Below are 72,089 nucleotides of genomic sequence, written 5' to 3' on the forward strand. Positions count from 1 at the left end.
GAATTTGTTGAATCTTTTGTGAGTTTTGGCTCATTGGAGCCTGTTGAACTTTTTGCATTTTAGTTCATTGGTGGCTCATTGGGACTTTTGTGATTCGTTGGGATCTATTAGGACTTTTATAAAGGTGGAGCGTGTTTACTATTTGCCTACTATTTATCGACATTGGATACATGTTACGATGGAGATTTGTTGAGTTTATCTTTGTATCTCACATCGAAAGTTTTACAAAAAAAATCTCTCCTTTTGATGATTATAAACACAATGGATTTAAGTAAATTTAATTGTGCTAAGGGCACTAATCCAAGTATCGTATGCACCACTTCAAGAGAGTTTTAGAGGGCCCACGCTCTAATTTAACAGAGATTTTGGTTAGACATCAAATCAAAAGAGCAAATTAGTGGGCCTTTGAGCCGTTAAGCATTTTGTGATATTTAACCTCTTTTATGTTTTCAGTTTTAGGTGCCTTTGAACCTTGGAATTATTTCCTAAGATTTTGTACTCTCTTTCTATTATAATAAATCTATTACTCTTTCGCCGTGGACGTAGGTCAATTTGACTGAACCACGTAAAATTTTATGTCTTTTTGTTTATTTTATTTGCTTTGTTATGTTTTTGATGAATTACCACGAACCCTATTGTTCTCGTTAGTCAATTTCTGGGGATCAGACCTAACACTTGTAAATAAACCAAAACCTAGTTTGAATGGTTGCATCTCGAGAGACAAACCTTATTCCTTTTTTGTGCCAAAGGTTTATCTAGTCTTCTTAGCTCAACTTGCATCAATAGGAAGCTTACTAGAGCTAAAGTTTCTATGAAAGGCCCTACTATCTCTCATTTATTTTTCAAAGATGACTCATTGATTTTTTGCAAATCTAACTCTAATGAAGCTAATGAGATTACTAAGATCCTCCAAGCAAATGTACAAGCTTCTGGCCAGCAAATTAACATCGACAAATCTGCTGTCCTCTTTAGTAAAAACACCACCCAAAAAAGTAGATAAGAGGTGCTACATGCATTTAGCAATATCCATCATGTAACCCAAGGGAAATACCTTGGACTTTCTATGGTGATAGGTAGATCAAAGAACAATAGATTCATATTTCTCAAGAAAAAATGGCAGGTAAGCTTCAAGGCTAGAAAAGGAAAATGTTGAGCAACACAGGTAAAGAAGTTCTACTGAAATTTGTAGCTTTAGCTATTCCCTCTTACACCATATATATTTTCAAACTCTTGGCTGGTTTACGCAAAGAACTTAGTGGGATGATGGCTAAATTTTGGTGGGGAAATGATCAGGGTGAGAGGAAAATGCACTGGGTTAAATGGTAGGAACTAACTGACGTTAAAGGAAAAGTGGGTTTAGGATTCCAGGACAAATTTGGAGGCTGTTCACTGGTCCAAACTCGTTGGTTAGTAAAGTTGAATGAGAGATATAATCCTAAATCTTCTATGTTGCAAGCCAAAGTAAAAACAGGTGCTTCATGGATTTGGTAGAGCATTCATAACTCTATTCCCTGGCTAGAAAATGGTCTCAAAAAACAAATAGGAAATGGAAATTCAATTGCAATCTGGTAGGATAAATGAGTCCAAACAGCAAAAGTGGAATCATATTCGCATCCAAACATCAGTCCTGCAGGGTGGAGAAAGTGAGTGATCTGATCTCAGCCTAGAAATGGAACATTAATCTCATTGAGGTAACTTTCTTAGAAGAAGAAACTCAACAAATCCATATGATTCCCATTAGCATATGTGAAAATAGGGGTGGACATGAGTTGAGTACCCGCCTCGCGCACCATTTGGCTAACCCGACCCGTGCCTTGCGGGTCAACTATTTTCTGACTTTTATCCACTCTACATATTAATGGGTACCTAATAACCGAGTATCCGTTGAGATAGGGTCTGGTCAACAGATAGTCGCTCTTCCTCATTTATCATTTAATTTTTTAAAAAATAATTTATACTAATTTAATTTTGTATTTTACATATTCATCTAAGATTTAATAAAGATTTTTTTCTCAAAAAATCTCTCACCAAGAAACAAACATGCAAAGAGAAGAATACAGGAAAAAGGAAAAAATTTAAAAAATTTCAAAATCAATGAAAATTTGAAATAAATAGTACCTTTTTTCTTAAATCTATATATATATATATATATAAATATATATATCACATTAATTAAAGTATTGTTTAAAAAAATATGATCATGGCCTTTACAAATGAATCTTATAAATAAACTATAGTCTATCATATTTGTAATGCAATTTATTCAATGAAATTGCTTATTTAGCTTTAAAAATATTTTTTGTAGTATGTGTATAAAAATAAAAATAAAAAACATATATGCGAGGCAGGTCAGGTACCTGTAAATTTTTAATTATGTGACCCTAACCCGCTCCGCATCTAAGCGGGTACCCGACCCTCTTTTGACATGATCAAATAATGCGGATTGAATATTCTAATTTTTCAATCTGATCGAATATGTCGGATTTTCAAGTTAGCGAGTATTTTTGCCCACCCCTATGTGAAAGGCAAGATAGATATATTTTAAGTTATAGCACCATAGGAATCTACACCACAAAATCAGGAAATGTCCAAGCCAAAGGTAGAATTTAGGAAACATGCAAACAGAACTAGAGGATTGGCAGCACTAGTAGTAGGAAGCATGACTCAAAGTTTTGGCATCAAGTATGGGACCGTATTATTAAACATAAAGTGACACATTTTCTCTAGAAATGCTTTCACAATATTCTGCCTACCAATGAAGAGGTGCACAAGAGAATAGTTAAAGGAGATAAATGGTGCAAAAGCTAAGGTGAGGAAGTGGAAATGCTCTCGAACACTTGTTGTTTCATTGTAAAGCATGAGAGAATGCTTGGAAGACATTCCTCATTAAGTGAGATGGCCTAAGGTACACTCTTGGAATTTCTAGAAGTTGTAGGGATCCTTATAGGGTGCCAAGGAAAGAGCTAATGGTATAAGCCGTATTGAAATCACAATAAATTTTCTGTGGAAATTATGGAAGGTTAGAAATGCATGGAGCTTCAACAATGAAAGTTTTGATGATTCTTAGTTATCTAATAAGGTGGTGGAGGAATGGCTTGAGTACACACAAATGATGAACACCAAAAACTCAGAAATAGAAAGGCCAAAATCATTGACAGCAGGGAATGCAACAGTAAAGGAATTCCAGAATCAACATACCACCCTCATATACACAGATAATGCTACTGATAGGACCAAGAACTGGGGAGACGTTGGTATAGTGGTCAAAGATCATAGTGGCAATCTTGTCACTACATGGGCTATACCAACCACGAACAAAAAGGATGCTGCTATCCTAGAAGCTGAGGTAATAAGGACTACATTGATGATGACATTGGAGGAGCACTAGACTTCAATCTTAGTCCACTCTGATTGTAAAATTCTAGTTGACAGAATCAATATGGGATGCAAAGAAATCTTCTAGTTAGATGTCATGGTAGAAGATATTCTACACTTAAGTAGGTCCTTTTGGTGATGTTCCTTCATATTTATTGGGAGGGAATATAATGTAACTAGTCATGGTTTGGTGAAATTCACCATTAAAGTTATTGATGATACTAGGTAGAAGTCATTCTTCCTTGTGTGACTTATGAAAGAAGCATACAATGATTCTCTGGCATTGCTAGCAATATGTAAATACTTTTGTAGTTACCACTGCTCAATATATATGACAAGGGCCTCCATAATGGGGTGTAATACCATTTATTACACCCAACCATTATACCTCTTCCACCGGAGTCAAGCACCACAGGACATAGAGGCAAGGAACGGAAGCAGATGTGGAAACTAAATATTAAATGATGCGAACTCGATACAATAAAAACCTGTCTTGAAGAACCAAGCTGATCAGACAGCGAAAGGATCTATATCTTGGCCAGGTTATGGAAACAAAGATGGAACAACCTCGACCCCTCTAACCCATGAAATTGCGAATCTTGAATCTAATTGCGACCTACAACTCAATAATATAGCGAACCAAGATGTGTTGGTAGAATGACACCACAATTCAACGTGGTCCTAAATTGATAAGCCAAAACTTGAACAAAGGAGACATGGCTCACTTTGTATCAAGGAACGTTCCCAAGGAACAAGAAAGAGAAACTCTCAAATTTCATTCATCATTTGACTTGACTTATAATGGAATAAAAGAGACCTATTTATAGATAAAATCTAAACTACAAAGACTAATCCAATTTGATCAAGGATTTAGTCACTTATTTCCCTAACTACTTTTAAATGGCTCAAATAACTCACATAACTGGCCATATTTATTCATAATAATGACTGACTAACCAACTAAACAAGAAAAAATCAAGCAAAACAAAAGAAGTCAAAAACCCGAAAATCACATAGCTGGCGCTCTATCGCCTCCACAACTTCATGTATTCTAATGGAGTCTTGAACATCATGGATTGGGTTGAAAAGGCTCTCAAGCATCTTGACACGGGTTAGTGATGGTCCTACTGCTCATATAATTTCCCTCTTCTTGAAAGCGATTTGTCCTCAAATCGAGATTTGACCTCAAATTGAGATTTGGCCAAAAGAAACTTGCGGTTGGGCAGATTTCCTTATGACTGGAATTGGAAGCTAGAATTTCTGAAAATTTTCCTTTTTCTCATGCAATTAAGGATTGGAAATAATAGCTTTAATGGACTCCCAAAAATGCTACGAATTGGACAGTAAAGGAAAGTTGCGCACAATGGGAAAAAGAAAGTCACGGACTTACAAATCCTAAGTGGACTAAGAATTGGAAACCGTAATGAGTCTTCTACCACTTAACCATGGATGGATGCCAAAAACGAAAAGCAAACACAAAAATACAATTTCAAAAATTTTTTTATTTGGGTGAACAGTAATTGGGATGAACAGTAACGCAATAGTAACGATGAAACAATAATCACTACAGTACCATGAACAGTACCAATTTTCTTTTTTACGACTCAATACAAGGTCACGGCTTCACTTGGAAGAAATTTACTGGGAGTTAAACCTTGAAAAAACTTGTTTCCAAGATCTTAATCACACTAAGAAATTTCAACATTGATCAATCAAGAAGGTGGGTTAGACTCAAATGATAAAATCAAGAAAACAAGAATAATTTTTTTTGTTTTTTTAAATCAAAAGGCGGCTAGGGTTTTGTAGAAAAACAAATAGTGTAGACACCAAATTTTCAGTGTAATTTCATTTACTTTTTTTTTAGTTTTTATTTGTCGTGCTAGGTTTATTCACTTTTTAGTTTTTAGTTTTTTAGTTTTTTATTTTATAGAATTTCTCGGGAAAAAGAAAAAGCATTCAAAAAATTATGTTTTAGTTGTTTTGATTTAAATTCAATGTTTTCTTGAAAAAAATATGAAAAAAAGGGAAAAAGGGAAAAAACGAAAAAAAGAAAATCATTAATCAAACGTAATTTGTTGTTAGACATTTTATTTTCTATCTTTTATTCCGAATTTTCTTCTTATTATCTGATTTTTATTTAAAATATTATTTTTGTATTATTATGAAAAATAAAATAAAATAAAACCATGCAATGCAGTGAATATATGAAAGATACCAATTTCCACGGTTTCTGAGCTTTCAAAACATTCGGCCACCTCACTCCTTTGGATTCTTATCAAAGAGCCTTCCAGACACAATAACCATCGGATGGCTGAGGTGAGGAACGAGGAGCTGGGATTGAAAAGGACCATTGATATCAGGGTTTTGGGTTTTGGTCATTGGATATAAAAGGAAAAGAAGGGGAGCAAAAGAGAGATGGGGGAAGAGCTGGTGTGACGGCGGAAACAAAAAAGAACGAGGGGGACGGCTGGAAGAAAAACTGAAAAAGAGCGAGAGAGAGGTTCTGGGACGGAAAAAAGAAAAACCAGGAGGAGAGTAACAGAGAGGGGGTCGGCGGCTAGGTTTAGCAAAAAGAAAACGGCTGAAAATCTGAAAAGAGAGAAAAGTTGGCGGCTGTAGAAAGAAACAAAAGGATCTGGGGGGTAAGAACGGCTGAGAGGTTTTGACGAAAAAAGAGAGAGACCAGAAGGAAGGACGGATGACGGCTGGGTTGAGGGATAGGTAGAAGAGAAAATCGAGAGAGTTGAGAAGGAAAAGGAGGGAGAGAGCGGGGAGCGAGAAGGAGATGGAGGATTGGAAAAGAAACGAAGAAGAGTCAGCAAAGAGCCGTCGGAGTTGCTAATCCTCCTGATCGTCATCACTTTCACCAAGAGGAATCACCATCACTGTAAGTTGCGTTTTCTTTCCTTTAAATTACAGAATCTTGTCCTTTGTTTGTGAGTTAGAAACCCCAGATCTTAATGATTGTATGCTGTGTGACGACCCCACTTCCCCCTAAGGCGAACCAGAGGGTTGGCGGGCCGTCTGCCCAGCTCTCGCCAGGACTCACGCACGCACACTAACCCGGATCCTTCCGAAGAATAACCTAATCTGTTACAAAACAACTTTTCCCAGATAGGATCATCCTTAAATCTACATTAACTTCAGAGATAGCAGTAAAGAAGATAGCCAGTCGACGGCTCTTATACATCTCACGCGTCACCTCTAAGGTATAAGGTCGTACCAATCCGGATATATACTGTCACACACCACGATTACAACCATACAAGCCAAACATAATAATTAGGGTTTAAACATTTTCCAGCTTCAAGTGGCAATCCAAAATAACCAATACGTTTTTCAATTCACAATACAATACAACGGTAAACTGCAGTCTTAAGATTCAAGTACAAATTAAAAGAAATCAGCACTGCTCAGATTTCTCAAACTTCAAGACCTGTCAAGGAAAACAATTAAACGTGGGGTGAGCTAAAGCTCAGTGGTGCCCCAAAAACATGCAATCAATTAAAACAATTAGCACGTATTGATTCGACTAAAGTAAACAAATAGGAAGGCGATAATACCCAAGTGTACCTTAGACTGGTCGAGGGATTCACCCAACGACGTTACGTCCTGAACTTACATTATTATTATTGACTCGTCGAGGGATTCACCCAACGACTTTACGTCTAGCACTTGATTTATTATTATTGACTCGTCGAGGGATTCACCCAACGACTTTACGTCTAGCACTTGATTTACTATTATTGACTCGTCGAGGGATTCACCCAACGACTTTACGTCTAGCACTTGATTTATTATTATTGACTCGTCGAGGGATTCACCCAACGACTTTACGTCTAGCACTTGATTTATTATTATTGACTCGTCGAGGGATTCACCCAACGACTTTACGTCTAGCACTTGATTTATTATTATTGACTCGTCGAGGGATTCACCCAACGACTTTACGTCAAGCACTTGGATTCACAAAAAAAATGCTTTACACAAGTCACCACTCGAACGACTAGTGTGGTAAAGTACACACCGCTCACTTCGATGGATCAAAACCAATTTTTGCGATTATCACACTTAAATTCAAGGAAGCACTTAATCATGTAAGAATAGAACAAACAGGGACACTCACCAAGAGTGAAGTTCAGATGTCAAATTGGGGTTCGAGTTCCACTTCCTCACGATACCCTAAAATAACAAATATTGAAACTATAAGTTTTTACTCCGTTTTTAAGCTTATAGACATTGAGGTATAATTACATACTACTAATTCACTTTCCCTTAGGAAATCAAGAGTCCCTTGGGTTAATACGTGACAAAGTAGAAGGATTGTTTCCTATAGTTTTCATTAAGATACTTTTCCTGAAAAAAATAACTAGTATTACTTTCTTGAAATAAATCGACAAATCTCTTAATATCCACGTTAGGAAGTTACTTTGAACATTTCTTTAAAGCTATGGTTTTTGCAAAATTATTACTAAACTATTTTACCTAAAAATAAGGTTTCTTGCCGAGTAAGTTTCTCAAGCTTTTCACTAAAATTAGTAAAACTCGTATTTTGGAACTTTTCCTATAGTTAACTATCCAAGTGCAAAGCTTAAGGAAAGAAAAGGAGTTAAAATAAGACTTAAAGTTTTCAAAAGCTATAGAACTTATTTACTATAGCTATCAAGGCTAGTTTGAGCTAAAGGAAATTATCGAGTTGGAAAATTTTTAGGCAAAACACTAGATATTGAGTTTTTATATTATACTACTAGTTAGAAAATATTTTTGATTACTTTGACCACAGACACTTGAGTTCGCAAGATCAATACGACTTCCACAGCTCCGATTCCGTTTTGAAATCATAATATGGATCAAAATATGGCAAAAATCATATAACAATTTACTAGGGCTTCGTCAATCATTAGCCCTAGATTTCAACAAGTGCATTTCTGAATAAAATAAAATGATCAACCAAGGCTTCATCAATCATTAGCACTTGGTTTCAGCAAGCCCATCATAAGCAAGTAAAAGTAAAAGTAAAGCTTCCAAGACATTCCAGCAATTCACTTTCATCACACAGTGGTACTTATAAAGTCATGCCCTACTATTGATGAATCCCATGATTACATTAGGCTGTGCAAAGAATGAATGATAATACTATTTTTTTTAGGTATAATCCACAGGCGTTCGCATTCGTTTTACGGTCATGCACTAATTCTGTTCGAGTCGGGTTGGACCCTTTGGCAGGAGAAAGTCTCCCAATAAATTCTCGGATCAAATCTCCATGATAAAGATGCAAGCTCCTTTCACTGCATCAACATCCATTGGCATGATGATAATACTGGTATGATATATGTGTGCAGTTCGTCAATGCATTGTAAACAATGTCTATAGCACTATTAAGCCGGTTGAATAATAAATTACAAGTCAAATTCGATTACATTTAACGGTCATTGAATTAAAAACACCATGTATATGATAAGACTTTTTTAGTCGATTCAACACATAAGAATCGATTAAGCAGACCATCTCCAAAGTGATCAATATATTGGTTTTCGTATTCACAACGATAACATACTATATATATAAATATATAGTAATGTGAATCAAGCCCACCTACCACACCAAATGGGTTCCCAAATAGGCAGTAAACAAAATATTGTTGAGGACGGGTGAAAAAATTGGGCGCTGCCCCGGTTACGCTTCAAATAACCATGTAGTTTGGACTCCCTCCTTTTTTTTTTTTTTTTTTTTTTTTTTTTTGTTTTTAATGCAGGGCTCATTATTGTTGTTGGAAAAGAGTTTCTTTAACACCAATATGATGCAAGCAAAAGTCTGCAACACAAAAGTATGACTAGTAGTACATAATTAGCCAAGCCACAACTATAAGAAATGCATAAGCAGAAACTAAATCATCAAATTCAATTGCAAGCCTGAGCTACAGTTAAACTCCATCTCACCACATTTTCTGAAAGAATGTTTGATCAAAAACCAACTTTCAATACCGGCTTTTCCATGTCAACAACTTTGTCTCTTTGAAGCCTCTTCAGAAAAATGCAACGCCAGATTGTCCAAATTCTTGAACGAACTCCCACCTTCTTGTGCGGCATCAAAAGCTGCCTTCTGCAACTCCTTGGCCCTTTTCCTCTCTTCTTGAAATCCACAGATAGCTTTAGCCAGAACACCTGCCAATTCATCCGAATCTGGCACATTTTCATCACCCTCACAAGCTCTAACCCCAACCTCAAGCTCATTGACAATCAAAGTAGCATTAGAATATTGATCAGCACCCATAGGCCAAGCCAACATAGGCACTCCAGCCCCAATTCCTTCGAGAACAGAATTCCACCCACAATGTGTCAAAAATGCACCAACTGCAGAATGCCTCAAAATCAAAACTTGTGGAGCCCAACCCTTAATCACAAGTCCCCTCCCAGCCACTCTTTCTTCAAATCCTGGTGGAATTAGACCATACTTTTCACTTTCCTCGTGACCCTGCGTAGCTCCCTTAACAGACAAAATAAATTTCGCCCCGCTCTTCTCCAAACCCAAAGTCAAGGCCTCCATTTGCTCGTTTGTCAAAACAGCCTGACTCCCAAAACACACGTAAATCACGGAATGATCCTCCTCAATTTGATCCAGCCATGTTAAAATTTCACTAGCCGAAATTGAGCTTGCCCCGCCTCTCTCAGCCGGGCCAGATGCATCACCACTAGCACTAGGTGGCAACACTGGCCCCACAGACCACACCCTGGGATGCCCCAAAAAGTCCTTTAGATGATCCATATAAACCCCTTCCAGCTCGGAAACTGAATTGATCACCAACCCAAAACTGGCCATGTCCCCATCCAAATTTTCTTTAATAGTTTTCGATATGAGGTCAGTCTCATTATCGGCAAAACTACGATAAACAGGGGATAATTGCCACCAAGGATAAGATGGGCAATTTGGGACCGGAAGAGGAACATTTTCTTCATCGCTGGAGGGATCTTTCCTTTTTGGCATGTGACGCCAAAGAGAGTAAATAACAGACAAAGCCAAGCCACCAGAGGGAGAAAAAACGTACCCGGGAATACTCAGCTCATCAGCAAGCCGATTAGCCGAACCCAGGAACATATCAAAAATGATAGCTGTTGGTGGAGAAACATGATTCTTGAACCATTCTTTAAGGGGATTGTGGAGGTTTCTGAGGGTGTACATCATGGTCCGAAAACCCCCAACGGGGAGGTCCTTGACATTTTCAACACCAGGTGGGATGGAAGGGTGGGATGGAAATGGCAAAACAAGAGTTTGGATGGAGGGGTCCCTGCAGAGAAGAGGGTTTAAGAGAGGGAGGTTTTTCGGAGTGACTAAAATGGTAATGTCCAGGCCGCGGATGGATAATTGATGAGCCAAGTCTAGGAGGGGTAACATGTGGCCTTGGGCGGGGTAGGGGAAGATCAAGATGTGAGCCTTTTCCTGGGACATTTTTTTTTTTTTTGGGTTGATGAATGAAGAATGAGTTTCTGGTTAATTTTTGGTGCCGACAAGGAGATGGAGAAGAAAGTCTGGGGTGGGTGGCCTATTATTTTTCTCGTGCAAGATGGGAGATGAAATTGGGACAGGGATTTTTATTTTGTTTCATGTTAATCTTTGGTAAGATATACAAGACCGGCATATTGTCTCGAAGGGGACAAGGGGCAGGTGCAACCGTTTGTGCCGGTTGTATTCATTTTTCACAGCGCGTAATTTTCATTGCACACGATGTAACTTACTTTGCACACGACGTAATTTTACAATACTTTTTTGCGGGCCCCACACATAGCGTGAAAATTGAGTTACATGCTGAAATTTAAGCCGCACAAATTTTTGAGGCCACATCGTGACCGTGAACGTTCAGGATGACCCATTTCCGTCTGGAAGGAAACAGTGAGGAAATCGGTCTTTCACACTTTTTTGAGACAGAGGTCCAAGGACGGTTTGAAAGCAGCCGCCAACATATCGAATATTTGTTCGAGTTCCACTGACGTATATGTTTATGTAAGAGTCTTAAAATTTTATTGGAGAGGCCAAATTGCGGCTAATTGCTTAGAATATATGTAAAAAAAAAAAAAAAAATCACACAAATGTTTTTCTGATACACATTATTTCTCATTCTATACCTGCAGAACTAATTGTCAGAAACTCTGCAAAAAGTCAGTGGGTCATCGGCCCACAATTTTTTTTTTTTATTAGCCTCTCCTCGGCCCTGCTGACTGGACAAGGCTGGGGACAAGCGGTAAAAAAAAAAAAAAAAAATGGACCAAGGGTCAAATACATCCCATGAGGTTGCAATAATTTCAGCAATCAGAATGGTCCCCTCATGTCCAAAGCCAGAGGTTGCAATAATTTCACCTGACTGCTCATCAAAGGGGAACGAAGAGAATAAGAATAACCAGTCATGCATTTGTCAATGATATAGGCTCCGTTTGAATTAGTTATTTTTTGAGATATTTTTTAAAAATTTTACTGTAATTGTATATATGAAAAATTTTTACTATAAATTTTTTTGAATTGTTTTTAGAGGTATTTTTATAATTTATAATTTTTTAAAAATTTTTTGAAATATATACTGGCACTGTTTCTATATATTAATATTTATTTATTTATATATATAATATTTTTTATTTCAATTTTGTTTTATAATATGTATATTAATATACATTAATATATATATTTATATATATGTAATATAATATACATAATTGAAATATACATGTTAATATATATTAATATACATATTATAAAACAAAATTGAAATAAATATATTTATATAAATATATATAAATAAATATATGAATGAATATATTTATATATGTATATAAATATATATATATATATTTATAAATATATATGAAAATATTTTAAACAAAATATTAATATTTATTTCAATTGATATAATATACATAATTGAAATATACATATTAATATATATATTAATATACATATTATGAAACAAAATTGAAATATACATATTAATAAATATTAATATACATATTATGAAATAAATATATTTATATATTTTATTAATTTTATATATTTTATATATTTTTGTATATATATTTTATTAATTATATTTTTTGAAATAAATATAATTATAAATTTATATAAATATATATATAAATAAATATATTTATATATTTACATAAATATATATATGTAAATATATTTATAAATATATACAAATATATTATAAACAAAATATATTAATATTTATATATAAATTTATTTATTTATTTTTTGGTATATGTATTTTATTAATTTTATAAGTATATATATTTATTTTAAAAATATTAATATTTATTTTTGTATTAATATTTATATATAAAAATATATATTTATTAAGCAAAATATATTTTTTTGTATATAATATTTATATATAAATATATATTTTATTATATTTTTTGTATATTTAGAGTTGTTTTTGATATATTGTTTGGATATGGTGTTGTTGGAGTTGTTTTTGTTTGTATATTACTGTAGTATTGTAGATGAAAAATAAGTATTTCAAAAACTCTCAAATTCAAACGGAGCCATAATTATTGTGTTCCTTCAAAAATTTACTTATATAACTCCCATCATAATTCATAACCCAATAAGATAATAAAGGTCTGGTCTTGTTTCTGGCAATGAGAAATAGATTATTGCAAGAGAGGCACATTAAATACCTGGTTGTCAGCTGCCCTGTAAAATTCAAGCAGAAAGCTTTCAGAAATTTTTTAAAAAAAATGATGGGGTGATAGATGAAAAGAATGGCACTGGAGAAAAAATAATGAATTTCAGTTCTTTATTATCTTCAAAGCAAAGAAAGTGCATGCCAAGTCATTTGAACACTTCTAAATTTTGCCAGTGTTCATAAAATGGTTGTGTTGTAAAAATTAACTTTGCACGTTGATAAAGACAGATACTTCCCTAGCTCTTTGCTCCAATTCCCACAACATTTCTCCTATACTCTCATGTTGAAGGCCCTTTTTTTTTAACCGCCTGTTCCAGCCATGTCCAGTCAGCACGGCTGGGGACAGGCTAATTAAAAAAAAAATTATGGGCCGCTGACCCACTGATTTTTTCAGAGTTTCTGACACGCCTGTCCCCATCCGTGTCCAGTCAGCACGGCTGGCAACAGGCTAATTAAAAAAAAATTGTGGGTCGTTGACCCACTGACTTTTTGCATAGTTTCTGACCAATGTTTTAAAACCCGAACCGTCAATTGAACCGGTGAGGTGAAAGGATCGAGATTCAACCGGTCGGACCGGTTCAACCTCGGTTCAATGAATTTTTTTAAAAATAATTTATATAAATATATATATGCACAAAATAAGACATGCAATGGACTAATTTAAAACTTTAGATGGTGAAAAGTTCACTATTTTTGAATAATTTGGATTTTCAAAAATAAATTTTTTAAATTATAAGTTAAAACAAATAAATTTCATCTCAATTTCAATTATATCTACCAAAAAAATCTTAAATCCAACCCAAAAATATCACAATATTTTGAAATTATACAAAATTCACGTCTATGAGAATTTGACATTGTGAACTTAAATTTTAATTTACATCTTTGAGATTTAAAGATTGTAATTTAAAAAAGAAAGTTTGGAGTTCAAAAGAAGTTAAGAGAATTGAAAATAGAAATGCAAACTTGATAAGAAACAAAAAATGAGATAAAAGTGAGTGGTTGTGGCATTAAATAATTTGGGTTAAAGAAAAATAATTCTTTTTTAACTTTTTCCAATTTAATGGACAAAAACAAAATTAAAAGATAGAAGAAAACAAAGTTTAAAAAGTTTAAAATTATAATTATTGAGTTCGAATCTTGATAGAAGCATTTTGCAAAAAGTTTTAAAAAATGAAACTCAAAAACCGGTTCAACACGGTTCACCAGTTTTCACGGTTTTGACCGGGTTTGACCGGTTCTCTAGCAAAGTCAACCAAAGCATAGAACCGGACCGGTGTCATGGCCGATTCGTGGTTCAGCCGGTCGAACTGGCCGGTACGGTCCGATTTTCAAAACATTGGTTCTGACTCAACACGACTGGTATAGAATGAGAAATGGTATGTGTCAGAAATACATTTGTGCGATGTTTTTTTTTTTTACATATATTCTAAGCAATTAGCCCAAATTCAGCCGCTTTTTATATCAAATTTACAATTTTTAAATATATGATGACTTGTACTATTATTATTAAAACTTATAGAAAATGTATATATGATGAAAAGTGTTTGATTTAGCTTTTTTTTGTTTTTATATTACTTATTAGAAAATTGGGTTTGGCTATCAGTAACTGAGTGGCCACGAGTGCTATTTTTATTTTTATTTGTTGGAAAATCGAAGTTAGTCCATAAAAATATGTAAATATAATGGGTGTAATACATGTTAATACAAGCATTCACATACTAAAATTAGGTATCATTTGAGCGCATTAACAACGGCAGACTGGTAACGAATAAGATATTGAGGTCATGTTTTAATCGCTTTTTTTACAGAAAAATTTTTATGTTTTTTGTGAACAAGTTTTTCAGAAAAATATTTATACTTTTTGTGAATATATTTTTTTAACCACCATTTTACTTTACATACGTCAAATCGTTAAAGTTAAATTTTTTATAAAAACTCTTAAAAATAAATAGCAATTCAAATTAGGCTCTAAAGCTTTTCCTTTAATGCCAAAAGACTGTGACTGGTTAACAAATTGAAATATTTAAAGTGAGAATGTAGCTAACTCAGTCGATGACCTCGACCTCGAGAGCTCGTGTTATGTTAGTCCTTCATATTTCAATAAGCAGCCGAATTCTTGAAGATTGTTTTTAAGTTCATTTGCTCACAATTTTCCTAGTTGAATTTATTTATTCCATATTTACCTTTCTCATTAGAATTTGATGTGAAAGATAATATTCTTTTACTACCAAAAAATCAGTAGTATTTTATGCCTTGTTTGGATTGTAATTTTCTAAAAAAAAAATGTACACTTTTCGTGAACACATTTTTCAATTATCTTTTTATCGCATATATATAAAATTATTATAGTGCTTTTTTCTATAAAAAAACTCTTAAAAATAATAATACAATCGGGACCTTAGTTTGCAAAATTGCCACAACATATACAATGAGCACAAGATCAATCGGTCCACTTTTAGCTGTCTAATTTCTGTTTAAAAGAGTTGCAACTTACATGAGAGTAAGTTTTGTAAATTTGGAAGAATGAGACTTAAAAGTAAAATTGCAATCGTTTAAACAGCAGGTTTACAATTTTTTCCATTTACATCTGTAAGTTTCCGGTCATTAAACTGAATCACTAAACGATCCAACGGAATCACCCAGAAAAAAAAAATTAAATTGTGTAAACTTTTTCTTTCTCCCCTTCTTACAACAATTGGTACTGTCACTAACTGGAAAATGGGCTTACAATCATGATGACAGCAGTAGCACTGTGACAAAATTTTGGAAAATTGTTATTAGGGATGTAATCAAGTCGAACCAAATAATAGTATCGTGGTACTTGAGCTTGACTCAACACTAGGAAGGTACTGTTCGAGATCGAGCAAGCAGTAGAAATGGAGCTCCAAGAACTGTTTGAAAACTCGAGATCGACTTGATTATGCTCGATTTTCTAGTGATTATGATCAAACTCGCGTCCTAAGATCCTTGTCCAATTCAAGAAATGCACAATTTTGTTTTTTACCTATTAAATTATTTTTTTCATGCGAAATGACTATATGACCTAAATTGTTTTAAAGTCATAGTCAATATTCTAGTAATTTATACAACTTTCAAATCGAAAGGACTAGAAATGTAATAATTAAATATTTGATTTTTAATTAATTACTTGATGCTCGGTAAGATTCGACGAATATTCGAGTCTAAAAAAATAATACTTGAACTCAAATCGAAATACTATCGAATCACTGGAACTCAGCTCGTACTCGGTTGAAGCTGAGTGCGAGTCAAGTTTTTGACCGAGTTTAATAATTTTAATTTCACAAGTAGTTTGAATCGATTACATGCCTAATTGTTATACAACTTAATAGTTGAATATATGGGAAAAAGAAGAATAAATGAATCTCGACCTTTAATTTGCTAGGCACCTAATGTTGCTAAACTCACACTCGAAAACATGTTTAATGGTTAATTCAAGTCAATCCTCCATGGTATACGAGGATTAGTTTTGGAAAATATTTCACAAAATTTTGACAATATATTTCCAAACACAAATTATCATATACATGTATGTATGTGTGAAAAAAGGAGTGCTGTAATTAATTGACATGCAAACTAAACATTAACAATCATATAAATGCATCCATACAAATTTATTACTTATCCTTTGCTTTTAGTCTTTTTTTTTTTTGTCATCTTTTCAGTGCAACTTCCACTTCTTTTTTTTTATTTTAAGGAAAGTACTTTCTAATTTATACTTTTTTCCATATAAAACTGACGGAGTTTCATTTCTCTACCAAAAAGAAAAGAAAATAAAAGAAAGGAAAAAGGAATTATAATCTCAAATCTCTGTGCTTGTAGTGCAATTCCATACACAGCTGAAATGGCGACCGACTGCCAAGAAGATTCTGACTCCGAAAATCCCACCAAGCGCATCAAAACCCAAAGCCCAACCCCAGAAAATTCTTCCCCACCACCCCTTTTCAGCTCCAAAGGCAAAACCAAGCTCGAATTGGAAACAAATTGTTGTGGGATTTGCTTATCAGAAGCTGCTCGAGATGACAACAGTGTCAGCAGAGGCTATATTGATAGCTGCGACCATTATTTCTGCTTTGTTTGCATTATGGAATGGGCTAAGGTCGAATCCAAATGCCCTTTATGTAAACGTCGATTCTCCACCATTCGCCGCCCAGCTAAGCCTCCCATTTTCCCCGCAGACCGCCTCGTTCATGTCCCCGTGCGCGATCAGGTAGTGATGAAGGCGGAATTTCTTTTGGATGTGAATTTTTTCATATTTGGTATGGGTTGGTGACAAAATGAAATGGGTTTTGATTATTTTAGAGAAATAAAGTCAAGAAATTGCTTTAGTCCTTGTGTAATTAAGGCTTTTCTTAAAATTTTGTTGATTGGCTGTTTTTTATTTTAATTTTGGTCATTGTTGTTTATGATGGTAATTTGGTGAGGATACCTTATGAAACTTTTCGAATTTGATCTTCACTGGATTAATGAAGAATTGGATATGGTGTAGTGATTGAGCGCATTCGTCGTAGTCTTCTACCAATAAAATCGATTTCAAATGACAAAGGGGGACTAAAATTTTAGTATGGTATCTACCTTTTACGTTTGAAGTTTGCAACGATTGTTATTGGGCTGAAGTAGATTGATTGTGGTCTTTTCATCTTCGTGTATATTTTGTTACTGCTTTTGAGCTGCACTGGATGAATTTATGGTCTAATCCTATAGGTGTACTATTACTACAAGAATGCTACAGTAGGTGGCAACTCCTCTAATGGTACTCGGATTTGTCTGCATGTAGGTGTACTATTACGACGGGAATGCTACAGTTGGACCACTTGATCCGTATTCAGAAGTCAAATGTAGCGTGTGTCAGAGCTCGGTCGACGACAGGCTCCTTCTCTTGTGTGATCTTTGTGACTCTGCGGCTCATACTTACTGTCTTGGTTTAGGTGCAACAGTTCCTGAGGGTGATTGGTTTTGCCATGATTGTACACTTTTGAGGGATGAACGTAACAAGAGTGAGATAGATTCTGTTAACAATAACAATGATGGAAATCCGCCAAGCTATGAACATGTATCAATATTTGATGTTGTGCGAGAACCTAAAACCAGATGTGTTGGAAGATCTTCTGAAAGTTGCTTGTCGGTTGATCAAGTTAGAGATCTGGAAACGAGATTGGGAGATAATGTGAACGTGTTGGATTCAAGGAGACAGGCAGACATTATGCAAGGCGCAGCTCAGCTGACTGGCAGAACATTGAGCAGATGCCGCAATGTCCATAATCGTATACAAGCATTGCGTGATAATTGGAACAGTTTTCGATCTGGATCCTTGAGCTTCTCATCCGGCAAAAGAAATTATCGTTGTAGTGCTGATAGGAAGCCTGAAATTGGTGTTGATTCAGTTCAACCAAGCTCAACATCTTCCTTGAGTTTGAAATCAAGACTGGATGATAGTAATCCTGGTGCAAGTCAGAACAAAGATTCCCGTGAAATAGACAGAGCTTGGAAAATGTTGGATATGGCGAAGTCAATAGAAAAAAGAAAGAGCACTAGTTGTCAATCGTCAAAATTTATAAGATGCAAGTATCATTCATCAGATAGCAAACAGAGGAGCTCTGAAAATCTTGGAGGCTTTAAGAAAGAACAGCGTCAAGATTGTCATTCTGTTTGGAAGGACAGCAATAAGCACAAGCCGTTGATGGTTGAAAGACAGAATTGTCATGACCAAGGGTTTGGAAATGATGGCATAGGTTTTGCAATTGCTCCTTTACCATTATACTATCAGTTGATATCCTCTCAGGATGTAAGGTGCCCCGTTCAACATGATGTTCCTCATGGAAATGTCAAAAAGCCATCTGAGAAAATATCACTTGGATCGACTTTTACTGTTTCTGATAGCTGTAGCAGGCCTATTTGCACTGGTTCTCCAGTTGAGCCTGCACCAGTGTCTTCAAATTTGGTTTGTCCCAGTGTTGAGCTTAACTTCCCTTCCTCTTGCAAGAAAGAACCTTGGGTACAGAAAGGAGAAAGGCAGAAATTTCCAGCTGACTCAAAGGCCAAGGAAAACTATGATGCCAAGAGTGAGATTCAATCTCTTGTCAAGCTCAACTTAAAGCTTCTAACGAAAGATAAAAAGTTAGGTATGACCAACATGCCTTTTCTTTATGTTGTACCGCTCTATTGGTAATTGTTACAAAAAAAAAAGAGAAAAGAATGTCCTGCTTTAAACGTTCTTCTTTTCGTAAAATTCATCGAGATTGACACTCCAGATTCAGAAGTTTACAAATTTGTTTTTGTAAAAGCACAAGAAATCTCATAATACTGCCGGAGCCAAGAGTCAGAGGTTGGGGTGGGGATGGAAGGATGGTGGTGAGCATTCATGTCAGCGACGAATGCAAATGCAATAATTTATACCCATCACTGAACTTAAAAAATTTCCAGATTCACAGTCTGTTCTCATGGTGATTTTTAAAATCTTCATAGGATAGAGGTAAGAACTTTATTTATCTAGTGGGAAATGTGAATGATGAAGGAAATTTGATCGATTAAACCTATTATTGGAGAGCATCCGATGGGTGTAATGTAAAAGATAAAGATGGTGTTATAAAAACCGGTGGTGAGAATGCAAGGCCAATTAATAAATTTGAGAATTTTCACTGGCCAAATTTGCAATTTTTCGAAGTGAGGTGGCTCCATTGACAACTGGACATTTCTTTTCTTCTAGTAAAAAACGTATGAGGAAACAACTGAGGTAATGGATGCAGCATTTGTGCTGCAAATGTTCTTATGCTGGATGGCAGCTTGATGACATATTGAACAACTGGTTCAAGCACATGTTTAACTTTGCCTTGATTAACCAGTCTCCTTTTAATTGCAGAGGCTAATGTTTTCAAGGAAGTTGCAAGGCTTGCCACCCACACCATCTTAGGTGCTTGCGGTCTGGAGCAGCCAAAGCACGGAATTCATCCCTCCCAAAGTTCTGTGTGCTGCCATGAAAAGGACAATCAACACTTCCGAAAATCTACTCTGATGCCTAATTCTTGCAGAGAGTGTTTTTATGTGTTTGTAAAGGATGTGGTGAGTGCCATTATGTATGAGAGAATAAGGCATGTGAATACATAGTGACGAGACGTGAATCTTTGTACAAGTCCATTGGATGGTGATGCAGGGGAATGTCGTGCCCACCTTACCATCCAGCCATTTGAAGTCCGGGAGGTGCATTTTTACAGCTTCCTGGCTGTAAGTTTTAGGCATTCATTTGTCTGATCAAGTTGTATAAATTCATCCTCGACCAATTCTTATCATTTTTCCTGACAATGAAATGTATTAGGATCAAGGAGCTCATTTATTTAGTCAACTATAAAGAAGTAGCCATTTCAATCTCTCTTGCTTTTTATGAAATTGAATTCAAACGTGCGTAGCAAAGCCCATTGATGGTTGCATCTGATGCCCATGCATATAGATGGCAACCGACATGTTAAGAGAGCTAGTTTAGCGCAATTCTGGCTCATCTGGACCGATCCAGACCTTAGCGATTAAGTACGCAAGCAGAATAACAAGCCAGCCAACAAAATGATATATACGTACCTATAATTTTCATATTAGCCAGCCAACAAGCTGATATATACATAGCTGTAATTTTCATAGTAGTCAGCCAACAAGCTGATCGTTTCTTATGAACAGCTGATCGTTGATGCCTAATCCCAAAACTATTTACATCTTTTTCTCGCATCACTATTACAACGCTTCTTGATGTGAAGGCTCGGAATCCAACCCTAAAAAACAGATCTCAAGCTCTCACATGCTTCGAAAGGTTTGCTTCATCTTGTACTAACTACAACTATACATTCAGTATGTTTAAAGGTCATCTCAAGTCACTCACTCAAAACTCGCCTGCAGTTCCCTGCCTTTGCCTCTGTTTCAGTGCAATGCTTGACGATTTACGATTAGCAAATGCAGATCCAAGAAGCTCCTGGAATTTAGAAAGAAATAGGATCCATTCTTCCTCACTTAGGTCTGCCAAATTGACAAAGCCAATTGTTATTGGAAGCAACTCTTTGCCACTTCTTCTTTGTGCACATGTAGTGCCAGCCAAACAAGCAAGTTTGGGTTTCTGCCTGCTACTTTTCACCAAGCCAATTTTCTTTAGAGACTTCGAAAGCTTTACAGCATTAGAAAAGTAGTTAAGATCCAGCTCATGTCCAGAGTAGTCTGTGCAAGTTCTCTCATCATGAATCTCAGCGTCTTCCTTTCCAAGGAACTGCAGTTTGGAAACAGCATTCAGGCCATTTACAGAGTTGCGCTGTAACAAAGATGGCAATTTGGGGGTTAAGTCTTCCTGTATTTCTTGGCAAAGGCTTGTATCCTCATTATCCATGTCAAACTGATACTCTTGATCTCTTAATTCATTATCAATAGGCAATGAAGCTTCTCTAAGTGTCCCCCTTGCCTCCAAGCAAACACTCTCGAGCTCACTTGGCTCTTCCCCATGACCACTGTACTCCCTAGACATCATCTCACCAATCTCAGCAAGACAGAGCCCAAACTTTGTTGCTTCCTTGAGGAAAGTAGTGCTAAGTACCAACATCCTAAGACATGCCTCCCGCATCATCGGCAACTCAGCACGCAGCATCTCACAATCACGAATAGGATCAAGGTTCCTTATATACTCTCGCTCTTCCTCAGAAAAGGGAATTGAAGCCTGTGGCCAGTGTATCCATTCAAAATATGGATCCTCCAAACCTTCTGGCAGGCAAAGGCCATGATCAATGGGGATGAGCTCAACTTGACCAAACTTTCCAAAACCATCAAGCTTCCTGACCAGAAGATTTCCTGCATGCCTGTCAGTGTTAAAAATCCTAACATCTAGTATACCGATCCTATGTACGGCAGAAACTGGAAAACTAGTGGTCCCAAGATCACTAGCATCAAAGTCATGGCGAACAAAATGCTGAAGAGACGCAATCTTGCTGACCACTCCCATATTGTGAGGCTTGTTCCCATTTACACAGTCATTTACGTTGAAAACTGAATGAGAAATCTTGACGAGAGCAGTAGGAGGCACATTTGCAAAGTGATCATAGTCCAAAAGATAGGCTGCCACTTCTCGATAACCTGTTTCTCCAACCCTCACAGACCACTTAAGGCCAGGCTGTCCAAGAGAATTCCCTGAGAACCCCTTGGGGTTATTTGGCGCAAAAGGCTCCTCATCAGTTGGCTTAACAATGGCAACAGATTCTCCTTTACAGTTTCGAAAATAATAAACACCTCCTAGTCCACTATTGACAGGAATTGGATCAACCCCACTCTTGATAGCCCTTACAATCTCTTTAACCACTTTACTTGTTCTACCAAAGCAATTAGACTGACCAAGAATCTCAACAATACCACTTTTATCTCTTCGTTGATCAGCCTTCCCAGTAGGTGATAGGCATGGAGTTGATGAGCTTCTATGCATCATGTTTCTGGTGAGAAGCAATGGGCAATCCTTTCGAACAGCTGTAAGATCATTGTTCAGTATCATATCTCCAAATGTCAAAGAGCTTCCATCAGTGGGAACATCAAGGGCAAGCTGCAACCTTTTCTTCACCATACTAGCATTGTCCCTACGATCCAGCTCCATTCCCAAAACATGGCCTCTTTCAGTTTGGACAAAGATACGCCTACGCGGGGAAGGGGGTAAGGACAGTTTTCCTTCAGTTGACTTATTCCCATGGCAGTTACTACTGCTAGGGCTGTTGCTGAGCATGTCAACAGCCATTTGTACTTGAACAGGACCATCCAACTTTGGAGACATGATTTTCAGCATTAAAGGCAGCAGTGAGGTGTTTGATCTTCTCTCTCAAGTAGATGCCAATTGAGTACGGATTGTAAAGCTAGACCCAAGGTTCAAACCAGTCTACCATTTATGATATTACATTGTATCATCTTCAGACTTGTATTTCAAGACACAAAGATATACACCACAGCTACATATATATTATGAAGGTCGCTACATAGTGGAATTTGCTTTTGGTTTATGACAACCCAAAGATCCAAAATCTGCAATGCAAAAGAAATTCGATTATGCCAAACTCAAATACACAAATGACTACCTTTTTAGCATCAAGATGCCTTTACATAAACGCATTTCCAGAATTATGAAACACAAACAGACAGAGAAACTGAATACACCAGGCAAAAACTCCCATTGACTCAAGAATGAAGAGAGTTTATTCCTTTTATTGGGTTAATTTGATATTATAAACTTTCATAATATACATGACCAGGTATATAAGTATCTCAAAGGCTTAGTAAATGTTACAACCACATGGCATTCATGATCAACAGAAATTCTTACTCGCATCCATTATGTAAGAAGATATTTCTGACTTCTTATTGACTAAAATTTGAATTCACGAAATTGATGCATCCTATTGTTGCTCCTGTCCTGGATGGAGAAACAGGATCAAGTATAAAGAGAAATCACATTCCATACAGAGAAGACATAAATATCATCTCAAGACTCTTACTTATCAATTTTAAAAGAACAAGCAAAACAGGAAACTACACAAGACACGTAACGCACAATATTTTATAGCTTCATCAAAATTTAAAAATTAAATTGAACAAAAGGAGTCATTAATAAATGCATAACATAAAAACAGGACAATACTAAATTTACTCTCGTTTCAAGACGCGATCTACTCAAGTTAGAGAACTACATACGGAGTTTCAAGAACCAAAAATTCGAAAGAAAATCAAACTTTTTTAACCTTTTCTCTTCCATTATTTTCCTTTCAATCTTTAAACTCGATCTCACAATTCATGTCCATTTTAAAAAAAATTTGTTCGACTATAATTCGCAATGCAGATAAAATTTCTCTAAACCTGCACAAATCTCCTAAGAAAACTTCAATTTTTCCAAAATTTCAAGTTGATCGGAAACTTAGAGGTCCTCTAATCATCATTCTACACTTCTACTTTCATTTTTCTTTTCTTTTCTTTTTCTAAACATTTTACAGCGCAAAAACTTCAGATAACTGTCAAGAACATCAAACATTTGACCAAAAAAAAGAAGGAAATAATCAAGCAAATTAACCAAACGAAAAAAGAGTAAAGAACAAATTATGGACGAAAATCGAAGAATGTAATGGAAAAGGCGAAAGCTCACAGGAGAGAGAAGATGATCACGGCCGCTGAAGAAAGAGACGACGAGGAAAATCAACGGCGGGGGATCATCCTGTTCATCAACATCATTGTCGTCGTCAAAATCTTCAGAACCTGAGATCTTCTCTCTCTATATTTGTCTCATTTGGAGTAGACCAGGTTCGCGAAAGTACTTTAAGGGGTGCCGGATCATGGGAACGTGTTTAACCGTGGCGGTAAAAACTACAGACTGGCGGTAAAAACTACCGTTGAGGACTGGCGGTAAAAACTCCTTTCCAGATAAGTCCGCATCCTCTTATCTTTCTTTTTTATTCAAATAAGCAAAAAGTAATTTACTACTACTAGTACTTTAAAAAGATTATCCATTCTACCCATATTATTGGAGTAAAATTTTCAAACCCTCCCCACCCAAAAAATAAAAATAAAAAGAGAGAATACTAATCTGCAATTGAGACATATATTTAGCGTTTATTCCTTGAACATACATTTTGAGAACCAAGTTGTTCGAATTCGATAAGCCCTCGTTCTCATGTATATTAAGTGAGGCTAATTGGCTCAACTTTTTATAATCACGTTGCATTTACTTCACAAGCATTCAATGATTGCATATGATACGTCTTTTTTATTATTATTATTTATGAATAGATTCAATAAAATATCAATGAAAATATCTCCATTTTCTTTCAATGAGCTAGAACATCAAAATGAATCTAGTGAACCAGGAAGTAGTTTTGATCTTTTTTCTTTTTACCAAATTTTTTTTATACTAGATGAAATTTCGAGTCCTATATGCTGTGAAGATTTTGACATTTTGTACCAATATTGCATCATTTCGCTACTTCTTCCATCCGTCGTATTCCTTAGGACATAGGAGTAATCTTTAATAGTGTGTTTGGATTGCATCTTATCTATACCTTATTTATATATACTAATTTACTTATATCATTAATATATTTTTTTTATCATCTTTTTATTTCGTATACATCACATTAAAAAAATATTACAGTATTTTTTTTAAAAAAATTATTACAAATAATATCCTTGCTTCAAAAAGGAAAAAGAAAATTTCCCTTAATCCTTAACATGTACATTTCCAAGGTTCGAGATCCAACGTTGGATCCGCGTGAAAGACTGGAATCTTTAGGTGACGTCGTACAAAATGTCCAAGTTCTGCTACGATTTCGGATAGGGGCTGGATCATTGGTAACTAGATTCGGATTTACTGTTGGGGTGAAAAAAAATTTCTATGGGCAAAATACGCAAGGAAATTTAACCAAAAAAAAATTGAACGATACGTGGTAATTGGAGAATGGTCGTTGGACTGGGGGCTCTTTCCTGGCACTTAAGACAGTGCCACTTGTTGCCCCGCCACCTCCCATGACACACACTATCTGTCACTTTATCAGTTGATTTGTCGAGCAACAAACTTGACCCTTTGCAGTACTGATAAATAGCCCTACTATTACCAAGTCAATAAGAAGATGCCAAAAAGGTGCAGATCAGTCTATACACGAGCAGGGTTTAAGGTTCATAGGGATCCTGTTCTGTCACCAATTGACTGAACAGTGATTTTTTGTGTGTCTTTCTTAGATTGCTTTCGGGCAGACTTTCGTGTATTTCTGCGCAGGTTTAAATTAGTTGGATGCGTGTGTTCTTTGCTGTTTCGGGAAAAAACAAACCATTCAGTTGGTGAGGATGTGCGCAGGGGAAGGTAGGGCAACCTATCTCACATCAAAAAATCGTGGGGTCTTTACTCTGGATTTAAGGTTCATAGGGACCCTATTCTGTCATCAATTGGCTGAACAGTGATTTCTTATGAATCCCCCTTAGATTGCTTTCGGGCCGGCTTTCATGTACTTCTGCGCAGGTTTAAATTAGTTGGGTGCGTGTGTTCTTTGCCGTTTCGAGAAAAAAGTCTATACATGAGCAGAACATGACAAGAGTACTATTTCCAGATTACTCGGTTATGAGTCCCTAATTTGGAGGTGTAAACCAACCTAATCAAGCTAGACAATTAGGATGTTTAAATTTGTTTGATTATTTTAATAAATTTAAAATTTTAATTTTGAGTTATTTATTTTACCGAACCGAGGTTGAACGATTTTTTTATTATTATTATCGAATTTGAATGTTATTGAATATAAAACGCTATTCAAATTTGTCTTGACTAGTTAACGAATCAAAATCGAATGAACTTTTAATAAATCGATATTAATTCGAGTATCGATTAGTTTAGTTCATATTTTAGTCCTACCCTAATCCATTTTATGAAGTTGTTATTCATATAATCTCCACATAGAGAGTGTGTGTGTGTGTGTGTGTGTTCTTATTCATATAGACCCAGTAAGGCTTCATTCTCATGTTCTCATTGCTTCTGAATATACGGAACAATCTTTAAAAAAACGCACTTCACACTGTGAACCTATGTGAATTTAAAATAATAATTGAGTATTTGTCAAAATTTATATGTGTGCGTGTATTGTAATTTTTATGATGAAAAATCGGATGTTAATTTGTTTATTGTGCACCCCAAAATGAGAAATCCAATTTGAACAAGGAAGGGCAAAAAATCAAATTACCCGACGAGCAAAAAAGAGGAAAAGACAATGGGTGTGTTTGGACAGGAGATTATTTTTTAAAAAATTATTTCAAATAATACTGTAATATTTTTTATAATGTGATATATATGTGAGATAAAAAATTAATTAGAAGTTTTGTTTATTATGAAAGTTGAGTAATATTTGAGATTTTTTTTGGCAAATTATGCTAATCAAATGGACCCAATGACACCAATCCAAAACACATCAGCCACCATTTAGAATTAGTAGATCTTGGGCCAGACTGCCTGGGTTGCCCCACGGCCCATTACTCATCTGTGCAGCACGTAAATTTAGATAAGGTACCAACACGAAGCAAATAGGAAAGTGAAAGTAAAAATGGACCCAGCTGAAATTGATGGCATTCCTCAGAAGTGCCGCATCCCAAAAAAGGCCTCACTTGCTATTATAGCTTATTAGGTAAGGGATCAATAACCTAATGGATTTAAAAGAAGAAAAAAAAAAATAGAATTCATGCTACAATCGAGGAGCAATTTTTCAATGGTTGTACTGTTTTGGATTCTTTTGTATGCATTTTTCAATGGTTGTGCTGTTTTGGATTCCTTTAGAATGAAGAATTCTCCGTTCAGCTACTCATCAAGGTTTTCACAAAGTCTAGAGTCATTTATTCAAGCATGAGGGTATGAATCTAAGCCAAGTCCAACCACAAAAAACGTGCTTCCCTACTTCCTTTCCTCCTCTTTGACCTTACAACGAGGGACATCGATGAAGTGTCTTGACGGACTCAAAAGAGTCTCTACCAAAATAGTTCAAAAGTAAATCCTTATATGAATGAGTTGTGGTCAAAGGGCGATTTGAATTTCAACCGTATGGATAGAAATATTTTGAAAATGTGAAATATTATGTAGTTTTTTTAAAATTTTTGGTACAATTGAGGGTAACATGTGTTTAGGTATATTTATCGAAATGCCCTCATTTTGGTACATTTAAAACTTTGATTTATGCAGACATCTAGGTATTTCTGAAATATAGAATTATTTTAAAACTGTTTTTGCATCAAGTACAACTCATATAAACTTATATGTTGGTATAATTATTGAAATGGTGTTGTAAACACATTTAATTGAAGTGTGGTTTTTGTTGTGCAATTAACACAAAAGACATATTAACACGTTTTTATAACTAACCGTTGGAAAATATTCTTTTGTTTGAAACAAGTTATGTTTGCTTTTGGACGATTTTCAACTAACATCTGTAGGGATCTTTTAGGAATGGTAAAATTATAAAAGTATTGATAAAATAAAATGTACAAGTACGTGTTATAATTAGAATATACTATGATTGGATTTGGCATATATGATGATTATTTTTTTTTAAAATGTACTATTATTTGTTTAATAAAAAATCTTCTTTAATCACAAGTACCAAACACCCGCGCTATGCGCAAGCACTCCCCCTAATAATTTCAATAACAGTGACTATCGAGACATAATCAATCAACAGTATTGATAATCGTCTCTTTAATAATTACTGCTCAAAATTGACTCGACTCGACAGAATTAAGAAACTCACTCATCATCAATTTGTTAGACCTAACAAAAACCTCGTGGCCCAAGTTGGAGGTGCCCACCAAGAAACCAGAAAAAGCAAGAAGAAGAAGAAGGCAAAGTTAGCAAAGGAAAGGTAAATGGGGGGTGAAAGGTGACCCTTAGCAAAGTAGTTGTGGGACCACGTTACTCCTATAAGGACCAGCCAAAAGGCACGAGACTTGAAGCACGTGAGTTTGCCACGTGAGCATGGATTTTACAACGTCAAATGACCCATCAACCACACGTCATTTCCTCAACTAGTGCACATGGCCCCCCACGTCTATAGCCCTTTGCCCTTTGCTTGCTTTCGACGGGTTTCTTTTCTTGTTTTTTGTGTTTTTTTTTAATATATATATTTTTTTCGTTTTGGAAAAAAAAAAAGGAGGAAGAATAGGAGTGGGTCCCGTAATTTCCCTTAATCCTAACCCCACGTGATGCCGTCACGAGAAAGAGAGCGACGCACCGATTAAGTCCGTCAAGCACGTGCCCTCACGTCCCCTCAATCTTCATTGGTTTTCTTGATGATGTCCTATGTCGGTGGAGCCCACCCCCTTAAGGCCCCCAAATTTTTTGGTCATTTGGGCCCATTTTACTGTCTTCGCCTTCTCTCTTGTTGCTCAAACTAGCCCCACCCCCACGTTGAGATCATTCGTTGGTGGAGAATGCAAAGATCAAGAGACGTAAAATGCCAGATCCAACTTTTTTGTTTTTGGTCCCAAAATCCAACTTTTTTTGTTACCAAAATCCAACTTTTTTATTACCAAAATCAACAGATGCATATTGCATTGACAATTTAGATGCATCTTATTTGCATTTACATTTTTTTCCCCTTGAATTCACTCCTTAATCAATCTTTTCTGCGTTATCATTGTAATAAATATTTTGCATTGACAATTTAGATGCACGACACATACTAATAGTTATTTGAATTATAAATTCTCCTTTTGCATATAAGATGAGCATCTAATCCCGCTCACGTAACACAATCTCGCATTGATAGTATAAACAAAAAGGACTGATGTTTTGATTTTAACGTGTTTTACTAGATAATATGTTAAACAAGTATTTGGAGTAATTAGCAAAGTAGATTTATATTTAGGGTTCTTTTATTTAAGGCACAGGATAAAAAGTGAGTCAAGTACTTAGTTGTTTGCAAAAGTTTATAATTTCTTGAGCTAAAGCTTGTAAAAGTTTATTTGAAATTTACAGTAGACTCACCGTCTATGTTTTGTGTGCTTGTTTAATACTGCGAGGGCACATAATAAAAATAACCTTACATTTATAGCAACGAGATTTATATATCCTTTCGCTTGTGAAAGTTTATCGTCATCTTTGTAGGAAAAGAAGATGCACAATTAGTTCATAAAATTTTCTTCCTCATTGTACTTCAATTGCAAGAAAATTAGTAGCTAGTCCTTTCTTAACGCAAATATCTTTAAAGAGGAGGTAGGGCTGCTCTTGTTCATAGAGTTGAACTAGACATGGGCTGTATGACAAGAAGTTTTTGAATAACTTTAGTTACAGTAACTTCAAAAAATTTTTTAAAATTTTTAAATTATACATTTCAAAATATCTAAATATTTACACACTTTAAAAAATTTTTCTACAACTTCTATAGTAAACTACAGTAAAATTTTAGACAAACACTTAAAAAACTCATTTGCTAAACAGGACCATGATTTCGGAGCTCTATAACCTGGACACTTAACTCGCTGATAGGCTTGGCCAAACCATTTTTATTGGAGACAAAAGGTTTTGTCGATGTTTACCAAAAACAAAACATTCGACAGTGGCTTTGGGACTAGTTTGGCGATTGTAAGGAAAATTCAGTATCAAAGATTCCATTATTGTAAAGTATCAAACTTCCATTATTGTAAAGTATCAAACCAGTTTTCCTAAGTGACTTCTGTAGTAATTTATCACTTTTGTACAAAGTTGGATGATACAATCACAGGAGTTCTAAATGCCATCTCTTCATTTCTGTAATGATTTAGTGTACCAAGAAGGCACTAAGAAAATTCTTGTCCTCCTCACACGCATATTAAGTCGAATGGTATCATGATCTTTTTCGAATCAAAAGGTTCTTCGATTCCCATTTGGATTGTTATTTCTTGAAATTTTTGTAGAAAAATATATTGTAACAATTTAGTATACGTGAAATAAAAATATGATTGAAAAATATATTTACGAAAACGTAGAAATTTTGTTGGAAGGGGGGGAATGGCTTTTCAAACAAAACCTTAAAGCTTCAACGCACCGGCTTTGGATCAAAACTCCATCCCAAATTCATCAACAACCCAAAAATTTTTTTTTTTATTAAACTACCATGGCAAGGGCAAGTGATTGAACGTACAAGCTTCGTGTATTCTTTAGCGGATGAATTAAGAGCGCTCCTATTTTCATATTTTTACCAAGAAAAAACAAAGGAGCAGCTAGCTACTTCAAATGCATTTCACAAATAGTATTAAGGTTTAAACTCTGCAAATAGATACTGCCATGGGATTCTCCACAAGAATGAAAACAGAACAAAAAGAAGAAAGTTCTGCAGTGGAAATGGAATTTGTGAAGAATATTTAGACACGTCACATGATGTTAAACATGCTCATGTACCATTCTTTTTATATTTGCCACGAAAATCAACTCGAAGAAGTAACAGCAGTTATTTATTCTTTGCAGACCAGACACTTCCAAAGATCATTATATGAATTTATTCTAACTGTGTATTAGCTTTGTCATTGTATGTGTTTGGAATGAGACCTTCATGAAGACTTTGTCCATAACTTGCATCCAAAGCTCAAACCTTTATATTTGTAGTCCGTGTTTTCGGATTTGACTCCTTTCCTGTGAAATCTCTTTGTTACTCACAATGCACGTCTCGATGCATGACATGTTTTTATTTATTAATACAAATTAGGATTAATCCAACTTAAAATGATCATCATGTTCCTTCCTAATAAATAAAAATAAATGTCATACATCTGCATGTGCATCGTGAGAAATAAAGAGAGAATTCACTAAAAAGGAACCAAATTTCATGTTGTCATTATTAAAATTCTATGGTCATAATGTGATACATGATGCATTAATATTAATCACATTTAATTACATAAATAAAATCAATTTTCACTACTTTCTGGTTAGTAAATATTAAGAACTCTTCTTACTCATTTAGTAGGATATTGACATCGGTACACTACGTGCCACATTGTGTGAATTGATCGTTTCATATTTTTGATAAGAAAAAGACACCATCACTGCTCTACTTCTTAAGAAGTATATTTTGTTTTTTTCCAGCAACATATCCGAGGAAACTTTCATCGAACAGGACTCATGGGCCCTTCCTTGTTAGGGACATTTTTGTCATTTCATTCCTTCACTATAACCAACATTAACGACTTAGAAAAAGAGTTAACGCCGTTACCACAATACAAACACAGCCGGCAGATCACCGCCGTTACGTTAGCAGTTAGCACAGGAAATGCAAAGACAAGAGAGAGGGAGGCGGGGGTGGCGGAAGAGGAGGTGGTCCCCACCGCACGCGAGCCGGCAAGCAGTATGGCAGATGAACGGCAGGGGATGGGCGCACGTGAGCGGCTGGTTGCTTCTCCGAGCTCACGTGCGTTGCTTATGTATCCACGTAATTCCCTTTCTCTCTCTCTCTCTCTTTTTTTTTTTTTGCTATTTTGGAATTAAATTCTTGGGCAATTAATAATTCCATCCTCCCCTTTTCCCTTCTCTACCGACCCTATCTCTTGTTTTGGACCCGTCACATCAATTTTATAAGTAAACAGAAGTATGCATCACAAAGATCAGTTCATCCAGGATCACATGCCATCCATCTTCAGAAATATCCCTCAAAATTTTACCAGTCCTATTGGGAAATTAAAGTATGAAGTGCAAAAATTGTGGCAGATTTGCATTGGGGGTTTAGGCAGATATGAGATATATTCTCCTTCCACTAGCTTTATGATTATCATCTTACTCCGTCCGTGTGAATGTTTTGGAATTTAACTCAATTGAGGTAATTGGTGAGAGCAAGTGAAGAACTACGTTTGAAAAGTGACTTTCCCATCTTCTATCAACCTCCTCGTTCATTTCAACAAACTTATTTTACACACGATTGCAAGATTAATATAATAACCTACAATTTGTCAATCAACTTTAACCAAAGAAACTTTAATCGGTTCGCAACAAAAGTTGATACTTGAAATTTCAGAACCCGATTGAACTGATATTTTTTAAAAATTTTTGTAAAAAAAAAATACTGTAGTAATTTGATGTTCATGAGAGAACAAGATAATTGAACAACAAATTTTTCTTTAGAAAAATACAAGCAAGGCCAAGTCTTCAAACAAATGGAATTCTAACTAAGGCTATAAATTTTCATCTCCTAGAAGACCAGCGTACCAAATTACTTTCTTTCTATTTGATCACACGATGCTTTCTAATTCTTTTAGTAAAAAAAGAAAAAGAGGGACAGAGAGAGAGAAGACAATGGTAAAGATGATTACGGAATAACCACCCTCTACAAAAGAAAAAATGGGCAAAATCCTATGTATGGTTTCTTTATGACCCGTAGCTAAATCATATTTATGCTATACATGCAGACCAATATCTTTGCATCACCTCCCAAGATCTTGATGGAGGAAGGCACAAACCACCGCCTAACATTTTATTTATCCATGATCTTTCAATCTCTACTTCTTGGCTTTCCTCATTGTAGAATAATGCAAAATTGGGGATCCAATAAATGGATTCCAAGCTCGAAGTAGCAGTAATTTTTTTAATATCGGACTGTGTATAAATTAATGACTTGATAATCAAGACTGAGAGGGGACCCCAAAGTCACAAATCCCTTCTTTGATTTTTTATATTCAACAAAACTGGATCGCGTATAATGGAAGTTGGGACCACCGCATCTCTCCCTGAGTTGGCCACGTGATTCGGGAGGCGGGCGATGTGGTAGGCAGACATTTTTTATCACGTGACTTTCCCCGTCTTCCACGGACTATCCGCCACGTGTACCCCTAACTTAGTAGTACGAGTATTATTTTAGTCTCCATCTCTCACTCCTCAGCTTTGATTTGATTAAATAAAGTAAGGAGAGCGGGAGAGCTTCTGTATTATCCTAATCCCAAGACACAATGAAGGGAAATTGATTGTTAACTGATCCCTAAATTGATACCCTAAGCAGGGAATGTCCTTGTTACACGGAAGCTTCTTAAATTGATTGTTTATTAATCATCATTTGAAACAACACATCAACTCTCACTCACTTGATCAAATGATTGAATCTTGGAGTACTAGCCTCCAATTGTTTGGATTTCAATTTTTTTTTTACAGAAAATTTTTTACGTTTTTCGCAAATATATATTTCAATCACTTTTTTACCTGACATATTTCAAATCGTTATACTCCCTCCGTCTCACTTTGATAGTCCTGTTTTCCTTTTTCGTCTGTCTCAAATTGTAGTCTAATTTCCAATTGAAGAATGTAGTTGTATTTTAATTTTCCTAAAATACCCTTATTCAATGTAAGTTGTTGTTACTATAAACCTACCCCATTTAATGAGAGTTGATTATTTTTTCACCATCAATTCAAGTTCCCATAAAGTTGTACCATATTTAATGTGAGGGTATTTTAGGAAAATAACAATCTAAATTTACTTTTCTAACAAAGTTAACTACTTTTTCTTAAACTGTGTGAAAAAAGAAACAGGACTATCAAAGTGGGACGGAGCGAGTAATATATTTTGCTATAAAAACTCCTAAAATAGCAATTCAAACAGACTATTAAAGAAAATTATTTACTAGTGCTTGTAGACTCAACCTATGAAATTACTTTATCCGTCCCACTTTGATAATCCTGTTTTCCTTTTTCGTCTGTCCCAAATTGTAGTTCACTTTCCAATTGAATGATGTAATTGTCTTTTAATTTCTCTAAAATACCCTTATTTAATGTAAGTTATTATTACTATAAACTACTTTATTTAATATAGATTGTTAGTATTGAATATAATCTAACCCCATTTAATGCATTTAGATTTTCCAAAACATATGATATATGAAAAGCCAACTTTATTTAATGTAAGGTATTTTAGAAAAATAACAATCTAAATTTATTTTTCCAACAAAGTTAACTACTTTTTCTTAAACTGTGTGAAAAAAAACTAGTACTATCAAAATGAGACAGAGGGAGTGTTACATTTGCTATGATTCCAAAACAGAAGTGATTTATAGTAATTAGTAGAATCATGAAATTGCCTTCACAGGGATATGTTGAGAATTATTATATAGTAGTACTAATAAGGTTCCGTTTGATAAAACTGAATCTGAATTCTGAAATCTGAATACTGAAACAATTAATTTGCTGAATTTTAAGCACTGAAAAAAATATATAAATGTCTGAATTTTAATGCTAAACCTATTTATGCTGTTTGATAAATATTTATAGCTGAATGCTTAATAAGTTTAATTTGACAATTTTGCCCTTATATCTTTTCATTCAAAAAAGAAATAGAATCTATGATTTAATTAGTTTAAAATTGTTAGGTATGAAAATGACAATATTTATTTTTAAATCAAATTAATATAAAAGATGAAATATATTATATTAGGAGCATGGAGAAGATGTGAAAGTCATTAAAAAGGGAGAAAAGAGAAACTAAAAATCGTTAGATAGAGAATATTATGTTGTTTAATTAGATAAGAATTTTGAACGTAATTAACAAACAAGGGTAGATTTGGTAGATAAGATAAGGTAGTTGAAGTAATTCTATTGATTCTTATCAGAATTAAGCATTCAGTTAGGATTCTTGTGTTGAAAAAAATACACACAGGTTCAGCACTGCTTAACAAGTTCAGCAAATAGATTTTCATTTATCAAACACTCAAAACATCTGAATGTCTGAAAAATTCAGATTCAGCACTTTTTTATGTTATCTAACAGGTAAAAGCAGTGGAATTTTGACATGTTGTTTTTGTAGTCAAAGTAAAATGTTCGTAACAAAAAACTTGCCGACTGGTTACATCAAAGTTGTTGAACTTGGCTACCGTGCTGAACTGATATATTCTTTTTATTGCTTAAACAATTTGTGAACAAGATTGCATGATCTTGGGTGCGAACAAGTCTTCCCCATTAATTGTTTCCTCACGAGCTATTATTACTTAAAAGTAGAACATCAAGGAAAAAAGCTAATATATGTACAAGTACCGTTCATGAACCTAATGTGCTGTCTTAATGTATTGGAATCTTTACTTTCATTGTCATTTGTTTTTGCAAAGTCAGGTTAGTACGTATATACATATAAATATAATAGCTGTTGAAGTTGGTGTTTGTACGTTTCCAAGCTACGAGAGCTTACTTATTGCTTGCCAAATATATTGATATCTAATGGTTGCTTAAACAATTAAATGTCTCGACTGATATGCCTGGATAAAGAGCAATGTTGAGGGGCTTTCCTGTATCTTCTCATTGAATAATTATGTGTTTCTTTGTGCTAATTCTCTCTCAGATCAAGAGTGACAACTAATCAACAATGCCAAGCAGATGAACAAGTCCCCAAAGATAATCTTTACGACTAGCTAGTTTTATATTCGTTCACTTTGCAGTAGGGTAGATTTTTCTTTGCTGAGTTAAGTTTGTATACACCGAAAATGTACATTAAGAGTTTTTATGCTAGCAGGTGCAGATGTATATCACGAGAACATAAAAATGAATTTTAAAATTGAATTAAAATTACGTGACATGCAGTTTAATCTCATTAACGTATGAAATTTTTACATTGACGGTGCATAAATAATTAATTCTGACTTTTTTTTTTTAACGAAAAGGCCGCTTAATGCACTTTATACTATCACGATAGAAAGTAGCTGATCAAACATCTCTCTCAATTCACTGATCACGTATTGGCATTCATCATGAGAGTTGAGTCTTGTCAACCTCTTTTGTGTAAACCAGAAAGTAGTCGTGCTTTTAATTTTGTTGTTGATGCATTAGGCAAAGCACCGACCAACCAACGACGATTTAGAAGTCTTTGTCAACGTGCAATTTGATGATCTTTAACCAAAACCGACGGCGGGAGCACCCGTATTTAGCTGGAAGATGTTTAGTCAAATATATATCATGCCTGTTCAAACCATGGTTTACCTTCTTGACGTCCTTGAATTCCACGATTAATATTGGCTCTATTACTCTTCAAGGTGAACGAACTTCCACCCAAGGAGCCAACAAGTCGAAATCTACTAAAATTTACACCTAAGGAGCCAACAAGTCGGCAAACACTAGAAGTTTTTTTTTAAAAAAAAAATCAATTAAAATGAATATTCATGAGCTTCAAATATTGAGTAATTTTTATTAGATTTTCTCTAATAATTTCTACTGAACGCTTCGTTAATACACCTAAATTACACTTATCTTAGTATATGGATGTACAATATTTGTAATTATTACACCCTTGTATTTAGATATCCTTACAAATTAATTTCATTTTTGGGAAAATTTAACACTCTTAACAAGTGTCCACCATTTGCCAATTTTTTTTTTTTTTTGAGATTACAGTTAACTCGCAACGGTGGTATGAGGTATTAGCAAAAGTATGATACTCATATAATTCAACAACATTACAATATTTTACCCAACAATGGTGGATCAAACTAGTAATAAATAATTTACCTAAGTGAAAGGTAAACTTAAGAGTTAAGACGCTTAGGCACCGTCTGGAGTTGTGGTGCATTTACCAAAAAAAAAAAACAGTATGAAGTAGTAAAAGTCTTTTAGGGTTTTTGGCAACTAATTTTCTGGAATTCAAGGAGCCCAGTATTTAGTAATTTGTAGGCACTTTTTTGTTGAAAGTATTTGCGTCAAAAGTATTTCTTTATAAATCATCGATTTTGTTTGGATAGAGTATTATTCCAAATAATTATTTGAAATAATTTCTGTGACACTTTTTGTGATATGATGTATATGAGATAAAAAGATGATTGAAAATATAAAAAAAAAGAATTAAAAAATATGTTTATAATGTAAGCGAATAATTTTTTTAAAAAAATTTACTATTCAAACATAGTCACCGTAACTCCAATCAGGAACTAAAGTAACTTACCGCAACCCTACTTATACCCGTGAATGAGACACTATCAGCGACCAGTGCAACAAGTTCAAGTACAAAATTCAAATGAAGTAAGTTGCAGAAACCCGACCCTAAGGAGTCAGTAGTATAAGTTTTGTTTGGTGGGCTTGAAGCTATAGGAGGAGGGGGACCCCAAAGGAGAAAAATAGCTGGGGGTGTTAGTTGGCCCGTCCAAAGTGTGTACTGTGTTACTGTTGTTACATGTCGTTTGTGGAATTGCACGTGAGTTGCTGGGTCAAACTCCGCTGGCCCCCACCCCCACTTTTCATGCGTCTATGTGATCACACGACGAAATTGAAGGTCACTGCCTCGCACAATATTTTTTTTAGGTGTAAGCAGATTTAAATTCGAGATCTCTTATTTATACTCTTTCTCTCGAATCATTCAATTCATTTTATTACTATATTATTTCATCATTTATATGTCTCTGTTGGAGAATTTTTTGAAAATTTCCACAGAAGAAGATTGGTATAAATTTATTAGTGTATGCTAAGAATGAGGTTAATTAAGATAAATTTTTGCCCAAAAAGGATATAACTATTTCTGAGTGCAGGACTTCTTTAAAGCATATAAGAGCAGTGACGACCATTACTGTATATGTACATCCCAACTTATAAAATGAAAGCCGTAGGATGGCAAAACACCATTTTAGAGAAGAAATAGGAAATTTTTTTTAAAAGAAAACAGATTTCTACAACTGATTGTTCGGGAACACAAAATTGCCTGTACACCCACATACACAAATATGGTATTGTAGAAATTTTTTGAATCAAAAAATTATTTTATTTTGAAAGAGTTTTAGAATAATGCTGTAATACTTTTTGAAATGTGATGTATGTGAGATAAAAAGATATTCTATATCTATATGTATTGGAGAAGGAGTTTTTAGCAGAGACCCTTTCAATGGCTTCCAAACTTCTCATTCTTTTTTCTAGATTTTTGTATTTATTTTAATACATAAAAAGTAGTGGGTTATAACCAACCCTATCATCAATCAAATTTAAAATTTAAAACATTCCCACTATCTACTTCATAAACCGTTTATAGTTTATTATTTATACTTTAAATCTTTTTTACTCCTTAATTAAAGACAAATGTTCATTCCTATGCTATTGTAATACAATGTTACATTTTTATAATTAAGAAATATTTGTTACCATACTAACCCTATAACCACCCCTACAAATGAGCTTTGCAAATTACAATCACGTTTCAAAAAAATCACAAATGTGCAACTAAATGTAAAGTTGAGGGGGTAAAGTACAGTTAAATATAAAGTTAAGGGGTTTACAATATTTAACCCTAAAAAAAATCTCAAGAACGGAACAAGTAGTGGGTTATAAATTTTTCTCTAGATTTTTGTATTTATTTTAATACATAAAAAGTAGTGGGTTATAACCAACCCTATCACCAATCAAATTTAAAATTTAAAACATTCTCACTATCTACTTCATAAACCGTTTATAGTTTGTTATTTATACTTTAAATCTTTTTTACTCCTTAATTAAAGACAAATGTTCATTCCTATGCTATTGTAATACAATGTTACATTTTTATAATTAAGAAATATTTGTTACCATACTAACCCTATAACCACCCCTACAAATGAACTTTGCAAATTACAATCACGTTTCAAAAAAATCACAAATATGCAACTAAATGTAAAGTTGAGGGGGTAAAGTACAGTTAAATATAAAGTTAAGGGGTTTACTATATTTAACCCTAAAAAAAATCTCAAGAACGGAACAAGTAGTGGGTTATAAATTTTTGTCTAGATTTTTGTATTTATTTTAATACATAAAAAGTAGTGAGTTATAACCAACCCTATCACCAGTCAAATTTAAAATTTAAAACTTTCCCATAATCTACTTCATAAACCATTTATAGTTTGTTTTTTATACTTTAAATCATTTTTACTCCTTAATTAAAGACAAATGCTCATTCACATGCTATTTTAATACAATTTTAATTCGAAAGCATACAACATGATCAAGAAACAGCAGAATCAATTGGACTAGATTTTGACCCAAAAAAAATTAGGCTTATATGCCACTGGCACGTTGCCGTAACTTACAATGCCAATTAGGACTATTTAGCCTCTTTTTTTTTTTGCAAGGAGTTAGGAAACTGTAAAGCTTATTTAGGCAAATTTTGACTCATCGGTGATTTGAATATCAAGTTATTGAATATACTACAAATCCTATAATATCAATCTACTACAAAAAATAATATTTTACTAGAATGTGGTATTTGCGTACGAAATTTTAGAGGTAAATCAAATGCTTTTACTTATACTCTATATAATTTGAATAGTTTTTTAGCGAATATAACTATACTATGCAGGAGCATCATTTTGTACAATTAAATTTAGCAAATTGTATACAATCACAATTTAGATTTTGCTCGATACCTGTGCAGTTGGTGAGTTCCATCAGTAATACTACATCAAACTTTTAATGTTGTTTCATACTCTTATAAACATGTATTTCAAAAAATTGTAGGTTTGAAAATGATACATGTGCTCAAAAGATAGTTACCTGATTGAGGTCAAGCAATTTTACAACATCACAAGCATTGTTGATAGCAAATTCAAAGAGAATGTGGATATCTGAATATACAATCATGCATATGGTAAACTTATTCTATTTAATTTAATTACTGCACAATTTTTTTAAATTTATAATCATAACATATACCTTCTTTCATTCTTACTAGATTAAATATTTTCGAATACTTGCTTACATTCGGAGCATTAACATAGAAAACATGTTCTATGAGCTATGCAAAAATTGTGGACAACTATGTGAAGGTCATTTTTTAAAAACAGTATGTATGCATTGTAATGACGTGGTCGACACTGTTGTTAGGTAATTAATTTCATTTACCTTTAATTTCAACAAATTTTTCTGTATTGTATATAACATTTTATTTGTCAAACAGGTACAATGTTAACATACAAATCAAAGACTCTAGTGGTAACATGCATCTTAATCTACAAGACAGACATGCACGATTTGTATTTGGTTGTGATGCTTCTTATTTTGAAAATTACAAAGGAAAGTAGAATTTCTTGATATATGTTTATTTTTTATAATGCTATTTATAAACTATGTAAAAATAATACACTAATTTTGAATTTCGTACGTATTTAATTCTCAGGACAATGGTGATAGGTTGTTCAACCAACGAATCAATTCATGCAAAGATCATGCATTTTCATTTGTAGTACGCATTCCATAAAATTTAACAGAAATAATTAAATCACCAATTTTGACTTTTGTACTAAAAGTTGATTGGTGTGAAGAGTATTCGCACTTTCATGCAATATTATCAAATCGAATACAAAATATTTGTAAGTATTTCATTTTAACAACATTTAATAACATTCATTTTTATTCATATATTCATTTTCTAATATAAATTTCTATTATTTTTTCAGGATATATCTTCCAAAAAAAGGTAATTTTTGAATAATATACACATTCTATCATATTTCAAACTATTGTTAGACAGATATTATATTTTAATTGTGTTGGTACAAATTTTTAACCTTTTTTAATTCACCCTTTTATTTTCATTTTTTCAATATTGTCAGCACCGTGCGTAGCACGGGTATTCACACTAGTTAAGAAACGTATTTATGATGCACCAAAATAATGACTATCCAAACAAGGCCAAATCTCTTCAAAGAATGTCTCTATTTAAGTTAACTTAACGATGAAACCTAGAAAATGCAATTACCGAAAAGATATAGTACATCATACGAGTTAAAGACTGCAGATTCTTGAGGTACTACTGGTCATTTTTCGTTACATAATAAACATTTTCTAGAAGAGGGTTGTTATTGTAAAGTAGATATTTCCAATCCCGATCCATAACATCAAGGTAATGCCAAAGCTTTTTATTTTTTATTTTTTGGGTTTTACAAATTTAGTAAAAAAAATGAAAGAAAATAAAGTGTCTAACAAACCTAATGTTGCAATGGAACAAGGCTTTGTTGATATCATGTGACTTGATATACAGCACCATAATCCTATTGCTTGTACCATGCTGCTCAGCTCTTTACGTGCCAAATTGCGGTGCATGTTCCTAAACATTATTCTATAGTCTATACTGTTTCAAACCCTAATAAATTAATCAAAGAAGCCAAAAGATAATCTAATGAGCGATGAGGGATTAGGGTTCCAAAGAATATTGCAAAGCATGCACAGATGTGTCCAAATTGGAGAGAAAAGTGAGAAAAAGAGAAGGTATTAACAATGTTAATGAATCATGGTACAACCTGTGTGTGCATGGATGGCCATGTTCTTGAGCCTAACTTTATAATCTTATTATTCAAGAAATGATATTGAGAAAAGACGACACCATATTATGCCAACCTGTTCGGTTGTAACGACGCACCTTAATGTGAATGGCTGCCTTGATTGTCGGAGCTAAACTACCAGTTTTGAAGCATTGGATATTGGATGCTGGATGAAATCCCACATTGCATTGGATATTGAATTCGATCTTTTTATTGTTCCTTATTTTCTCTTTTTCCTTCGTGGAGTAGAGGTGTTCCTGGGAACGGGCGACGGTTCACTGCTTAAACCTCAAAACTCGTAGTATAGAGCATGTTCTTGTTTGATTACTTTACCTGATTTTAAGTTACTATTATTTTTTTTACGAGCTCGATTATTTTTTTTTCATCTAGATTTTAGATTTCTTCAATAGTTGAACGAAAGAATCTAGAAAATACATCCAAGAGTAACTAACTATTCTTGACCCTGATTTTCTATAATAATGACTTTCCAACTTTTACAATCAACTTGCTCAAAATCTACCGCAAACGATAAGGAGGGTGCATATTAAGTATTAATTAAGAATACAATAAATTATAACTAAGTTTATTTATAGAATTAAGCTCAAATCTTCTACTATTAAGTACCCATTAATGGGTACATTCCCTAAACCACACACACCGCTTTGTGAACACAATTCCCCAAATTAACTTGTAGTACACAAAACTTTTTTAAGCAAAAATTAAGATTAATATCATCCTCAAAGTAAGGACATAATGTGGAATATTTTTGTTTCCACATACATGATAGTGCTAGTAGATAAATTCATGGTACATGTGTGTTTGGGAAAGGGCAAGAATCTCTGTAGTGAGAGCACATGGGGAGTTCGGGCATTGGAGGCCCCGCGTTTCCCGGTACAGCTGAAACCCGAAAGGTCATAACTCAAAACGGAAGAGAACGGGAGAGAAGAGACCAGGAAGCAGGATACACAGGAGGAGACTGGGGAGTGAGGACCGGGAAAGGGGTCTCAGCCATGCACGTGACTTTTCTTCCTTTACCTCCAACATCCTCTCTGCTCTCTCGCTTTTCCATCTGGGAAAACGTTAAAAAAGCGACCAATCCTCTTCTTCTTACGTTAAAAACCTCCAACAACATCTGCAACAGTAAATTACAACTATATATACTAGCATAATTAATCGGGATCTGTGCACTAATCATAGCTTCAATTTTGTTAATCTTCCTTTGGAGTCAACGGGTAAACTGTAGGGCAAGTCATCTAATGAGCTCTTGGTTCACTCTCACGTGATAGCCGCTCCGAAGCCTCCTTTTTTACTCTTTTTTTTTTTGTTTTATGCTCGAATAATTAGCAAATATTACCCAATATAATCACACTTGTCTTGTTTCGTCGTTAACTAATCTTCCACTAATCATATACTATAGCTTGAAAAGAAAAAGATTTTTTTTTCTGACCTAAATGATGTGCCAGACTGAACTATTCTGTGCAGTGCATTTTTGTCTTGATTTTGACAAACTTGTTTCAGCACCAACTATTGAAGACATTATTCTTTGGACTATGTATGCATGCATTGTTCGTCCTTGTAATGCTTGCTATATGCTTATAGTTTAGCTAGAAATGATAATTCGTCAAAGCTTACAAATATTGCCATTTGAAGGAAAAAAATGATGCAATAAATACTAATAGGTAAAGTTCGATGCTAATCAACTAAAACTCACTTAACCACCAGCCCGGCCATCACTAAAGACTTTAAATTTTGGTGGATGGGAGGTCAAGGGTTTAAACCTTGACTCCTATCATTTGCCGCAATATGTGATTTTTTAAAATTCATACGTATGCGTAGTGCATTCGTCTAATCTAATGGTGGTTCAATCCCCATTAACTCCCCTATAGGTCCAGTTGGGTCTTCTCTTAAATTAGGATAGAGTAGAAATAGAGTAAATAAATGACGAATGACAAACAAAAAAAAAAACTAAAACTCACTTGGAAAGTATAACATCCATCTAACATAATTTGGAAAAAGCAAATTCTAATATTGTGATTGAAACTTCTTATTTGAAAATATGGAACATAAATTCAGCAAAACATTAAATTTGAAGTGAACTTAAGTTGTAGTTTACAAGATTCAAGTAAGTTGGTTGAAACACAAGCAATCACAAGCTCTTAAATTTGACTCTCAAATCGTTTCCTCATTCCTTTCCGGTGTGAGGTTAAATATCTACCTTGAATTGTGTACTTCATGGTTTGTGTACTTCATGGTGGCAATACAACTCACAAATGTAGCGAAAGATAAAATCTTTTCTATACTAACAGTGTATACACTATTCGTATTGAATGAATGATAACTATGCAAAATTTGAATTTGAAATCCAACTTTCGTACATGTGTCATGAATCAAATGGTGATAATTTATACACTGTCAGTGTATATAAGATTTACTCTATACATATTACCTACTTCTTCTACAATTTTCAGTGTCATTTTGAAGATATAAATAATCTCCTATTCCTCGTCACATATTAAAGTTGGAAGGAGGAATGAACAAAGTCAAGAATCTTTTCGAAAAAAAAAAAAAACAGAGTCAAGAATCGACAATCATGTGATTCATACCTTTTCTTTATTTGGATCAAAAGTTCACATACATGCATTATATCCTGGTGATCACTATTTTCTTGAAGAAAATTTGGTGGCACCTCTTTTCTTGACCATTCTTTTTCTTCTCTTACCAAACAAAAATTTGATCTAATATCATGGACAAGAAAAATTTTGGAATTAATGAACTAAAATATTTTGGTTCATGTATCCATCAATAAAGATTACATAATAGACTATATGATGTGGAATTAATTTAGCACACAACTAAACTAAGATAGAAAAATTGAAAAAATGAAAGATAGAAGCTAGCAAATGCAATCAAATTTACTTATGGAAGGCTTAAAATGGTGAAGCTATATATGAATTTAGTAATTTTGCCACAAATGAAGTTGTTGTAAATTCCATTACTAAAGTTTTAAATGATCAAACAAAATATCTCAAATTTTGAATCTCTTTGAAATTTTCTCCAAATTTTATCAAGCAATTTGTGCTGGACGATTTCCACAAATCTCATTGATAAAGTTCTATTTGTCTTTCTTATTAAAAAAATCCCAAAATATTAAAGGCAAACAGTAAAAAAAATCGGATACATGTGATTATTAGTTAAATAGTTTAATCTTCTTCGATGGTAAAATATATCACAAAAAACTAAAGTATAATTGAATTGCAAAAATAAATTAATAATAAGCCCGTAAACAAATAGTAGTAAATATTAACATCGGTACATAATAATACTAGCACATAAAGAAACCGAAGCACAAACTCCAAAAGGATTTTGTTGCTCAGTAATCTTAATCAAGAATATTAATCGGGATCATCAAAAAACATTAAAAAAAAACCTCTTACTTGACAAAATAATATTATTGTAATAACGTCCCATCAAGCAAACGCCGTTAACCTCACCACATTGCCGTTAACATAACGGCGTTTTACCTAACGGAGCCTCGCCAGAGCACAAGAGAAAATTGAAAAGATTAAAAGCACAAGCAGAAACAAATTTACGCATATTACTCGGAAAAACGAAAACGAAGAAGAAGAAGAAGAAGGCCACTGTTTTGTGTATGTATAAAAAGTCCTTTTTCCAAAGCTAGCCCACAGAAAAAAAGCGAAGAAGCAGAGAGAGAGAGATAGAGAGAGGGAGAGAGAAATTTAAGAAGAAGAAAACTTCTCCTCTCTTAAACATTCATCAAGTCCTTGAAACTTCTCCTCTCTTAAACATTCATTTCTTCTTCTGCTTCTTCTTCATCATCTCATAAAATAAAAAAGTAGCAAGAAAACCATTTTACAGCAGCAGGAGTTTCATCTAAACTCGTGTCTGTTTCTTGTCTTAATGTATGTGTTAGTGCGTGGCTCCGTGGGTGTAGAATTGTGTGTGTTCGGAAGTTAGCTGGCTCTACAAGTAATCTTGAAGGTGACTGTTGGGATCACTTGATTATCACGTCTGGAAATCCGGGTTCTAAATTTTGGGTTCCTTTCAGCGGAATCCGAGCTGAATTATGCAATATTCACCGTAAAATTCGGTATGGCAAGAGTATGCTTCGAGTTAGCTTTGTTTATTGATTTTCTTTCCTTTTCTTCTGTGGTGCATTATGGGTGATTTCAACCTTACCTCTCGTTTTCAGGAGATTTCAAGTTGAATTATGCATAATTCTGTCGAATTTTGATTTCAAGTGCTCGCAGAAGCCTGAAACGTATTTTCTTGGAGCAGCCTGATTGTATTCTCGGTTGAGTTGTGGGTTTCCCCACGTGAATTTTCCACCATTGTTCCGCTGCCGAATTATATATCGGGTGAAGAGTTTGTTCAGGCTGGTTTTTGAATTTTAGTGCTGCTACTGTCTGAAGCTGATGGTGGATCTGGGATGAACTTGAAGAATTTGAATCTTGTTTGGAGATTTCACTGGTTTTAAGGTTGGAATTCATCATATACTGCTGTAATTCGATCTGAGTTCTGGAGAAATTTTGCAGAAGAGCTGATTTTTGTCAGGTGTTAATGGAGCTGCGCCAACCCAGGCCTTTTGGGACTGAAGGTAACCATGAATTCTGGTCAGCAAATGCATATGTGAATTCTGGAAGTTTTCTGTGTTTACAACTCACGGGAAGAATCAAAGCAGTATTCTGAATTCTAAAATGTTAGGTTTGAGGTTGTGAACCATGATTTAATGTGGTTTTTTCTTGTAAAAATGACACAGGAAGGAAAACCACCCATGACTTTCTTTCACTGTACTCGCCAGTCCAACAAGATCCCAGACCCCCACAAGGTAAATTCTCTTTCATGCAATGCAAACATGGTGCTTTTTTACCTCCAGAAGGAAGAGGTTTTACTTTTTCTTTTCTTCTAATCTTTTTATTTTCCTTTTCCTTTTTAAGCCTTCAAATTTCCATTTTGCCGTCATAATGGCTTGAAGAGAGACACAAATTCTTCTTTCCCATTTCTTCTTCTTTGAGAAAAATTTAAAAGCTTAGAGAAAGTCCAATTTTTTTTTTCCCTTGATCCCCCCCCACCCACCTCCCTTTCCCCCCGGAAAAAAGCCCAATTTTTGTAAAATGAGAGTAGTTGGAGCACGTTTAGACATGATTTGAGTCATTAGCAATCTGGAATATGATTTCAATTATTTTTTTTTAACTTAACAGTTGTTCATGACCTAATATTTTGATTCCCATGTTTCATGTGGAAGATCAAATTGATACTTCAAAATAAATTCAAAAGTACATGTACCACCTTTTTAATTTTTTATCTTTTCCTCAAGGGTAAAAATCATTCCTTGGAACCATGAAAATTTTATTCTACTATTAACCTAGTACCAAAAAATGGGTTCTCCAAATTTAATTAAAAAGGGTAGAATTTTACAGACTTTTTTTTAATTTTTATTGTTGCTTTTTTTTTTAATTGTGAGTGTGGTAGGCCCAGGTAGGGGAAATATCCAGGCGAAGCAAAGCAGGAGAGAGAGAGAGAGAGAGAGAGAGAGGAGTAGGCTGAGGCTTGGCAATATAGCACCCACGAGTGGTGTAGTAAAAGTACCCGTGACCCCATGTTGATTGTTTGAATATATGTGGGATCTGGGCCATATGTTAGAGCCTGATAGGGTGGGTCATCACCTGGGATAGGCTGACAATTGCCGGATCCGAAAAGGGAGGGGTTGGGACTTTGCTGTTAAAACCCCCTCTCAGATTGGGTAATTTTGGTTTGGGACACCTGATTTTGGCCTGACTTTTCTTGGGTAGGACCCATTTTGCAAAGGTTGAGGAGGAGGAGAGAGGAGAGGAGAGGAGAGAGTAGCAGCTGGAGTTTCATTTCAGGACATGCGACATCATCATCATCATTGATTGATTCAAAAAAAAAAAACTCCTCATCACTGCTTCCCGTGTAGGTGCTTACATAATTTTACATTGATTTCAGTAATTCTTTTGTCATGCAAGCAACGATCCATTCAATTATAGGGTGAGTACAGTGAAAATTGTGCTGTGAATGATCTTAAATGGTTGCAGAAGATTCATTGTTCCTGTTCCCTGTTTCGGCTACACTTCCAACGTGGGATTTATAGGAATCAAGAAAACATCTGAGTGATTGTTCTTGGTCCTTGTTCCTAGCCTACCCTTTTTACCCTGTTCGCTCTTGTACCTTTTTCTTGTATTTTCCTTGGAAATTTTCATTTGTATTGAGTCTGCACTTGATATCATATGGTAAATTATCGATGAAATAATTTTTTATTTTGCTAGAGTAGCACTTATCTTTTTTTTAGCCAAAAACAAAGGGAAGAAGAAGACGAAGAAGAAAAATAGAAGGGAAGGAATGGAAAAATGGGGTGCAATTGTTTCCCAGTAATTTGTTGCGAAAGTTAATGTTTGGAAAATGCAGTAGGAATGGCATAAAAGACCATTAATTGCACTCTTACGAGAATAAGTTAATGAGTCCAGCATTCATACTGTGTCTTTGTTGGAACGAACTTGTTGATGCTGCTGCTCTGTCAAAGTTCCTATGTCGAATTATTAAGGGACTTCGCATTCTGATATTGTCAATAATTTGTGATGGGTTTTCTGAGCCTTTTTCCTATCGTTTCTTTTCAACCTCCAAATGCAGGTGGCTTCCTTAAAACGCAGGACTTCTTGCAACCACTGGAGCAAGGATGTAAGAATGATGCCAAGGAGGAAGACAAAGTAGAAATAAATGATTTGGAAAAGCCTCCACCAGCAGCTTCTCCATCTAACATAGAGCATCTTCTTCCTGGTGGTATTGGGACCTACAGCATTACTTATTTCAATCAGAGGTTCCTAAAACCGGAGGGGAATGTATACATGATGGCACAAGCAAGTAGTACCAACATAAATGACGAAAACTCAAACTGCAGTTCTTACGCAGGTGGTGGTTTCACTTTGTGGGATGAATCTGCAGTGAAAAAGGGAAAGACAGGGAAGGAGAATAATGCTGGAGATAGAGCTGTTCTTAAAGGTAACTTCTTTGAGACTTGATACTTCCGGATTATTCCCTATCAATAGAGTTGCTCTCATTGAGTACTCACACATTTAAAATCATATAAAGATGCACTTCCTGTAGTCGGGGCAGTGCTGCCATCTATATAAATGCTTGCTCAAATTGAATAACCAGCAGGTTTACTGCTATCAATATTAAAAATGCAAGTTCTGATTCTTCTGCTCTTCATGTTTTTTCAGTTGATTGACAGCAATCAATTTAATACTTCCACACTAAAATCCTTCAACACTTTGAATTTCATGTATCTGACAGAAGCAGAAGCAAATGTTGGGGCAGGGCAGTGGAGAGCATCAGCAGAACGGCCCTCACAGTCCTCGTCCAACCATAAGCTTAATGCTGCAACATTCAGCTCTCTCTCAACCTCTAAGTCAGTGACATTTCTCTCCATTCATCTTCAGACCTCAGTTTTCTGTGCACCAAATATTGTGTAGCTGCTTATAACTCTTTACTAATTTTTCCAGGCCATCTTTGGCCCAGAGGAACCAGAGTTTTGTAAATATGATAACATCGGCTAAGAGTTTTCAAGAAGAGGATGATGATGATGATGACGAGGAAGAGTTTGTCATCAAGAAAGAGCCATCGTCACATCCCAAAGGTACCCTTCTTCAACCTTGTGTATCCATTAACAGCTTGGTTCTTATCCTTTTTTTGTACCTAGGAACGCAAATAACATCCATCTTGACAGGCAATTTGTCAGTTAAAGTTGATGGAAAAAGCACCGATCAGAAACCTAGTACTCCACGTTCAAAACACTCAGCTACAGAGCAACGTAGAAGGAGCAAGATTAATGACAGGCATGTGTACCTTCCCTTAGTGGAAGTCAAGTCTCTTACTGATCATATAAATCTCTAATTTCTCTGATATGCTTGTTGTCTTCTAACAATGACAGTACTGCTGAAGTCTTGCTTTTTTCTTCTCATGCAAAATTCCACTTCCCACCTTGAACTCGTGCAGTTCCTTATGTTGCCACTGTATATTATTAAGTACCATTTTTAACTTGCAAAAATAGATGGAAGTTGGTTCTGTTTTAAAGCTTGGAGCTGCAAATGTGCTTGTCCAAGTTTTGAATGCTATACTTTGTCATTATGCATGAAAACAATGTCTATATATTGAACTAACGGGAGTAAAGAAATGGAATCAGTCAGTCAACTGTTAGTTTTGGGACTGTTCCTAATCTTGCTGTTTCATAAGCAAACGAAAATTGGAAACTTTACTGAAGTTTTCTCAATAATGTTTGATTTGCAATAATAGAGAAGCTTTACTCAGGGTTTTAATGTATACTCGAGTCAAAATAATTTCATTTTTGAAGAGTAAACTTTAAATCTTTAGTCTTGAACTTTGTCATGCAGATTTCAGAAGTTAAGAGAGATCATCCCTCATAGCGACCAAAAAAGAGATAAGGCGTCATTTTTGTTAGAGGTATATATGTATGTTTTGAAATATTTTATCTACTTTTATCTCATAATTAATCATAGAAATGACAAGTTATCAATGTCTATGCAGGTTATTGAGTATATTCAATTTCTACAAGACAAAGTGCAGAAATATGAAGGGCCATACCCAGGATGGAACCAGGAACTATCTAAGCCAATGCCATGGGTAAACTACAATCTCTTATTTGTTTCTGTATGCATCATTGCAGTATTCACATGACTTTCTAAATGTTTCTTTGAGATATTGAACCTAAGCTTTGGATACTTCTTGTCAGTAGTTATTGCTGCTTATGAATAAAAGACAGGTCTCAAAGAAATAAGTTGAATTAAAAATTGATGCTGGATTGAAAATCACTGGCTTAACTGAAGCATGCTAGATACGTTAATGGAAATCTAGTTGAGGTCTTAATTCTGACCCAAGTATGTAGGTCGGGCATACTTCATGGAAAGATTGGAAATTGCAGATATTCTACATTTGAGAATGCTTTAGTACTTCATTTGGTGATTCTTTCTGCTTCTATTGAACAGAGAAATCTCAGAGGTCCTGAAGACTTTATCAATTCTACTCAAGTCACGAATATTGGGTCAAATCCACTAATTCATGCAGCAAAACTTAATGAGAGCAAAGTTACTAGCTCTTCTGCACTAGCTATCAATGGGCAGCACCTAGAATCAGATGTAAGCAGTGCAGCAGCTTTTGGAGAAAAGGATCATCAGCCTGATATAACAGATAAAGCAGCATCAGTTCCTATGGCGCTGAGGCATGGAATATTTCCATTTGGAGGAACCAGCACTGCATCTGTACCACTCTCATCTACGCCTGCATCTGATATAGACAAAACGGCATCTCACCCGCAACATCAGTTTTGGCCCAGAGGATCATGTACGGCCGATAGCAATATAACTGATAAGCTGAAAGACCAAGAACTAACTATTGAGAGTGGTACAATTAGCATCTCCAGCATATATTCACAAGGGTTAGTATTCTTTCTTCATTTTCCTTTAGTTCTCTAAGATGGTTCAGACTTGCTGTTAGTTTTTATCTTAGCAAATGAGAAAATCAAGGGAAAAGCTTCTCATATGCTTTCTTCTAAAACTTGTAGAATCGAATAATATATGACTTCCTATCTTCTCTCATTTAACTGGAAGGAACTCCATATTTTCTATCATCCTCATTGTGGAATCAGTTTACCATCATAGCCTGATTGTATCATAAAAACTCATGAACAGGTTGTTGAGTACTCTGACACAAGCATTGCAGAGTTCTGGAATAGATCTGTCTCAGGCCAACATTTCTGTTCAAATTGATCTTGGAAAAAGAGCTAATGGCAGAGTAAATTCTTCAGCTTCGGTTATCAAGGTACTTTGCCCATTTGCTATACTTGCTTCCCAGTAATTCTTTTGCAATGCTGTTTCTGAGGAACTTCATTCCAAAGTTTCCATGTTTCTTTGTGCTGCATTGCAAAATTTTCTTGAGACTTGCGTCTTACACTTCCTGTAGGATGTTGATGTACCGAGTTGCAACCAAGCAATGCCAAGGTCTATAGTTACAAGAGCAGGGGAGGATTCTCCTGGACAAGCATTGAAGAGGCTCAAAACAAGCAGAAGCTAGCATGTCATTAGACTGGATCATATTCTTCTTTTGTAACTGATTTATCCAATTTTTGATGCCCCTTCTTATTTTAAGGGGAATGTTCTTGCCTTTGATTATGGACCCATTGTAAATGCTGTTTCAAATTCTTTTGGGATGCACATAATTACCTGACATATTGTATTATTTACCACTTATTTTTTGTTAATTATTATATACAATTAGAGGCTTCCATGCCAACTCAAAGAAGCCGCCTTACTAAATCAAGGCTTATCTTTTTGTGCAAATATCACAGCAACTTTTCTAGTGTTCTCCAGTGAGATGCAGCAAGGCTGCTCTTTTATTGACAATGAACCCTTTGGATAGGCATTGCTATCTTAATTTTTTTAATCACGGTTATTTTTGCAAATAAATTAGTCATTTATTCAATGTCCACAATATGTATACAACTATTAGCCCAAACCTCCACGTGAGCTGGTTGTAACTAAGGGAAACGGGGGGAAAACAAAAAAGATGAAATGGAAAGTTCTTACACTTTAGGGTGAAGAATTCATTTGAATTTGTATGACCCCCAGCTTTTGGGGTAACCAAAATCAGCAATTACAGAAATATGGTGCTAGATTGGTGACTGGTGAATCAGATACATTCTGATGGTCATGATTTTATGAAGTCTTTTCTATTCTGCGTGCAAAAGGTCCGTTTGGTTCATGGGATGACATAGGATTGGATTAATCATTCTGTGTCTTTCTATGTTTAGTTGCATTTTGTACATGGGATGACACATCCTACCTAACTAAATAAATCCCTATTCATGGGATAAAATAATCCCATAGAGGAGATGGTATTAGTCATCCCAGGATGACTGACATAAAGGATGATAAAATTTTATACTAATTTACCTTTATAAAAATACAAATTTATATTCTTATAATTATATAACCCTACTCCCACACGATAAAATAATATGAATGGACTAATTTGCCCCTACTAATTAATTTTAAAGCTTTTTGACTAATTTGATGTTGCTATCAACATAAAAATATTTGAACTAATTTACCTTATGAATGATTCAAATTCATACTGACTATTAAACAACCATACTCTCACATAATAATATGATAATAAATGGACTAATTAGCCCCTACTAATTATATTAAAATTTTTGACGAATTTGCCCCTATTCATTATTTGAAAATTTTTGACTTGCCCAATTAATTAATGTAAATTTTTTTGACTAATTTGTCATACTAACATCATACTAGAATAACTATTAGGAGGGGAGTACCCGCGTATCGGGAGGTATTTGGTGCTTGTGATTAAAGAGGATTTTACACAAAAAAACTCACACACATTTAGTAATAATATGGAGTAACAAAATATCTAATGTATACTGGGAGATGGAGAAGGAAATTATGCATGCTATCTTGCTCGGTTCATATATTTTGAAACAAACATTTGTATATGAGTTTTTCATTAACAAGACTAAATGAACTTCAAATAGGTACACAAACGATTTAGAGAACGACGATAAACAAAGTGATTATCCACTTAAACATGCATCTACACAACATTCTTATTGATGAAAGTTGCCAACTTTTTCAGCAACAACAAAGCATTCTCTCCCTTGAGAAAAAACAAATTGAAGACATGATCTTCCCCTGCAACCTCCACACTTCTATCCCACTCACTCTTCTCTAAAACCTCTTTATAAAGCCACCCCCTATCTTTTAGAATATCCTTTTCAGCAACATAAATGATAAATCAACACCTTTTTCCAGCCTAGCCTCGAAAGGTTTAGTTCTATCAGAGGATTTAACATTGGATCATCAATCCCCGTAGATTTTGAGTGAACATAATGCCGGATGCCCTCAACATAGGCCTTTGCCTGTAATTTCGTTAACTCAATACCGATTAGCTCTTTCCTCCGAAAATAAGGACAATTGAAAATAGTTTCGCCAGAGAACTATATTGAAATCCAGAGTACAATGGCAATACAAGTAACTATTTACCGGAAGACAAAAGAAACATAACGAAAGAATGTGAAGGAGCGGACATCTGAAGAATTGAAGCTAAAACTGATACTCAATCATAAATTCCTTAATAAACCACGTTGTTCTTGCTTTAATTGAGACGAAAATGATGTTTGAAGGTTTTCAAGTTATAATAGTAAAGTAATAGTAATAATTGATACAAGCCAAAATGAATGTCTCTACAAGGACATTTAAGTAATTACATTAATAAAGAAGCTATTATGGGTTGTATTCATTGTAGAAAAGATAATCAAATAATCTCACATTCCCAAAATACCCAAACCTTTGAACAAATCATCATTGCATCTTTTAAAATACAAGGACGTTTCGGTAAACACAAGAATACACATGCTATCTCAAGTAGTATCCAACGCTATAACTCCACTCAAAACAATCTCACAATCCCAAAATACCCCTACTCTTGCGATTGAAATTCAAAATCATTCTTTGATCCAAACTCATTCTTATATAGTATAAAGATATTGCCTTTGGACTAAATTACCTTTAATAAGCTTACTTTCTAAATCAAATTTTATATAAATACATAATCTTATCAATTAGGTTTTATGAATGAGAACTTCAATAAATTCAAATTCTGTCCAAAGAAAAATCTTATATATTAGCTTGAGTTCGACTCATTTAAAGCTCTTAAATGAGTTGGGTTTTAATTGATTTAACTCTAAATTAGCTAAAACTCGGCCCATTATTTAATTGGATTTCAAATTTATATTCAAAAACTTGGTCAAAATCTAGGGCCCAAATGGGCTAAGTTTAAGTGAATGCAAATTTTTATATATCAAAATCCTTAATTTACTTTATAATTCTAAAGTTTCAAACTACTCTACTTTAATAAAAGTTATAAATATTAATTTTTATTAAAAATATTAAATTATTTTATTAATATTTTATAAAATATTTAAATTATTTTATGAAAAAGAATCTACAAATTGAGGGTTGCTTTGGTCATTAAAGTAGTAATCTTACCTCATCCAATCTCCAACCAAACACGGGATAAGATTATTCCCTAACATATCATATCCAATTCAGAACCAACCAAATACTAGATAATTTGGATTATTTATCCAGGGATGACTCAACCCAAAATTAATAATCCGAGAATGAGTTATCTTATCTCATCTGGTCTATGAACCAAACGGACCCTAAAAGGACCCAAAAATAATAATAATTTGAGAATAAGTCATCTCATCTCATCTAGTCCATGACCGATACAAACCCCAAGAGTATAGAATAAGCATACAAAATGGAAACGGTGGGTCTATCATAAAATTCAATATTATTATGCACCTCATGAAATCACGGCACTTCTGCCTACAAAATGTGAACTTTTAGAGTGAACTAAACACTTGGCCTAAAATAACCCTTCTATGAAAACTAACACAAATATGCTTTGAAATTGTTATTTAATTATTTAATCATAGCTTAATCTGCAGCGATGTTTGTTTATATCAGAGCTTAGAGGGATCGAAAAAGATTAGCAACTTCTTTATCTATTGGGCCCTGTATAATCTGACGCTCTGTTATATCCTACGGTCATCCCCCCATTACAATTTGGAGACTTTATGGGCTCTCTTTCACGGGGCACAGGCCGAATGTCCAGCCCCACCCACTTTCACAACCGGCGTGAGCCCAATAGTTTGTTGGATTTCTTGACCAAATTGTTCATCTTCTATAATTTTCCCTCGATTTTTGGTCCTTTTTTTTTTTTTTTCAAGTTTCAATATCTTTCTTTCCAACCTCTCTTAGGCTCTAGCAATCCAATCAATCAATTTTTCTTCTTCAATCTATTCAATTATGTTTGGCCAGTCCTTAAATGGTTAAATATTTTAGTTTATAGTAATTACTTCTTTTTGTAGTAATTTGCAGTTAACACCAATTTGTTTATTATGTGAAAGAAAAACCCTTGTCAAGTTCTGAAACTCAATTCATAGTGTCATGATTGCTTTTTATGTAAACCACACTTAGTCACGTTTTTTCATTTTTCAATTGTCAATTCCAAATCAACTTCCTAGAGACTGCATGATGCAGGTTTTCATGGGAAAGGAAGAGATTAGTCCTCTGCTTAGAGACATTCTTTTACTCTATTTGTCTCTCACTCTCAGCTGTATCCTTCTTTCCTATTTTTTTTGAACTAAAGAAATTCAAATATGACACTAACAATTATCCTCCCTCGATTTATATACTCTTCCTATTTAATTTTACCTACTCTCCATTGTATTTATTTACTTTACCTAATTAATCCTATATTTTCAAAAATATAGTACCTGAAATATATCTTAATAAATGCCCTATGGGCACCCCGTTAGACACAGACCGTTTTAAAATCGTCTATTTGCATTAAAATAGTTTGAGAGTCTTAAATAGCTCTTTTAACTCCTTGTAGAAATAGAACGACTAGACATTTTTGAACGACTAGAAGTTTCTTTAAAAGGTTTCACATAAGTAACTAACCATAAAACCACTAATGTCAACCTTCCAATATTATTAAGTTCCTTAGTCAGATTCCTAATGTTGTTGTTTTCCTAAACTCAGCAAACCAAATTAACCATATAAAAAAGGCATGCTAGTAACCTAGGACAATTGCAGTTAAGCTTTCTTTGTTGGCGGAAGCTTCTGTTGACCATGCTTCCCCTTTATTCAATGCATGCACCTAATAATCACATACCAACATAGTACTAGAAATTACTACTATAAAATATGAGATACGGCAATGCATTATTCCAAGTAATCCACCATCGGCTGCTAAATCAATAATGTCATTAAGGCATACTTTGACAAATGGGTTTTTGAAGTAATTTAATGTATAGTCACTCTCAATTTGATGAAATTGCCTCTTTGAAGTAAAACAAAAGGTATAAAGAATATCTTGCTAAGTTAAGTTACCTTCACCAAACAGCAACTTCATCCGCATATCGCAGATGAAAATGATCCGCTGACATAGATGCTGCGAGTCATAAGCCTCAACCACTTATTTACAAATGAAGAAATTGACTCCATAACGCTTTAACTAATTGGTTTAGTACATAGAAGATTAGTCTTTGTTTATTCAAGAGTTACAACTACCATGCACTTGCCTATTGTTTATATTTTTCCCTTACCATTCAAAATCAAAGTATATAAAATACTTAATTCTACTTTAGTTATTATCAATGGAGTTGCTCTTCGTTTTCCGATACACTTAATGCAGATGGAGAAGATAAGAATCATTATTGGCTCCACTCTCGAGGGGTCGCTTCTTGGATCATTCAACCAGATAACAGTCACACTGAATCCGAAGTAAAGTTGAGGATTGTCTTGGGATCTCCCTTTCTTGATTCCTCCGATCCCACCAAATTTCCAATTGCAAAAAAGTTCAATAAAAACTCTTACTGGATCATGGGATTGGTGGTAGGGAAGGGTTTAAACTGCCCTTGTCACAACAATCCATTTTCTTTGCCACTTGTTGGATGGATCATCAGCAAAATGCCCAGATGGAAGCAGCCAATATATGACCCTTTTCGTTCATGGGAAAAGAGACCGCACTAATCACTAAGCTATATATTCATCGGCGGCATCGGTATAATATTGGCAGTTGCCACGAGAAAAAAATAAATGGTTGGAATTAAACATCTACAAAGTGGGCAATTATTTAATCATTTTGAGCCCCCAAATCCACTTCCATTGGTACGTGGGATTTCTCAATCACATCAATTATTTTTACTTCTTGTTAATCAAACAATTATTAGCCGACTTTCACAGAATTAATAGGGTATAGACCCCATTATGATGCAGACCATCTTATACTACTACTAGTATATAGTAGCGTGTACCCTAATGCTCATTCTCCCAACTGCCAATGTTTCATTCTTAACCAATTGGATAATGTTTCATTCTTAACCAATCTCTGTTCTCCAATGAGTTAGGTGCATAACAATTTGCCACATATGATAAAATATTCTTTAGTACTTTCTACGTTTGTCACTTTTGAAAGAAATATTGCTGATTTTCTTTGTCTAGATTCCAGGCATGAGGAATAATACTACTAGAATACCGGTTGACAAGGAATATTAGAGTAGACAACTCATATCAGGCCTCCCCAAAAATGATATTGAATGTGATGAACGTGGGATGAATTTAACCAATTGGTTCCAAATCTGTTAATTTTTTACCATAAATGAGGTTCTTTTATTCTGTACTTAATTATGGTTGATAACTGGATGCTGTATTAATTATATATTGTCGACCGACAGATGACATACATTATCATGATCAGAACAGAAGGGTGGTCAAACATTAGTGATAAAAACAAGTCAAGTTAATTTAATGGACTTTCAAGATTTCAACTTCATAACTTAAAAAAGAGAAAGAAAAAAAAAGGTGGGCTTTAACCTCTGATGGACAGTACTGCATTGTAATCTTCAATAAAAAAGAAAAAAGACTTTAACTGACAGTGCATTGGTCATTTGGCCAGCAGACAACTAGCGATGGAATTGGTATAAGGATCCTTTAGGCTCTGGCAAAGCAAAATATTTCGAACATCTCTATTTGACAGAGAATTTGACCTTAACTTGTTCATTAGCAGTTTGATAACTCATATAAGGTCTTTTTTTTTTGGGGGTTTAATTTGGAGAATATCATTGTCAGGGAAACTTTGTGCTAGAATCCTAAGTTGCAATTACATTTCAACTCAGCATGGAATTTGAGGTGCAACGGATCCTCTGTCCCACTTTTTGTATCACTCTCTGTCCCACTTTTTATTATATTGCTATTTCTCATTCATAAACATCATGTTTTAGTTCTTATTTGTTTTCTTAAAATCTAATAACTATTAATTGAGTAAAACACAAAATTTAATGAATACAAAAAATCAAAATGCATAAAACATAAGATTTTTTATGAATTTTCTGTTGTACTTTTTAATTCTCTATTATATATTAATTTTTTGAGACTGTTGTATCTATTTTTTACTCAATTAATAGTTATTGAATCTTAAGGAAACAAACAAGAACTAAAACATGATATTTATGAATGAGAAATAGTAATATAATAAAAAGTGGGACAGAGAGTGGCACAGAAAATGAGACAGAAGATCGGTTGCGAATTGAGGAGCAAGATCCATTTTGGGTTTGTTTACGCATTTGATGAAACCACCACCCTTTTTATTCTGAATTGGATTAGGGTGAAAGCCGTTTGTCAAAAAGAAATTTGATTATTTGCTAAGCATGATGACGCTGTGATTTGATCATTTGTTTACCTTATTACTCAAACGGCTACTTCTCACCAAATCCTTTCTAGTTCTCTCGTTGGTTTTGCTGTAAAACTTTTCAGTTTTCAGGTACAGAACATGATCATTGGATGTTATGTTTGACCATCATCATCACAAGATGGCCGCCACCACCACACTCTGCACATTCATTCATTATTCTTTTCTCTTTTCAGACTTTGGTGATCGGTTGGACAGATTCATCACCCTAATTCTTGATCTTAAATTAATGTCATGACGTCCACAACACCCCCAACTGATCAGAAATCCTACCAAAAACATACCCAGAGGAATATATCTTTCTTCTTTTTCGTACATCTGTTTTGTTACTAAACCATAACAGCTGTCTTGAACCCCGAAACTGTGTTGAAGATCCATATTTGGTTTGTTTTAACATCGTCGATCATTTCCTGGAAGGGAAAGATGCTCTGGAATCCCACCGGCACATACGGAGCACTTCCTCTCATGTTCAAGAAAACACCAGCTACGTGAAAGACTAAAAACTTCTTCTTCGTCTAATGAGAACAAACTAAAATCAATGGACGGAAAGAAGGCAAGAGACGGCAACTGATGGACTTGGAATTTAAAAGCTGCTTTTATAGATTTTTCAAGTATAAATGAGGGTTGTAGACAATTTTAGAAAAAGAAGAATAAATAAAAGAAATATGATGTTCAAAGCTAACCTTTGGCAAAACCGTGGTTTCCAATAAAACAAATCTATATTTGCATTCCCTCTTGTGTACACTGCAGCTGATTTGACGTAAACACCCTGTAATGGCAGGGTGACTTCTATACATGGAGTTGGATTATTAGACTCTATATAAAATACTAAGTACTCTGGCACCTTCCGTTCCTGAGACAATCTCTCGAGACTTTGCTCGAGTCCATTCTCCCCTATAAACTTCAATATGCCTCCTTTCAAACAAAATTCTCCTCAAACTTTTAGCTCTGGAGAACTTCGTTGAAGATCTGCTTAGCAAGAATGAAATCACATGCTGCTGCCAAAATACGGGTCACATGTTACTTAACAGATCATCTTCTTTTGGTTGCTGCAAACACTCCCATGGGTTTGCGTAGAAGTAATCCTCTTCTTTAGGTCTATCTGGAATCACTACCCTTTTGACAGGATTGCCCATTCTCTCAGAATGGGATTCCTTAACAGCAGCAGAGAACTCATCCCATGTTAGCGATCCCATATTGTACTGGTCTATCAAATCAACTAGAAGCTTTCTGTCCAACAGTATTGTCTTCTTGTATTCGAGATATCTGAGGACATTTCACAACAAAGCACCCATTTGATATGCAAGGACAAAAAACTCGAAGAAAGATGACAGAAATGCTTTGCATCGGATTATCACCACGATTCCAACTACATGACATTCTTCAGCTAGTTAAAAGCACTATACTTCAACAACAAAAATTACTTGAACAGCAATCTTTGAAAGACATGGCACAAAGTAATCAGGCACCAAAAGCACTCCAAACTTTAGTAACTGACATTTTCCTGAAAGTAATTTGAAGCCAGAAAAATATACCTGCGGTGGCCTTCAACAACTTTTGCCATGTTTCCATCATATGTTGGAACAAATATATCACTTTCAAGAGAAACAAGATAGTCTAGTGCTGCCATCTGAGATGAATGATTCTGGAAGAATCTAAGATCCAAAGGATCCAACAGTGTCTCCTTTCTGACCTGTTTACCAGACACCCCCAAAGCAAGTGGTGAAAACATGCTGACATAAAACAGTTGCATTTTATGATTAAATGATGAAATGGAATAGCTATTTCATAATGTACTTACCAAATTTGGATAAGCTGCTGCAAGACTAGCCAATCTCCTCTCTCCACCATATATTTCTCCAGCAGCAATGTAAATTTGGATGTTATGATCAATGTCCAAGGCCCTCAGGGTAAGAGCAGTTTCCTCAGGTGTCAAGGGACACAGGCCATCTTTTCTTTTCAAATCGGAGTTTATAATTTTCTCCTTCCACCAGGGATAAGCATATCTGCATAACCGCAAATTAGCAACATGAGAATAATTACCCCTTGTATTGCTGACTGACTAATTAAATTTGAATACCAATATGTGCTAGCTCACCTCATTCTTGTCAACTCATCCACCTCCTCCTGGTTGCACCCCTGAGTGCAGCCTGAAAAAGCCAGCATGTCCATTTCATATCTGAGATGAAGTACTATGAAAGGCCCCTTTCGACGAAGGAGTTTGATGACCTTTCTACCCAACTCTTCTATCTGAGGTGTAAATTTGAGAGCACTAAAATTGACTCGACAACGTAGCTTCTGAAGCTCCAAGGGCTGGCCATTGTTTGCAAGTCGAGTGTCAGTTCTATTTAGGTGCACAACTTTGTATTTGCGTATAAGAGGAAGAATCTGCACATCAAAAAAAATGTACACGGTTATAACCATAAACAGGGCAGTGAAACAAACCAAACAGAAGAACATTATGGGAATACTATATACCTGATTTTCATAGTAAGATATATCAGACCAACTAATAGGCGGCATAGTATAAAATAACCCTCTCTCCACTCTCTCCTTGAGCCTAGGGGGTAGCTCTTTCAATATCCGAACTTCATCTCTCAAGGATGTAATAAAATGATCAACGTCAAATATGTCTTGAAACTCACTGCAACATCAAACAACAAAGATCCAGTACAGAGGAGGGAAAAAAAGGATAGCCCTCCGTCATAATAAAAGAACAAAGCCATAATTTTGTGCAAGGAAAGAGACCTTGGATCTGCCCAGAAAGAAGCTTTATCCAACTCAGGAACTATAAGCGTCACATTCAAATGTCTGGCAATTGCTACCATGTCACATATCTGTACCCCGATAACATATAGGAAAAGTACAGGTTATCAAAAATTGCTGTCATAAGCCAGTTCAAACATGCAAGCCACATTATTAAGAAAGCTACTAACCGCCGCCCGCATTTGGTTAAGGCCTCCGTTGCATGAAACCATCAGATAACCATTGTTCTTGTAAACTCCTACATCAAAAGGTGCAAATTTCAAATCTGATTGTAGGTGGGGGAAAATAGTAGTCAAAATACCAAATACAATTCCAAGAAGAGACAAATTAATGATCCATGCTTATCCCAAAAAAAACAAACAACGCATTTATGATTAACCGCAGCAAATAGAGAAAGCAGCAAAATCCACTGATGCAGTAAAACAACCTAAGAGGTTTGTTATACCAATTACTTCATTTCAAAACAAAACAAAAGATCAACAACCACCGCAAACTCTCAATTCTGCAAGTGCTTGGAGCAACCAAATCTCTCAGGAACATGCCGCATGCTTCTCAACTTTTCAATAATCAACCAGCAGTCCAAGTCAATCGTTTCATCCATGGGTGTGTGAAATTAAACCCCACTTTCCTAAATTCAAAGACCCTTAGATTCTACATTATAAAGCACCCTTAACACCACAAATACACCCTCCTCATATCCACCATCCTTTCCGCTTACATTCACCAAAATATGAGCTTCTACTCCCCATCTTTTAAAGCGATCAACATCAACCATCAAAACAGAAAATTCATTACAGCGCCCAAAAATAAAAATCAAAGAGCAAAAACAGAATCAATCAAGTAGTAATACTCACTCTTGGGAGGAAGAACTCGAGCAGGGACATCTTCAGGGGCAGATTTAACATCCAAAGCGGAAGCAGAACCAGTAACAGTGGCAGAAGAACCAGAACCAGAATCCTGAGAAAAGCAAGATGGCCATCCCTTCAAAACTCTAGGACCAAAACTTTCACCCAATGCCGTTAACTGAACCAAGCAAATCCACAACATCACAGATGTAGTAGCCCTTATCATCCATAGCTTCATTTTCGACCGCGAAACCATGGAATTTTTAAACTTCTCTACTCTACTATGTTGAATAATATTTCCACCTTTCAACCCCATCACCCCACCTAATCCTAACCCTAACCCTAGCCCCCTTAAACCCCAGTTCTTCCTCCTCCTCCAAACACTCTCCTCACTCTTCTCTTCCTCTATTCTGCACATATCCCCCATACATCAAAAATCCCCGCCTCCCCTTTTCTTCAAAAAAATCAACAACTTCTCATTAAATTCTGCAGAAACTATTACGTTTAATCTGTGAATGAAAAAAAAAAATCCCTGATCTTAATTTACACGATAAATGAATATAAATATGCCGTAAAATTATAGCATCAAAATTTATTCGTCATACAGCTTCGACAGGACATCTTTTACAGCTAAATAGCAGTAAAAATCCAATCTTTCACCCACATTTACAGAAACAATTTGAGCCAAAGTTTCGATCTTTAGCGATCAGAGGAAGAGAAAAAAAAACCCTTGATTGAAATGAAATTTTCTTCTTCTTCTCTTTTCTGGGATGGAAAAAAATGGTGGGATGATATGAATGATAATGTGGAATGTATGAGAGATCTAACGGATTTTCCGGCAAGATATCTAAAGGTCGCCGCAATCTGGCTCGCCGGAGCTGCTCGCCGGTGGTGGATGGAGAGAGATAAGAATAGAAAACCGTGGTAGTGGATTGGTGGCGCACAAACGCACGACCCGGGCGAGTGGGGAGTTTTGATGAAATGGGCAACTTAAACCAGTTGCTTATGTTCCGGGGTGGTCGGATTGTTAGTGATTTTGTGTGTGAAGTTCTACATTTATATTATTATGACCCTTCTTTTTTCTCCTTTTTTTTTTGGGGGGTGTAAGTGTTGCCTTCACGAAATTGGTCTAGGGAGAAAATTTTATGAGAGACTGAGTTGGTAATGTTACGTTTTTAGGTAGCAATAAAATGAACCTACAATGTCATGGATTAAATTTAAGAGGTGTTTATGGATATTAACTTTGATACTAGAATTGGTATGCAAAGATATTATGATATATTATGACCTTTCTTTCCTTTTTTTTTGGAGTATTTTGTTGTCCACGTGAAATTGTTTGTGGAAGAAAATTTTATGAGAGATTGAGTTTGTAATGTATTTAAGTAGCAATAGATTGAACATAGGAAGTTATGAATTTAACCTTAAAAAGAGGTGTTTATGAATATTAAATTTGGTACTAAATTGAAATCCATAAATCTATAGCTGATAGTGTAAACAAATCACTATACTGTTAATTATTTGAGTAAATCATTCCTACACTGACGGTGTATACACTATCATCGTTATATTCATGACATGTGTGCAAAAGTTAAATTTTAAATTCAAATTTTGTATAGTTGTCATTCATCTAACGCTGATAGTGTATACAATGTTAGTGTAGGAAAAATTAATCCTGATTATTTATGTACAAAAAGTTAATCCATATTATAATATCTTCTCAATTATAAGCACGTAATAGTATATTTTTATCAATAAGCAATTAAATAGTATTCTTGCAAATGTTTTGTGTGCTTAATAGTTACTATTTAAATGATATAATCCCTACAAAGTTGATGGTCTTAAAATTTTGTCTATCTTTTCTTTTATTTTTTTGGGTAAAATAGTTCTAAAGTTCTTCACAACAAAATGTAAATACAAATTACTAAATAATGGACATATTCTATTAACATAGATTCATGCATGAACATATATATGTATGGATTGCTATTTTTTAGAGTTTTTATAGAAAAATATGCTATAACAATTTAATGTACGTGAAGTAAAAAAGTGATTTGAAAATATGCTTATACAAAACAATTAGTTTCTTTTGTATGAAATGTATAACTTTCCTTTTATGTTTTATGTTTTTCCTTTTTCAAAGAGCATCAAAGGTTCGATGTTCTTTTACCTCTTTCAATTGGAAATTTTCGTATTCTCATGCTTTTGCTTATTTCACAATTAAAAGGAAAAGAGCAAATGGCAAGTGAAGGGTCTTTTTCTCAATACATTTCACTTCTCACTAAAACCATCCATCGAGTACATTCAGGTGCATGAACAAGATCAAATTCCCATGGCTAAATGGAATGTACATGTTATATTTTTTCCTCCTCTTAGCTTGTCCAAAAATGTTTTAATGTTCTCTTTCAGTTGAGTTGCTGTAGTACCATTTTCAATTTCTAAGGCTAATTAATGACACGCTTAATTATATCTTTGCAACTGAAAAGCAAAATAAAGAAGGCAATTGATTATAGTTTTCCTTTTCATTTATTCATTTAACTACCATTGTTAATACGTCCTGATATTTATTTTTTTCTGAAAAAATTATTATAATTTTAAAATATATGATTTAGTTGTCTTTTTTGTTTTTCCAACTACTTTCCAGTCTCACACATGCACAAAAAATGAAATTTTAATTGTTTTTAAAATATATAAAAAATTAATTATTTTTCAAAATTTTATAATCCCCGTGCATAGCACCACCGATTATAAAGCTCGTACTACATTACACGTAAAAGTAGTATCTTTTCAAAAAGAACTTTCTAAATTGTCTTCCATCCAAACACCTTCATTATTGAATGCCTCCAACTCAAATGGAATTTTTCCCAAATTTATGGTAAGAGTTTAAAGAACAACGAAATATAATAGCAAAATTATAGGAACAGTTAGTTCTTTCTTAGAATATGGAGTCTAGAATGATTCAAAGCAGGATGTACCGCATAATTCCCTCTAATTGGAGTTTAGATCCAAGGCCACCTCCATATTAGGAGAAAACAGCCAATAAATGCAAGCCAGCTAAACCGAAAGCCGTCTGGGCCCGCTACTATTAATTTACAATCAGACGTGTCAATAATCGGAGGCCCGATGCACACTTGGCATCACAAGATCGTTCTAAAGCATATTTCTCGGTATCGCTGAATTGTACGGCTGAAGATCTTGCAGCCCATTTTGGCATCTTTCCTGTCGAGAGACGCCGACAATATCTCGCGAAATTATGCCGGCTCGTTTTCTCCCTGCCCTTATATTAATTATATATCGATTTTTGCTTTTAATTCTTGTTGTGATAACTTATCACTCTTAGGGTCTGTTTGATAACATAAAAAAGTGCTGAATCTGAATTGTTTCAGACATTCAGATGTTTTGAGTGTTTGATAAATGAAAATCAATTTGCTGAACTTGTTAAGCAGTGTTGAACCTGTGTGTATTTTTTTCAGCACAAGAATCCTAACTGAATGCTTAATTCTGATAAGAATCAATAGAATTACTTCAACTACCTTATCTTATCTACCAAATCTACCCTTGTTTGTTAATTATGTTCAAAATTCTTATTTAATTAAATAACCTAATATTCTCTATCTAACTATTTTTAGTTTCTCTTTCTCCCTTTTTAATGACTTTCAGATCTTCTCCATACTCCTCATATAATATATTTCATCTTTTATATTAATTTGATTTAAAAATAAATATTGTCATTTTCATACCTAACAAATTTAAACTAATTAAATCATAGATTTTATTTTTTTTTTTGAATGAAAGGATATAAGGGCAAAATTGTCAAATTAAACTTATTAAGCATTCAGCTATAAATATTTATCAAACAATATAAATAGGTTTAGCATTAAAATTCAGACATTCATATATTTTTTTCAGTGCTTAAAATTCAGCAAATTAATTGTTTCAGTATTCAGATTTCAGAATTCAGACTTCAGAATTCAGATTCAGTTTTATCAAACGGAACCTTAGAACAATTACAATTTCGCATCATAATACAATACAAGGGAGTATTCAGGAAATGGGAATGAGAGTCAGTAATGGATATTAAAGTTAATTTTTACTTAAAATTCAACCTTGTTTAGATTGCCATTTTTCTTTAAAACAAATTTATGTTTGTTGTGAACAAATTTTTCAATCATTTTTTTACTTCACACATATCAAATCTTTATAATATATTTTTCTATAAAAATTTTAAAAAATAGTAATTCAAACAACGTACTCTTAACATTTCTTTTTTCCATTTCAGTGTTAGAATCTTTCCAAACAAAACATATGTTCTTTCTAGAGTTGAATGGAATCAAATACTAAGACATTTCACAAGTGGACCAAAATTAGGATACAGTCACCGGTAGTTTCCTAGACATATATCATCATGTTGTAGCGATTATACGACTAAGTGGTTAGTTGAAATAGGATCTCTCAATACAAACAATCAAAACGTAACATAACATCATCCGTTGTTTAACATGTCTATAATAGAGGTTATATTTGCTTGAAGCAAGAAAGAAAATTATCCCTCTCAACAAACAATTCTCTTCCACCAAGTGGCATATTTATACATCAAAAGTATACCATCCATTGTTAAGCTGGTGTGTAGGACAAGAAACCATGAAGAGTTGTAAAATTTGAAAATTATGAATTTCTTGACTATACCTGAATATCAATTCCCAAGAAAGATACACATTATTAGTTTTGTAGTTATTTGCCATCAAATTTGGACATGGAAGGGGCAAAATGAGAATAGAAACAAAAGAACGTAAAGCCAAGATGAAGATGATTTTATTACTTCTTGACCTTTTTTAACTGAAGTTAGAAATTCGGTTTTTATAAATCTAATTCCAGAAGAAACCTCAAAAGCCGGCAACTCTTGAAGTCCTCCCAGGGATTTATAAACCCAAACCCAACCCCCCCCAGAACCGATGTGGGATGGCAACCCCACAAGGGCAAGCCAATAAGGCCGCTGCTACTAATAAATAAAGACCCCTCACGACACTCAGATGTGTTGAAATTAGCTCATGATGTGAAAACAAGTTATTGATGATATTCAGCAAGTTTACAAGAGTAGGTTTACTTTTACACATAGAAGAGAAAATTAACTCATAAAATTGAACCTAATTATGCGAGAATTATGTCTCCAACTTTTGATGTGATATAAATTTTGGTCATAGAGGTCGACAATAAAAGAAAAGTATGAGGGGCGGCGTTAATTTACCAATAAATGATCTTCATTTGTTAAGTTTTACAAGAAATCTGCAATTCAAACCAAATCTCTATTTCATGCCTTTTGATGAAAGTTGATGTATATAAAGACTACAACGAGGTTAGTCACAATTAGTCCAATCACTTTTAGAGCATAATAACTATCGAAATTAATCAAAGACAATGACTTTGCAATGATCCAATCTGATGCACCATTTCCACTTTGAAGCTCCAATCAGAGTGGAAATTTAATGCCCAACTCAATGGTGGTATCAAATCTGAAAAGAATGTTGGGCCGAGGATTTAGAGATTGACTACCACAACTTTAACCGTACATTCTTAAATGTCATTCTAAGGATAGCTTTCTTATTTTTAATAGACTTTCCGCATACAATTTTTTTTTTAATGCTAGTAGATTTAGATTTGGTACGTAACATAAATTTAAATTTGAAATTCAAATCACGTATATGCATGCTACATTCAAAGTTGTTAGTATAAAAAAATCATCACACTATCAGTATATAAAATATTAACTCTTTGTCTTATTGTAAACCTTATATATTTTTTTTAACAATGTCAAGCACATTTTCTTTGCTTTGTTTAGAAAAAGATTAGGATCCCTTCATCTATTTTTGAAAACTTCATGTACTTAGGATGCAACATTCTTGATTTTATATCTTGTGAACATGAGCTTTCTTATTTCCCCCCCCCCCTAATATGTGTCATGTGTGGTTGAGAATTTATTAAACTTTTGGTCATACATATTTTTTTTGTGAAAGTGATTAATAATTTTTTTGATAAATTACATTTAATATCTTTCGAGTTTTCTAATAAGAAACAAGAACACAAATCCCTACAGTTTTGTTTATAAAAACAATACTGGCTTCCCATTAGGTTCATTTTTATATTACTCAAATATTTTATTAGCCCTTTTTTTAATTCTTATTATTAGTTAAATATGATCATAAGTTCCACTTGAAACACATTATTGTGACAATTGTGAAAAATGGGTACTTGAGAATCACTGCATCTTTGTTTTAATTTTTGGAAAGGAACAAACAACTCAATGAACGGCATAAGACCGTCACTTTAATTTTAAGGGTAAAAAATCTCAACAAACATTAAGCTATTGCTCACATCGACTTTTGACCATCAAACAATTTTTCGTCACAAATTAGCCATTAAACTAACTAATCAGCATACTCATGATCATTTCATCGATGATTTCTCTTAATCTATTAAATAATTAGAATCGTGTTTTGATAAATAAAAAAAATCATGGTAGACAAATATATCCTTGCATTTTGACACGTGTTTTGATTATTTTGTAGATTTAGAGCAATAATTAACGAAATGACCATAAGTGAATTGATTTGTTAGTTTAGTAACTAATTTGTGATGAAAAATTGTATGATGATCAAAAGTCGAAGCAAGCAATAGTTGAATGACTGGTGAAGATTTTTGCTCTAATTTTAATTTTTAATTTAATCTTATTATTGCTGTCCCTCTCTTTCTCTTTCTTTTTTATTTTTCGATCAACCCTACTATTCTTGTTATAGATTGGTTGGACATTGAGGTCCGTACCAAAAAAAAACAAAAAAACTGTCGGTTGAGATGTCCTAACGGCACTTGGCGGAAAGCATATCATAAGTGGCGCATCTGCGACTGGGTTTGGGTGATAAAGAGAATGGTGGGGTCAGGCCGTCAGGTCGAATTTAGCCTTCTCTTACCTCAGCTCCGCGGCGTCAGAACGGTCTGTTGAATGAAATGAATGACGACAGAGACAGGTGTGAGCTGTGCGAATTGAGGCTGAAATTGGGAAAGTGGGGTGGCGCGTGAGATGCAGGGTCACTGCATGTAGCCAAAGCAATGAAGTGTATAAGTAACTGTATGCTCGTAGACTGGGTGTATATGCGAACACCGAAATACTACATGTGTGTTTAGGTCGGTGACTATTTAGAATGATTTTCTGCGGCATTTTTAATAATATGATATACGTGAAATAAAAACGTAATTGAATAACATATCTATGATATAAGTAAAATAGGATTTCAAAAAAAAAAATTGTTTGAGATAGGATATAATATCCACGTAACTTTATTTGATATTTTCTGTACTTCTTTAAATTGAAAATTGAAAATACTAAGTTGAGAAATATCAACTAGGGGTGTGTGAATATCAATTCTCATACGAGGTAAATATATAAACCAGGGAAATAGATATGTATGCTCAAGCATTGAAATTGTCTTTGTCATACCAATATGTTTTCAGGGGTTGTATGTGTACCCTCATTTACTTCTACTATTTGATAGCTATATATATATTTATCACAGTTTTCATTGTGTCTTAAGTCAATTAAAGTGGGAAGATTGTGAAGATATTAACCAAGGGTGTCAAAATTCCAGTTCTCTACAACATAATATATGAACCAAAGGAGTAGATGTGTTATATATGTGCATGCTTAAACAATATGAATTTGTACATTCGGATAACAAACGTGCATGGATTTAGGGTTTCAAATGTAAACCTTACAATTTTTTGAGAAGTATATTAAAAAAAACTATTTGAATAACACAAAAAAAAAAAAATTGAACTTGATAGGGTCGCCTTCAAGTTGTTTCCCCTACCAAAGTTAGGAGTTCGAGTTCTAACCATGACATGTTAGCCGATATTTCTCTCATGGTCTGTCTAACGAATGCTCATTGGACATTATTTAAAATATATTTTAGATGTCATATATTTCTTTAAAATATAATATTAATTAGAAAAAAAATAAATATAAGAGATGATGGCTGTTAGAAAAACCCCTTCTCTCATTGCATGTGAGTTATCATTCCCATCAATTGTAATAACAACTAGATATAGTTTGTTGTTTGTGCTCATTTCAATTGTGCTAACATATCATCTTATTGGGAAGAAAAAAGAAATAGATAAATTTTATTTTAGACAATATACAACATATACGCGACACATACATGTCAATTGATGGCCCATTTTCTTTTCTTTTTTTTTAAAGATTTTTTATATTTATATCTATCATTTTGACATGTTGTTGATCTTCAATATTTTTTAGGTGAGCTCCAAAAAAAAAAAAGAAAGAAAAAAATTCAAACGGACCCATCTTCTCCATTGACCGTCTTCTAAGTGCAAAGATTGCCTCTCAATCACCAACCCGTGAGAGGTGGGTCAGGTGCGCTGTGTTTTCTGGGATAAACTGTCCTCTTTGTATGTGGGATTGCTTTCACATTTTACCCGCATAACACACAATGATATGGCGAGCGTCCTTCTCATCAGTTGAGTAGAAGGAGGAGGAGTTGGGTGACCTGGGCTTGTGAACGTTGAGGTGACTCAGGTGATGTGGATGATCATCAACAACGTACAAGTCAGTAATGGCCAAAAGAGAGTCAAATAAAAATGAAAAAGGAGGTGAAAAAAGTGCATATAGTTTTATAATGAAGTGACAAAAAGGTGCCACTATTTTCTCCCATGACACACTAATCACGCCAAAGGAATTACTCTCGTCTTTTTTAAGTTTCTCTCCTTTCTTTTGCGGTTTTGGACCTACGGTGGAGGGCAAGCCATAGTGCCAAAATAGCAAAACTTTCTACCATATGCTTTAATACTTAGATTTACATCACACTCAACTAAGGTCTTAATTCATTTTTATCACATGTAAATATTATACATCAAAACTTCACCTCAATATCTGCCTGTCTCTCTCTACTATTGGAGCGACCTAATAAATAAATATTACTTTGTCACAAGGGAAAATCGTTTAAAACTTTCTTTACATTTCGTTAGATGAATTTTTTCGTTATTCATTTTTAAATTGTCAACTTTACGTCTCCTACATGTTTTTTTTTTTTTTTAAAAAGTGTTCCTTACATATTCAAATTAGTAAACTTTGATTTCAACCTAAGTTTTCGATCACTTTATAGCTTAAAATTACCGCATGACCCACATACAGTTTTTTTTTATGTGCAAAAACATCATATCCCACTTTTTTTAGTGACAAAAATGAATATTAATTAGATCAGATTTCACTTTTTCAGAAGAGAAAATGAATATAGTTCAGGTTA

At 34.4% G+C, this 72,089-nt stretch overlaps 5 protein-coding genes across 6 annotated transcripts; 2 read left to right on the plus strand and 3 right to left on the minus strand.

Moving 5' to 3' along the window:
* Positions 1-9,176: 9,176 nt before the first annotated feature.
* LOC113768109 (UDP-glycosyltransferase 89B2) lies at positions 9,177-10,930 on the minus strand. Its single transcript, XM_027312351.1, has one exon. It carries the CDS (start codon positions 10,819-10,821, stop codon positions 9,373-9,375), a length of 1,449 nt encoding a protein of 482 aa, XP_027168152.1. The 5' UTR covers positions 10,822-10,930; the 3' UTR covers positions 9,177-9,372.
* A 5,966-nt stretch (positions 10,931-16,896) lies between these two features.
* LOC113768451 lies at positions 16,897-20,410 on the plus strand. The gene is made up of 3 exons (XM_027312812.1): positions 16,897-17,279; positions 17,847-19,191; positions 19,929-20,410. Exons 1-3 carry the CDS (start codon positions 16,914-16,916, stop codon positions 20,171-20,173), a joined length of 1,956 nt encoding a protein of 651 aa, XP_027168613.1. The 5' UTR covers positions 16,897-16,913; the 3' UTR covers positions 20,174-20,410.
* Positions 20,411-20,667: 257 nt separating this feature from the next.
* LOC113768486 (phosphatidylinositol 4-kinase gamma 7-like) lies at positions 20,668-24,312 on the minus strand. Its single transcript, XM_027312865.1, has 2 exons — positions 24,204-24,312; positions 20,668-23,092 (listed from the first exon to the last, which is right to left on the minus strand). The coding sequence occupies exon 2, from the start codon at positions 22,857-22,859 to the stop codon at positions 20,934-20,936; it is 1,926 nt and encodes a 641-aa protein (XP_027168666.1). The 5' UTR covers positions 22,860-23,092; positions 24,204-24,312; the 3' UTR covers positions 20,668-20,933.
* A 21,081-nt stretch (positions 24,313-45,393) lies between these two features.
* Positions 45,394-52,101, plus strand: LOC113768814 (transcription factor BIM1). Of its 2 annotated transcripts, none has more exons than XM_027313310.1 (12): positions 45,394-45,887; positions 45,990-46,394; positions 46,557-46,625; positions 48,446-48,814; positions 49,109-49,223; positions 49,318-49,451; positions 49,515-49,650; positions 50,206-50,275; positions 50,360-50,455; positions 50,818-51,266; positions 51,520-51,649; positions 51,791-52,101. In XM_027313310.1, exons 2-12 carry the CDS (start codon positions 46,358-46,360, stop codon positions 51,899-51,901), a joined length of 1,716 nt encoding a protein of 571 aa, XP_027169111.1. In that variant the 5' UTR covers positions 45,394-45,887; positions 45,990-46,357; the 3' UTR covers positions 51,902-52,101. The 2 variants fall into 2 exon arrangements, with proteins under 2 accessions (XP_027169111.1, XP_027169112.1); XM_027313311.1 differs by having other exon boundaries at positions 49,542-49,650.
* Positions 52,102-59,741: 7,640 nt separating this feature from the next.
* On the minus strand, positions 59,742-63,800 carry LOC113767830 (O-fucosyltransferase 34-like). Its single transcript, XM_027312031.1, has 8 exons — positions 62,791-63,800; positions 62,107-62,174; positions 61,919-62,007; positions 61,649-61,814; positions 61,269-61,558; positions 60,972-61,176; positions 60,706-60,863; positions 59,742-60,436 (listed from the first exon to the last, which is right to left on the minus strand). The coding sequence occupies exons 1-8, from the start codon at positions 63,206-63,208 to the stop codon at positions 60,184-60,186; spliced, it is 1,647 nt and encodes a 548-aa protein (XP_027167832.1). The 5' UTR covers positions 63,209-63,800; the 3' UTR covers positions 59,742-60,183.
* Between the last annotated feature and the right edge of the window lie 8,289 nt (positions 63,801-72,089).

The sequence above is a fragment of the Coffea eugenioides genome, chromosome 4, assembly GCF_003713205.1.
Source record: "Coffea eugenioides isolate CCC68of chromosome 4, Ceug_1.0, whole genome shotgun sequence".
In the NCBI taxonomy this organism is placed as follows: domain Eukaryota; kingdom Viridiplantae; phylum Streptophyta; class Magnoliopsida; order Gentianales; family Rubiaceae; genus Coffea; species Coffea eugenioides.

What these genes read in the sequence shown, in the direction of transcription:
- LOC113768451 (XM_027312812.1), top strand. Translation starts at nt 16,914, where the DNA reads ATGGCGACCGACTGCCAAGAAGATTCTGACTCCGAAAATCCCACCAAG. An exon ending in ATGTCCCCGTGCGCGATCAG is followed by an intron (nt 17,280 to 17,846) that starts GTAGTGATGAAG and finishes GTCTGCATGTAG; the next exon opens with GTGTACTATTACGACGGGAA. An exon ending in AACGAAAGATAAAAAGTTAG is followed by an intron (nt 19,192 to 19,928) that starts GTATGACCAACA and finishes TTTTAATTGCAG; the next exon opens with AGGCTAATGTTTTCAAGGAA.
- LOC113768486 (XM_027312865.1), bottom strand. Translation starts at nt 22,859, where the DNA reads ATGCTGAAAATCATGTCTCCAAAGTTGGATGGTCCTGTTCAAGTACAA.
- LOC113767830 (XM_027312031.1), bottom strand. Translation starts at nt 63,208, where the DNA reads ATGGGGGATATGTGCAGAATAGAGGAAGAGAAGAGTGAGGAGAGTGTT. An exon ending in TCTTTCTGGGCAGATCCAAG is followed by an intron (nt 61,815 to 61,918) that starts GTCTCTTTCCTT and finishes TTGATGTTGCAG; the next exon opens with TGAGTTTCAAGACATATTTG. An exon ending in GATGAGTTGACAAGAATGAG is followed by an intron (nt 61,177 to 61,268) that starts GTGAGCTAGCAC and finishes GCGGTTATGCAG; the next exon opens with ATATGCTTATCCCTGGTGGA.
- LOC113768109 (XM_027312351.1), bottom strand. Translation starts at nt 10,821, where the DNA reads ATGTCCCAGGAAAAGGCTCACATCTTGATCTTCCCCTACCCCGCCCAA.
- LOC113768814 (XM_027313310.1), top strand. Translation starts at nt 46,358, where the DNA reads ATGGAGCTGCGCCAACCCAGGCCTTTTGGGACTGAAG. An exon ending in AGGCGTCATTTTTGTTAGAG is followed by an intron (nt 50,276 to 50,359) that starts GTATATATGTAT and finishes ATGTCTATGCAG; the next exon opens with GTTATTGAGTATATTCAATT. An exon ending in TCCAGCATATATTCACAAGG is followed by an intron (nt 51,267 to 51,519) that starts GTTAGTATTCTT and finishes ACTCATGAACAG; the next exon opens with GTTGTTGAGTACTCTGACAC.